The sequence below is a fragment of the Elephas maximus genome, chromosome 11 (genome assembly GCF_024166365.1).
Source record: "Elephas maximus indicus isolate mEleMax1 chromosome 11, mEleMax1 primary haplotype, whole genome shotgun sequence".
NCBI classification, from domain to species: Eukaryota; Metazoa; Chordata; class Mammalia; order Proboscidea; family Elephantidae; genus Elephas; species Elephas maximus.
In genome coordinates this window covers 1,028,420-1,100,508 of record NC_064829.1, presented here as the reverse complement: position 1 = coordinate 1,100,508, position 72,089 = coordinate 1,028,420, and positions in this window count along the sequence as shown.

Genomic DNA, 72,089 nt, shown 5'->3' with positions numbered 1-72,089 from the left:
TGTTGTTCGGGTGTTAGTGTTGTTTGTTGTTAGGGGCTTAGTGTTGTTTGTTTTTAGGGGTTTAGTGTTGTTTGCTTTTAGGGTTTTAGGGTTGTTTGTTGTTTGGGGGTTAGTGTTTGTTGTTAGGGGGTTAGGGTTGTTTGTTGTTAGGGTGTTAGTGTTCTTTGATGTTAGTTGTTTAGGGTTGTTTGTTGTTATGGGGTTAGTGTTGTTTGTTGTTAGGGGGTTAGGGTTGTTTGTTGTTAGGGTGTTAGTGTTGTTTGTTGTTAGGGGGTTAGGGTTGTTTGTTGTTCGGGTGTTAGTGTTGTTTGTTGTTAGTGGGTTAGGTTTGTTTGTTGTTTGGTTAGGGTTGTTTGTTGTTAGGGGGTTAGTGTTGTTTGTTGTTAGGGTTTTAGGGTTGTTTCTTGTTGGGGTTTATTGGTTTTTGTTGTTAGGGTGCTAGTGTTGTTTGTTGTTAGGGGGTTAGGGTTGTTTGTTGTTCGTGTGATAGTGTTGTTTGTTGTTAGTGGTTTAGGTTTGTTTGTTGTTTGGTTAGGGTTGTTTGTTGTTAGGGGGTTAGTGTTGTTTGTTGTTATGGGTTTAGGGTTGTTTCTTGTTGGGGTTTAGTGGTTTTTGTTGTTCGGGTGTTAGTGTTTATTGTGGTTAGGGGGTTAGTGTTGTTCGTTGTTCGGGGGTTAGGATTGTTTGTTGTTGGGGGTTAGGGTTGTTTGTTGTTTGGGGGTTAGGGTTGTTTCTTGTTACCAGGTTAGTGTTGTTTGTTGTTACGGGGTTAGGGTAGTTTCTTGTTAGGGGTTTAGTGTTGTTTGTTGTTAGGGGGTTAGTGTTTGTTGTTAGGGGTTTAGGGTTGTTTCTTGTTGGGGTTTAATGGTTTTTGTTGTTAGGGTTTTAGTGTTGTTTGTTGTTAGGGTGTTAGTGTTTTGTGTTGTTAGGGGGTTAGTGTTGTTTGATGTTAGGGGTTTAGGGTTGTTTGTTGTTAGGGGGTTAGTGTTGTTTGTTGTTAGGGTGTTAGGGTTGTTTGTTATTAGTTTGTTAGGGTTGTTTGTTGTTAGTGGGTGAGTGTTTTTGGTTTTTAGGGGTTAGGGTTGTTTGTTGTTTGGGGGTTAGTGTTTGTTGTTAGGGGGTTAGGGTTGTTTGTTGTTAGGGTGTTAGTGTTCTTTGATGTTAGGGGTTCAGAGTTGTTTGTTGTTAGGGGGTTAGTGTTGTTTGTTGTTAGGGGGTTAGGATTGTTTCTGGTTAGGGTGTTTCTGTTGTTTGTTGTTAGGGGGTTAGGGTTGTTTGTTGTTAGGGTGTTAGTGTTGTTTGTTGTTAGTGGGTTAGGGTTTTTTGTTGTTTGGTTAGGGTTGTTTGTTGTTAGGGGGTTAGTGTTGTTTGTTGTTAGGGGTTTAGTGTTGTTTCTTGTTGGGGTTTAGTGGTTTTTGTTGTTAGGGTGTTAGTCTTTATTGTGGTTGGGGGTTAGTGTTGTTGGTTGTTCGGGGGTTAGGATTGTTTGTTGTTAGGGGGTTAGGGTTGTTTGTTGTTTGGGGGTTAGGGTTGTTTGTTGTTACGGGGTTAGTGTTTGTTGTTACGGGGTTAGTGTTTGTTGTTACGGGGTTAGGTTAGTTTCTTGTTAGGGTGTTAGTGTTGTTTGTTGTTAGGGGGTTAGTGTTGTTTGTTGTTAGGGGTTTAGGGTTGTTTCTTGTTAGGGGGTTAATGTTGTTTGTTGTTAGGGGCTTAGGGTTGTTTCTTGTTGGGGTTTAGTGGTGTTTGTTGTTCGGGTGTTAGTGTTGTTTGTTGTTAGGGGCTTAGTGTTGTTTGTTTTTAGGGGTTTAGTGTTGTTTGCTTTTAGGGTTTTAGGGTTGTTTGTTGTTTGGGGGTTAGTGTTTGTTGTTAGGGGGTTAGGGTTGTTTGTTGTTAGGGTGTTAGTGTTCTTTGATGTTAGTTGTTTAGGGTTGTTTGTTGTTATGGGGTTAGTGTTGTTTGTTGTTAGGGGGTTAGGGTTGTTTGTTGTTAGGGTGTTAGTGTTGTTTGTTGTTAGGGGGTTAGGGTTGTTTGTTGTTCGGGTGTTAGTGTTGTTTGTTGTTAGTGGGTTAGGTTTGTTTGTTGTTTGGTTAGGGTTGTTTGTTGTTAGGGGGTTAGTGTTGTTTGTTGTTAGGGTTTTAGGGTTGTTTCTTGTTGGGGTTTATTGGTTTTTGTTGTTAGGGTGCTAGTGTTGTTTGTTGTTAGGGGGTTAGGGTTGTTTGTTGTTCGTGTGATAGTGTTGTTTGTTGTTAGTGGTTTAGGTTTGTTTGTTGTTTGGTTAGGGTTGTTTGTTGTTAGGGGGTTAGTGTTGTTTGTTGTTATGGGTTTAGGGTTGCTTCTTGTTGGGGTTTAGTGGTTTTTGTTGTTCGGGTGTTAGTGTTTATTGTGGTTAGGGGGTTAGTGTTGTTCGTTGTTCGGGGGTTAGGATTGTTTGTTGTTGGGGGTTAGGGTTGTTTGTTGTTTGGGGGTTAGGGTTGTTTCTTGTTACCAGGTTAGTGTTGTTTGTTGTTACGGGGTTAGGGTAGTTTCTTGTTAGGGGTTTAGTGTTGTTTGTTGTTAGGGGGTTAGTGTTTGTTGTTAGGGGTTTAGGGTTGTTTCTTGTTGGGGTTTAATGGTTTTTGTTGTTAGGGTTTTAGTGTTGTTTGTTGTTAGGGTGTTAGTGTTTTGTGTTGTTAGGGGGTTAGTGTTGTTTGATGTTAGGGGTTTAGGGTTGTTTGTTGTTAGGGGGTTAGTGTTGTTTGTTGTTAGGGTGTTAGGGTTGTTTGTTATTAGTTTGTTAGGGTTGTTTGTTGTTAGTGGGTGAGTGTTTTTGGTTTTTAGGGGTTAGGGTTGTTTGTTGTTTGGGGGTTAGTGTTTGTTGTTAGGGGGTTAGGGTTGTTTGTTGTTAGGGTGTTAGTGTTCTTTGATGTTAGGGGTTCAGAGTTGTTTGTTGTTAGGGGGTTAGTGTTGTTTGTTGTTAGGGGGTTAGGATTGTTTCTGGTTAGGGTGTTTCTGTTGTTTGTTGTTAGGGGGTTAGGGTTGTTTGTTGTTAGGGTGTTAGTGTTGTTTGTTGTTAGTGGGTTAGGGTTTTTTGTTGTTTGGTTAGGGTTGTTTGTTGTTGGGGGTTAGTGTTGTTTGTTGTTAGGGGTTTAGGGTTGTTTCTTGTAGGGGTTTAGTGGTTTTTGTTGTTAGGGTGTTAGTGTATACTGTGGTTAGGGGGTTAGTGTTTTTGGTTGTTCGGGGGTTAGGATTGTTTGTTGTTAGGGTGTTAGGGTTGTTTGTTGTTTGGGGGTTAGGGTTGTTTGTTGTTACGGGGTTAGTGTTGTTTGTTGTTACGGGGTTAGGGTAGTTTCTTGTTAGGGGTTTATGTTGTTTATTGTTAGGGGGTTAGTGTTTGTTGTTAGGGGTTTAGGGTTGTTTCTTGTTGGGGTTTAGTGGTTTTTGTTGTTAGGGTGTTAGTGTTGTTTGTTGTTAGGGTGTTAGTGTTTTGTGTTGTTAGGAGGTTAGTGTTGTTTGATGTTAGGGGTTTAGGGTTGTTTGTTGTTACTGGGTTAGGGTTGTTTGTTGTTAGTGGGTTAGTGTTTTTGGTTTTTAGGGGTTAGGGTTGTTTGTTGTTTGGGGGTTAGTGTTTGTTGTTAGGGGGCTAGGGTTGTTTGTTGTTAGGGTGTTAGTGTTCTTTGATGTTAGGGGTTTAGGGTTGTTTGTTGTTAGGGGGTTAGTGTTGTTTGTTGTTAGGGTGTTAGGGTTGTTTCTTGTTGGGGTTTAGTGGTTTTTGTTGTTAGGGTGTTAGTGTTGTTTGTTGTTAGGGTGTTAGTGTTTTGTGTTGTTAGGAGGTTAGTGTTGTTTGATGTTAGGGGTTTAGGGTTGTTTGTTGTTAGGGGGTTAGGGTTGTTTGTTGTTAGTGGGTTAGGGTTGTTTGTTGTTAGTGGGTTAGTGTTTTTGGTTTTTAGGGGTTAGGGTTGTTTGTTGTTTGGGGGTTAGTGTTTGTTGTTAGGGGGCTAGGGTTGTTTGTTGTTAGGGTGTTAGTGTTGTTTGTTGTTAGGGGTTAGGGTTGTTTGTTGTTAGGGTGTTAGTGTTGTTTGTTGTTAGTGGGTTAGGTTTGTTTGTTGTTTGGTTAGGGTTGTTTGCTGTTAGGGGGTTAGTGTTGTTTGTTGTTAGGGGTTTAGGGTTGTTTCTTGTTGGGGTTTAGTAGTTTTTGTTGTTAGGGTGTTAGTCTTTATTGTGGTTGGGGGTTAGTGTTGTTGGTTGTTCGGGGGTTAGGATTGTTTGTTGTTAGGGGGTTAGGGTTGTTTGTTGTTTGGGGGTTAGGTTTGTTTGTTGTTACGGGGTTAGTGTTTGTTGTTACGGGGTTAGTGTTTGTTGTTACGGGGTTAGGTTAGTTTCTTGTTAGGGTGTTAGTGTTGTTTGTTGTTAGGGGGTTAGTGTTGTTTGTTGTTAGGGGTTTAGGGTTGTTTCTTGTTAGGCGGTTAATGTTGTTTGTTGTTAGGGGCTTAGGGTTGTTTCTTGTTGGGGTTTAGTGGTGTTTGTTGTTCGGGTGTTAGTGTTGTTTGTTGTTAGGGGCTTAGTGTTGTTTGTTTTTAGGGGTTTAGTGTTGTTTGCTTTTAGGGTTTTAGGGTTGTTTGTTGTTTGGGGGTTAGTGTTTGTTGTTAGGGGGTTAGGGTTGTTTGTTGTTAGGGTGTTAGGGTTGTTTGTTATTAGTTTGTTAGGGTTGTTTGTTGTTAGTGGGTGAGTATTTTTGGTTTTTAGGGGTTAGGGTTGTTTGTTGTTTGGGGGTTAGTGTTTGTTGTTAGGGGGTTAGGGTTGTTTGTTGTTAGGGTGTTAGTGTTCTTTGATGTTAGGGGTTCAGAGTTGTTTGTTGTTAGGGGGTTAGTGTTGTTTGTTGTTAGGGGGTTAGGATTGTTTCTGGTTAGGGTGTTTCTGTTGTTTGTTGTTAGGGGGTTAGGGTTGTTGTCAGGGGGTTAGTGTTGTTTGTATTTAGGGGTTTCGGGTTGTTTCTTGTTGGGGTTTAGTGCTTTCTGTTGTTACGCTGTTAGTGTTGTTTGTTGTTAGGGGGTTAGTGTTGTTTGTATTTAGGGGTTTAGGGTTGTTTCTTGTTGGGGTTTAGTGGTTTTTGTTGTTAGGGTGTTAGTGTTGTTTGTTGTTAGGGGGTTAGTGTTGTTTCTTCTTGCGGTGTTAGTGTTGTTTGTGGTTAGGGTGTTAGTGTTGTTTGTGGTTAGTGGGTTAGTTTTGTTCGTTGTTAGGGGGTTAGGATTGTTTGTTGTCAGGGGTTTAGGGTTGTTTGTTGTTAGGGGGTTAAGGTTGTTTGTTGTTAGGAGGTTAGTGTTGTTTGTTGTAACGGGGTTAGGTTAGTTTCTTGTTAGGGGTTTAGTGTTGTTCGTTGTTAGGGGGTAGTGTTGTTTGTTGTTACGGGGTTAGGGTAGTTTCTTATTAGGGGTTTAGTGTTGCTTGTTGTTAGGGTGTTAGTTTTGTTTGTGGTTAGGGGGTTAGTGTGTTGGTTGTTAGGGGGTTAGTTTTGTTCGTTGTTAGGGGGTTAGGGTTGTTTGTTGTTAGGGGGTAAGAGTTGTTTGTTGTTAGGGTGTTAATGTTGTTTGTTGTTAGGGGGTTAGTGTTGCTTGTTGTTATGTGTTTAAGGTTGTTTCTTGTTGCGGTTTAGTGGTGTTGTTCGGGTGTTAGTGCTGTTGTTAGGGGGTTAGTGCTGGCTGTTGTTAGTGGGTTGTCTTTTTGGTTGTTAGTCGCTTAGTACTATTTGTTGTTAGGGGCTTACTGTTGTTTGTTTTTAGGGTTTTAGGGTAATTTGTTTTTTGGGGGTGAGTGTTGTTTGTTGTTAGGTGGTTAGGATTGTTTGTTGTCAGCGGGTTAGCGTTGTTTGTTGTTAGGGGGTTAATGTTGGTTGTTGTTAGGGGGTTAGTGTTGTTTGTTGTTAGGGGTTTAAAACACACTGCCTAGAGAAATCCTAGCAAACCGCTGTGTTTCCCCACAGGAATGTATGTCCATTTCACTTCTTTGCCAGCAACGCACCTCTGAGGCAACGTCAGATTGTGTGTATCTCAGTGAGAGAAAGAACAATGTGACTTCCCCAATTCCTTTGACGAAAGCAGTTAGAGGGAGAAAAGCGTCCTTTGCTTTCGCTTTCCCACAATGAGCTCGACAGATCTACCCTTCTCGAAGGGCCGTTTTCCCCCGGAGAACTGCCTCGCGGTAGCCCTGTTCTGGAAGTGGAACGAGTATGCAGTGTTAGCGTTCAGCGAATGTGAAGGCTCGCTTTGGCCCAGGGCAAACGAAGCGCCGGGGGAAATCTTAGGAGAGCCCGGCGCCTTTCCACGGTTCAAAGCGTGGAACTGCAGACTCTTTTGCAAAGAAGGGAGCGCACAGGCAACAGCAGCCTGCACGTTTCTCAGTGAAAGGGAGAACTCCCTGACTTCATCCAGTCGTCTGACCAAAGCAGGCAGAAGAAGAGAAACTTTCTTTCCGTCCTCTTTTCTGCAACGAATTCCTCATTTGCTCTTGCAAACGCAAGGCTTCTTCTGAAAAACTACGTCACGGTTCAGGGATCCTTCCAGAGGAGCAACGACATAGTTTTAGCTGGAAGGGCTTGGCAGAGCAGCCGGGGAGAAAAGGCCTCTTGCTGTTCTCTTTTCTTTCTGCCTAACTGCGGTCAATTGGCACTAGCCAAAGCAAGGTTTCTCAGCACAAACTACAAAGCAGCAGCTCTCTCCTGGCAGAGGAAATCCCATGCAGTGTTGCCCTGCCGAGATAGTGTTGCTACAGTGAGGCCCAGGGAAAACACACTGCCTAGAGAAATCCTAGCAAAGCCCTGTGTTTCCCCACAGGAATGTATGTCCGTTTCAGTTCTTCGCCAGCAACGGAACAAAGAGGCAACGTCAGATTGTGTGTATCTCAGTGAGAGAAAGAACACTGTGACTTCCCCCGTTCCTCTGACGAAAGCAGTTAGAGGGAGAAAAGCGTCCTTTGCTTTCCCTTTCCCGCAATGAGCTTGACAGATCTGCCCTTCGCGAAGGGCCGTTTTCCCCCGGAGAACTGCCTCGCGGTAGCCCTGTTCTGGAAGTGGAACGAGTATGCAGTGTTAACGTTCAGCGAATGTGAAGGCTCACTTTGGCCCAGGGCAAACGAAGCGCCGGGGGAAATCTTAGGAGAGCCCGGCGCCTTTCTACGGTTCAAAGCGTGGAACTGCAGACTCTTTTGCAAAGAAGAGAGCGCACAGGCAACAGCAGCCTGCACGTTTCTCAGTGAAAGGGAGAACTCCCTGACTTCATCCAGTCCTCTGAGCAAAGCAGGCAGAAGGAGAGAAACTTTCTTTCCTTCCTCTTTCCTGCAACGAATTCCTCATTTGCTCTTGCAAACGCAAGGCTTCTTCTGAAAAACTACGTCACGGTGCAGGGATCCTTCCAGAGGAGCAACGACATAGTTTTAGCTGGAAGGGCTTGGCTGAGCAGCTGGGGAGAAAAGGTCTCTTGCTGTTCTCTTTTCTTTCTGCCTCACTGCGGTCAATTGGCACTTGCCAAAGCAAGGTTTCCTAGCACAAACTACAAAGCAGCAGCTCTCTCCTGGCAGAGGAAATCCCATGCAGTGTTGCCCTGGCGAGATAGTGTTGCTACAGTGAGGCCCAGGGAAAACACACTGCCTAGAGAAATCCTAGCAAAGCCCTGTGTTTCCCCACATGAATGTATGTCCGTTTCAGTTCTATGCCAGCAACGGAGCTCAGAGGCAACGTCAGATTGTGTGTATCTCAGTGAGAGAAAGAACACTGTGACTTCCCCCGTTCCTCTGACAAAAGCGGTTGGAGGGAGAAAAGCGTCCTTTGCTTTCGCTTTCCCGCAATGAGCTCGACAGATCTGCCCTTCGCGAAGGGCCGTTTTCCCCCGGAGAACTGCCTCGCGGTAGCCCTGTTCTGGAAGTGGAACGAGTATGCAGTGTTAGCGTTCAGCGAATGTGAAGGCTCGCTTTGGCCCAGGGCAAACGAAGTGCCGGGGGAAATCTTAGCAGAGCCCGGCGCCTTTCCACGGTTCAAAGCGTGGAACTGCAGACTCTTTTGCAAAGAAGAGAGCGCACAGGCAACAGCAGCCTGCAATTTCTCAGTGAAAGGGAGAACTCCCTGACTTCATCCAGTCGTCTGACCAAAGCAGGCAGAAGAAGAGAAACTTTCTTTCCGTCCTCTTTTCTGCAACGAATTCCTCATTTGCTCTTGGAAACGCAAGGCTTCTTCTAAAAAACTACGTCACGGTGCAGGGATCCTTCCAGAGGAGCAACGACATAGTTTTAGCTGGAAGGGCTTGGCAGAGCAGCCGGGGAGAAAAGGCCTCTTGCTGTTCTCTTTTCTTTCTGCCCGAATGCGGTCAATTGGCACTTGCCAAAGCAAGGTTTCCCAGCACAAACTACAAAGCAGCAGCTCTCTCCTGGCAGAGGAAATCCCATGCAGTGTTGCCCTGCCGAGATAGTGTTGCTACAGTGAGGCCCAGGGAAAACACACTGCCTAGAGAAATCCTAGCAAAGCCCTGTGTTTCCCCACAGGAATGTATGTCCGTTTCAGTTCTTCGCCAGCAACGGAGCAAAGAGGCAACGTCAGATTGTGTGTATCTCAGTGAGAGAAAGAACACTGTGACTTCACCCGTTCCTCTGACGAAAGCAGTTAGAGGGAGAAAAGCGTCCTTTGCTTTCCCTTTCCCGCAATGAGCTTGACAGATCTGCCCTTCGGGAAGGGCCGTTTTCCCCCGGAGAACTGCCTCGCGGTAGCCCTGTTCTGGAAGTGGAACGAGTATGCAGTGTTAACGTTCAGCGAATGTGAAGGCTCACTTTGGCCCAGGGCAAACGAAGCGCCGGGGGAAATCTTAGCAGAGCCCGGCGCCTTTCCACGGTTCAAAGCGTGGAACTGCAGACTCTTTTGCAAAGAAGAGAGCGCACAGGCAACAGCAGCCTGCAGGTTTCTCAGTGAGAGGGAGAACTCCCTGACTTCATCCAGTCCTCTGAGCAAAGCAGGCAGAGGGAGAGAAACTTTCTTTCCTTCCTCTTTCCTGCAACGAGTTCCTCATTTGCTCTTGCAAACGCAAGTCTTCTTCTAAAAAACTACGTCACGGTTCAGGGATCCTTCCAGAGGAGCAACGACATAGTTTTAGCTGGAAGGGCTTGGCAGAGCAGCCGGGGAGAAAAGGTCTCTTGCTATTCTCTTTTCTTTCTGCCTAACTGCGGTCAATTGGCACTTGCCAAAGCAAGGTTTCCCAGCACAAACTACAAAGCAGCAGCTCTCTTCTGGCAGAGGAAATCCCATGCAGTGTTGCCCTGGCGAGATAGTGTTGCTACAGTGAGGCCCAGGGAAAACACACTGCCTAGAGAAATCCTAGCAAAGCCCTGTGTTTCCCCACAGGAATGTATGTCCGTTTCAGTTCTTCGCCAGCAACGGAGCAAAGAGGCAACGTCAGATTGTGTGTATCTCAGTGAGAGAAAGAACACTGTGACTTCCCCCGTTCCTCTGACGAAAGCAGTTAGAGGGAGAAAAGCGTCCTTTGCTTTCCCTTTCCCGCAATGAGCTTGACAGATCTGCCCTTCGCGAAGGGCCGTTTTCCCCCGGAGAACTGCCTCGCGGTAGCCCTGTTCTGGAAGTGGAACGAGTATGCAGTGTTAACGTTCAGCGAATGTGAAGGCTCACTTTGGCCCAGGGCAAACGAAGCGCCGGGGGAAATCTTAGGAGAGCCCGGCGCCTTTCCACGGTTCAAAGCGTGGAACTGCAGACTCTTTTGCAAAGAAGAGAGCGCACAGGCAACAGCAGCCTGCACGTTTCTCAGTGAAAGGGAGAACTCCCTGACTTCATCCAGTCCTCTGAGCAAAGCAGGCAGAGGGAGAGAAACTTTCTTTCCTTCCTCTTTCCTGCAACGAATTCCTCATTTGCTCTTGCAAACGCAAGGCTTCTTCTGAAAACCTACGTCACGGTGCAGGGATCCTTCCAGAGGAGCAACGACATAGTTTTAGCTGGAAGGGCTTGGCTGAGCAGCTGGGGAGAAAAGGTCTCTTGCTGTTCTCTTTTCTTTCTGCCTCACTGCGGTCAATTGGCACTTGCCAAAGCAAGGTTTCCTAGCACAAACTACAAAGCAGCAGCTCTCTCCTGGCAGAGGAAATCCCATGCAGTGTTGCCCTGGCGAGATAGTGTTGCTACAGTGAGGCCCAGGGAAAACACACTGCCTAGAGAAATCCTAGCAAAGCCCTGTGTTTCCCCACAGGAATGTATGTCACTTTCAGTTCTTTGCCAGCAACGGAGCTCAGAGGCAACGTCAGATTGTGTGTATCTCAGTGAGAGAAAGAACACTGTGACTTCCCCCGTTCCTCTGACAAAAGCGGTTGGAGGGAGAAAAGCGTCCTTTGCTTTTGCTTTCCCGCAATGAGCTCGACAGATCTGCCCTTCGCGAAGGGCCGTTTTCCCCCGGAGAACTGCCTCGCGGTAGCCCTGTTCTGGAAGTGGAACGAGTATGCAGTGTTAGCGTTCAGCTATTGTGAAGGCTCGCTTTGGCCCAGGGCAAAGGAAGCGCCGGGGGAAATCTTAGCAGAGCCCGGCGCCTTTCCACGGTTCAAAGCGTGGAACTGCAGACTCTTTTGCAAAGAAGAGAGCGCCCAGGCAACAGCACCCTGCACGTTTCTCAGTGAAAGGGAGAACTCCCTGACTTCATCCAGTCGTCTGACCAAAGCAGGCAGAAGAAGAGAAACTTTCTTTCCGTCCTCTTTTCTGCAACGAATTCCTCATTTGCTCTTGGAAACGCAAGACTTCTTTTAAAAAACTACGTCACGGTGCAGGGATCCTTCCAGAGGAGCAACGACATAGTTTTAGCTGGAAGGGCTTGGCAGAGCAGCCGGGGAGAAAAGGCCTCTTGCTGTTCTCTTTTCTTTCTGCCCGAATGCGGTCAATTGGCACTTGCCAAAGCAAGGTTTCCCAGCACAAACTACAAAGCAGCAGCTCTCTCCTGGCAGAGGAAATCCCATGCAGTGTTGCCCTGCCGAGATAGTGTTGCTACAGTGAGGCCCAGGGAAAACACACTGCCTAGAGAAATCCTAGCAAAGCCCTGTGTTTCCCCACAGGAATGTATGTCCGTTTCAGTTCTTCGCCAGCAACGGAGCAAAGAGGCAACGTCAGATTGTGTGTATCTCAGTGAGAGAAAGAACACTGTGACTTCCCCCGTTCCTCTGACGAAAGCAGTTACAGGGAGAAAAGCGTCCTTTGCTTTCCCTTTCCCGCAATGAGCTTGACAGATCTGCCCTTCGCGAAGGGCCGTTTTTCCCCGGAGAACTGCCTCGCGGTAGCCCTGTTCTGGAAGTGGAACGAGTATGCAGTGTTAACGTTCAGCGAATGTGAAGGCTCACTTTGGCCCAGGGCAAACGAAGCGCCGGGGGAAATCTTAGGAGAGCCCGGCGCCTTTCCACGGTTCAAAGCGTGGAACTGCAGACTCTTTTGCAAAGAAGAGAGCGCACAGGCAACAGCAGCCTGCACGTTTCTCAGTGAAAGGGAGAACTCCCTGACTTCATCCAGTCCTCTGAGCAAAGCAGGCAGAAGGAGAGATACTTTCTCTCCTTCCTCTTTCCTGCAACGAATTCCTCATTTGCTCTTGCAAACGCAAGGCTTCTTCTGAAAAACTACGTCACGGTGCAGGGATCCTTCCAGAGGAGCAACGACATAGTTTTAGCTGGAAGGGCTTGGCAGAGCAGCCGGGGAGAAAAGGCCTCTTGCTGTTCTCTTTTCTTTCTGCCTAACTGCGGTCAATTGGCACTTGCCAAAGCAAGGTTTCCCAGCACAAACTACAAAGCAGCAGCTCTCTTCTGGCAGAGGAAATCCCATGCAGTGTTGCCCCGCCGAGATAGTGTTGCTACAGTGAGGCCCAGGGAAAACACACTGCCTAGAGAAATCCTAGCAAAGCCCTGTGTTTCCCCACAGGAATGTATGTCCGTTTCAGTTCTTCGCCAGCAACGGAGCAAAGAGGCAACGTCAGATTGTGTGTATCTCAGTGAGAGAAAGAACACTGTGACTTCCCCCGTTCCTCTGACGAAAGCAGTTACAGGGAGAAAAGCGTCCTTTGCTTTCCCTTTCCCGCAATGAGCTTGACAGATCTGCCCTTCGCGAAGGGCCGTTTTCCCCCGGAGAACTGCCTCGCGGTAGCCCTGTTCTGGAAGTGGAACGAGTATGCAGTGTTAACGTTCAGCGAATGTGAAGGCTCACTTTGGCCCAGGGCAAACGAAGCGCCGGGGGAAATCTTAGGAGAGCCCGGCGCCTTTCCACGGTTCAAAGCGTGGAACTGCAGACTCTTTTGCAAAGAAGAGAGCGCACAGGCAACAGCAGCCTGCACGTTTCTCAGTGAAAGGGAGAACTCCCTGACTTCATCCAGTCCTCTGAGCAAAGCAGGCAGAGGGAGAGAAACTTTCTTTCCTTCCTCTTTCCTGCAACGAATTCCTCATTTGCTCTTGCAAACGCAAGGCTTCTTCTGAAAAACTACGTCACAGTGCAGGGATCCTTCCAGAGGAGCAACGACATAGTTTTAGCTGGAAGGGCTTGGCTGAGCAGCTGGGGAGAAAAGGTCTCTTGCTGTTCTCTTTTCTTTCTGCCTCACTGCGTTCAATTGGCACTTGCCAAAGCAAGGTTTCCTAGCACAAACTACAAAGCAGCAGCTCTCTCCTGGCAGAGGAAATCCCATGCAGTGTTGCCCTGGCGAGATAGTGTTGCTACAGTGAGGCCCAGGGAAAACACACTGCCTAGAGAAATCCTAGCAAAGCCCTGTGTTTCCCCACAGGAATGTATGTCACTTTCAGTTCTTTGCCAGCAACGGAGCTCAGAGGCAACGTCAGATTGTGTGTATCTCAGTGAGAGAAAGAACACTGTGACTTCCCCCGTTCCTCTGACAAAAGCGGTTGGAGGGAGAAAAGCGTCCTTTGCTTTTGCTTTCCCGCAATGAGCTCGACAGATCTGCCCTTCGCGAAGGGCCGTTTTCCCCCGGAGAACTGCCTCGCGGTAGCCCTGTTCTGGAAGTGGAACGAGTATGCAGTGTTAGCGTTCAGCTATTGTGAAGGCTCGCTTTGGCCCAGGGCAAAGGAAGCGCCGGGGGAAATCTTAGCAGAGCCAGGCGCCTTTCCACGGTTCAAAGCGTGGAACTGCAGACTCTTTTGCAAAGAAGAGAGCGCCCAGGCAACAGCACCCTGCACGTTTCTCAGTGAAAGGGAGAACTCCCTGACTTCATCCAGTCGTCTGACCAAAGCAGGCAGAAGAAGAGAAACTTTCTTTCCGTCCTCTTTTCTGCAACGAATTCCTCATTTGCTCTTGGAAACGCAAGACTTCTTTTAAAAAACTACGTCACGGTGCAGGGATCCTTCCAGAGGAGCAACGACATAGTTTTAGCTGGAAGGGCTTGGCAGAGCAGCCGGGGAGAAAAGGCCTCTTGCTGTTCTCTTTTCTTTCTGCCCGAATGCGGTCAATTGGCACTTGCCAAAGCAAGGTTTCCCAGCACAAACTACAAAGCAGCAGCTCTCTCCTGGCAGAGGAAATCCCATGCAGTGTTGCCCTGCCGAGATAGTGTTGCTACAGTGAGGCCCAGGGAAAACACACTGCCTAGAGAAATCCTAGCAAAGCTCTGTGTTTCCCCACAGGAATGTATGTCCGTTTCAGTTCTTCGCCAGCAACGGAGCAAAGAGGCAACGTCAGATTGTGTGTATCTCAGTGAGAGAAAGAACACTGTGACTTCCCCCGTTCCTCTGACGAAAGCAGTTACAGGGAGAAAAGCGTCCTTTGCTTTCCCTTTCCCGCAATGAGCTTGACAGATCTGCCCTTCGCGAAGGGCCGTTTTTCCCCGGAGAACTGCCTCGCGGTAGCCCTGTTCTGGAAGTGGAACGAGTATGCAGTGTTAGCGTTCAGCTAATGTGAAGGCTCGCTTTGGCCCAGGGCAAACGAAGTGCCGGGGGAAATCTTAGCAGAGCCCGGCGCCTTTCCACGGTTCAAAGCGTGGAACTGCAGACTCTTTTGCAAAGAAGAGAGCGCACAGGCAACAGCAGCCTGCAATTTCTCAGTGAAAGGGAGAACTCCCTGACTTCATCCAGTCGTCTGACCAAAGCAGGCAGAAGAAGAGAAACTTTCTTTCCGTCCTCTTTTCTGCAACGAATTCCTCATTTGCTCTTGGAAACGCAAGGCTTCTTCTAAAAAACTACGTCACGGTGCAGGGATCCTTCCAGAGGAGCAACGACATAGTTTTAGCTGGAAGGGCTTGGCAGAGCAGCCGGGGAGAAAAGGCCTCTTGCTGTTCTCTTTTCTTTCTGCCCGAATGCGGTCAATTGGCACTTGCCAAAGCAAGGTTTCCCAGCACAAACTACAAAGCAGCAGCTCTCTCCTGGCAGAGGAAATCCCATGCAGTGTTGCCCTGCCGAGATAGTGTTGCTACAGTGAGGCCCAGGGAAAACACACTGCCTAGAGAAATCCTAGCAAAGCCCTGTTTCCCCACAGGAATGTATGTCCGTTTCAGTTCTTCGCCAGCAACGGAGCAAAGAGGCAACGTCAGATTGTGTGTATCTCAGTGAGAGAAAGAACACTGTGACTTCCCCCGTTCCTCTGACGAAAGCAGTTAGAGGGAGAAAAGCGTCCTTTGCTTTCCCTTTCCCGCAATGAGCTTGACAGATCTGCCCTTCGCGAAGGGCCGTTTTCCCCCGGAGAACTGCCTCGCGGTAGCCCTGTTCTGGAAGTGGAACGAGTATGCAGTGTTAACGTTCAGCGAATGTGAAGGCTCACTTTGGCCCAGGGCAAACGAAGCGCCGGGGGAAATCTTAGGAGAGCCCGGCGCCTTTCCACGGTTCAAAGCGTGGAACTGCAGACTCTTTTGCAAAGAAGAGAGCGCACAGGCAACAGCAGCCTGCACGTTTCTCAGTGAAAGGGAGAACTCCCTGACTTCATCCAGTCCTCTGAGCAAAGCAGGCAGAAGGAGAGAAACTTTCTTTCCTTCCTCTTTCCTGCAACGAATTCCTCATTTGCTCTTGCAAACGCAAGGCTTCTTCTGAAAAACTACGTCACAGTGCAGGGATCCTTCCAGAGGAGCAACGACATAGTTTTAGCTGGAAGGGCTTGGCTGAGCAGCTGGGGAGAAAAGGTCTCTTGCTGTTCTCTTTTCTTTCTGCCTCACTGCGTTCAATTGGCACTTGCCAAAGCAAGGTTTCCTAGCACAAACTACAAAGCAGCAGCTCTCTCCTGGCAGAGGAAATCCCATGCAGTGTTGCCCTGCCGAGATAGTGTTGCTACAGTGAGGCCCAGGGAAAACACACTGCCTAGAGAAATCCTAGCAAAGCCCTGTGTTTCCCCACAGGAATGTATGTCCGTTTCAGTTCTATGCCAGCAACGGAGCTCAGAGGCAACGTCAGATTGTGTGTATCTCAGTGAGAGAAAGAACACTGTGACTTCCCCCGTTCCTCTGACAAAAGGGGTTGGAGGGAGAAAAGCGTCCTTTGCTTTCGCTTTCCCGCAATGAGCTCGACAGATCTGCCCTTCGCGAAGGGCCGTTTTCCCCCGGAGAACTGCCTCGCGGTAGCCCTGTTCTGGAAGTGGAACGAGTATGCAGTGTTAGCGTTCAGCTAATGTGAAGGCTCGCTTTGGCCCAGGGCAAACGAAGTGCCGGGGGAAATCTTAGCAGAGCCCGGCGCCTTTCCACGGTTCAAAGCGTGGAACTGCAGACTCTTTTGCAAAGAAGAGAGCGCACAGGCAACAGCAGCCTGCAATTTCTCAGTGAAAGGGAGAACTCCCTGACTTCATCCAGTCGTCTGACCAAAGCAGGCAGAAGAAGAGAAAATTTCTTTCCGTCCTCTTTTCTGCAACGAATTCCTCATTTGCTCTTGGAAACGCAAGGCTTCTTCTAAAAAACTACGTCACGGTGCAGGGATCCTTCCAGAGGAGCAACGACATAGTTTTAGCTGGAAGGGCTTGGCAGAGCAGCCGGGGAGAAAAGGCCTCTTGCTGTTCTCTTTTCTTTCTGCCCGAATGCGGTCAATTGGCACTTGCCAAAGCAAGGTTTCCCAGCACAAACTACAAAGCAGCAGCTCTCTCCTGGCAGAGGAAATCCCATGCAGTGTTGCCCCGCCGAGATAGTGTTGCTACAGTGAGGCCCAGGGAAAACACACTGCCTAGAGAAATCCTAGCAAAGCCCTGTGTTTCCCCACAGGAATGTATGTCCGTTTCAGTTCTTCGCCAGCAACGGAGCAAAGAGGCAACGTCAGATTGTGTGTATCTCAGTGAGAGAAAGAACACTGTGACTTCCCCCGTTCCTCTGACGAAAGCAGTTAGAGGGAGAAAAGCGTCCTTTGCTTTCCCTTTCCCGCAATGAGCTTGACAGATCTGCCCTTCGCGAAGGGCCGTTTTCCCCCGGAGAACTGCCTCGCGGTAGCCCTGTTCTGGAAGTGGAACGAGTATGCAGTGTTAACGTTCAGCGAATGTGAAGGCTCACTTTGGCCCAGGGCAAACGAAGCGCCGGGGGAAATCTTAGGAGAGCCCGGCGCCTTTCCACGGTTCAAAGCGTGGAACTGCAGACTCTTTTGCAAAGAAGAGAGCGCACAGGCAACAGCAGCCTGCACGTTTCTCAGTGAAAGGGAGAACTCCCTGACTTCATCCAGTCCTCTGAGCAAAGCAGGCAGAAGGAGAGAAACTTTCTTTCCTTCCTCTTTCCTGCAACGAATTCCTCATTTGCTCTTGCAAACGCAAGGCTTCTTCTGAAAACCTACGTCACGGTGCAGGGATCCTTCCAGAGGAGCAACGACATAGTTTTAGCTGGAAGGGCTTGGCAGAGCAGCCGGGGAGAAAAGGCCTCTTGCTGTTCTCTTTTCTTTCTGCCTAACTGCGGTCAATTGGCACTTGCCAAAGCAAGGTTTCCCAGCACAAACTACAAAGCAGCAGCTCTCTTCTGGCAGAGGAAATCCCATGCAGTGTTGCCCCGCCGAGATAGTGTTGCTACAGTGAGGCCCAGGGAAAACACACTGCCTAGAGAAATCCTAGCAAAGCCCTGTGTTTCCCCACAGGAATGTATGTCCGTTTCAGTTCTTCGCCAGCAACGGAGCAAAGAGGCAACGTCAGATTGTGTGTATCTCAGTGAGAGAAAGAACACTGTGACTTCCCCCGTTCCTCTGACGAAAGCAGTTAGAGGGAGAAAAGCGTCCTTTGCTTTCCCTTTCCCGCAATGAGCTTGACAGATCTGCCCTTCGCGAAGGGCCGTTTTCCCCCGGAGAACTGCCTCGCGGTAGCCCTGTTCTGGAAGTGGAACGAGTATGCAGTGTTAACGTTCAGCGAATGTGAAGGCTCACTTTGGCCCAGGGCAAACGAAGCGCCGGGGGAAATCTTAGGAGAGCCCGGCGCCTTTCCACGGTTCAAAGCGTGGAACTGCAGACTCTTTTGCAAAGAAGAGAGCGCACAGGCAACAGCAGCCTGCACGTTTCTCAGTGAAAGGGAGAACTCCCTGACTTCATCCAGTCCTCTGAGCAAAGCAGGCAGAAGGAGAGAAACTTTCTTTCCTTCCTCTTTCCTGCAACGAATTCCTCATTTGCTCTTGCAAACGCAAGGCTTCTTCTGAAAACCTACGTCACGGTGCAGGGATCCTTCCAGAGGAGCAACGACATAGTTTTAGCTGGAAGGGCTTGGCAGAGCAGCCGGGGAGAAAAGGCCTCTTGCTGTTCTCTTTTCTTTCTGCCCGAATGCGGTCAATTGGCACTTGCCAAAGCAAGGTTTCCTAGCACAAACTACAAAGCAGCAGCTCTCTCCTGGCAGAGGAAATCCCATGCAGTGTTGCCCTGGCGAGATAGTGTTGCTACAGTGAGGCCCAGGGAAAACACACTGCCTAGAGAAATCCTAGCAAAGCCCTGTGTTTCCCCACATGAATGTATGTCCGTTTCAGTTCTATGCCAGCAACGGAGCTCAGAGGCAACGTCAGATTGTGTGTATCTCAGTGAGAGAAAGAACACTGTGACTTCCCCCGTTCCTCTGACAAAAGGGGTTGGAGGGAGAAAAGCGTCCTTTGCTTTCGCTTTCCCGCAATGAGCTCGACAGATCTGCCCTTCGCGAAGGGCCGTTTTCCCCCGGAGAACTGCCTCGCGGTAGCCCTGTTCTGGAAGTGGAACGAGTATGCAGTGTTAGCGTTCAGCTAATGTGAAGGCTCGCTTTGGCCCAGGGCAAACGAAGTGCCGGGGGAAATCTTAGCAGAGCCCGGCGCCTTTCCACGGTTCAAAGCGTGGAACTGCAGACTCTTTTGCAAAGAAGAGAGCGCACAGGCAACAGCAGCCTGCAATTTCTCAGTGAAAGGGAGAACTCCCTGACTTCATCCAGTCGTCTGACCAAAGCAGGCAGAAGAAGAGAAACTTTCTTTCCGTCCTCTTTTCTGCAACGAATTCCTCATTTGCTCTTGGAAACGCAAGGCTTCTTCTAAAAAACTACGTCACGGTGCAGGGATCCTTCCAGAGGAGCAACGACATAGTTTTAGCTGGAAGGGCTTGGCAGAGCAGCCGGGGAGAAAAGGCCTCTTGCTGTTCTCTTTTCTTTCTGCCCGAATGCGGTCAATTGGCACTTGCCAAAGCAAGGTTTCCCAGCACAAACTACAAAGCAGCAGCTCTCTCCTGGCAGAGGAAATCCCATGCAGTGTTGCCCTGCCGAGATAGTGTTGCTACAGTGAGGCCCAGGGAAAACACACTGCCTAGAGAAATCCTAGCAAAGCCCTGTGTTTCCCCACAGGAATGTATGTCCGTTTCAGTTCTTCGCCAGCAACGGAGCAAAGAGGCAACGTCAGATTGTGTGTATCTCAGTGAGAGAAAGAACACTGTGACTTCCCCCGTTCCTCTGACGAAAGCAGTTAGAGGGAGAAAAGCGTCCTTTGCTTTCCCTTTCCCGCAATGAGCTTGACAGATCTGCCCTTCGCGAAGGGCCGTTTTCCCCCGGAGAACTGCCTCGCGGTAGCCCTGTTCTGGAAGTGGAACGAGTATGCAGTGTTAACGTTCAGCGAATGTGAAGGCTCACTTTGGCCCAGGGCAAACGAAGCGCCGGGGGAAATCTTAGGAGAGCCCGGCGCCTTTCCACGGTTCAAAGCGTGGAACTGCAGACTCTTTTGCAAAGAAGAGAGCGCACAGGCAACAGCAGCCTGCACGTTTCTCAGTGAAAGGGAGAACTCCCTGACTTCATCCAGTCCTCTGAGCAAAGCAGGCAGAAGGAGAGAAACTTTCTTTCCTTCCTCTTTCCTGCAACGAATTCCTCATTTGCTCTTGCAAACGCAAGGCTTCTTCTGAAAAACTACGTCACAGTGCAGGGATCCTTCCAGAGGAGCAACGACATAGTTTTAGCTGGAAGGGCTTGGCTGAGCAGCTGGGGAGAAAAGGTCTCTTGCTGTTCTCTTTTCTTTCTGCCTCACTGCGTTCAATTGGCACTTGCCAAAGCAAGGTTTCCTAGCACAAACTACAAAGCAGCAGCTCTCTCCTGGCAGAGGAAATCCCATGCAGTGTTGCCCTGCCGAGATAGTGTTGCTACAGTGAGGCCCAGGGAAAACACACTGCCTAGAGAAATCCTAGCAAAGCCCTGTGTTTCCCCACAGGAATGTATGTCCGTTTCAGTTCTATGCCAGCAACGGAGCTCAGAGGCAACGTCAGATTGTGTGTATCTCAGTGAGAGAAAGAACACTGTGACTTCCCCCGTTCCTCTGACAAAAGGGGTTGGAGGGAGAAAAGCGTCCTTTGCTTTCGCTTTCCCGCAATGAGCTCGACAGATCTGCCCTTCGCGAAGGGCCGTTTTCCCCCGGAGAACTGCCTCGCGGTAGCCCTGTTCTGGAAGTGGAACGAGTATGCAGTGTTAGCGTTCAGCTAATGTGAAGGCTCGCTTTGGCCCAGGGCAAACGAAGTGCCGGGGGAAATCTTAGGAGAGCCCGGCGCCTTTCCACGGTTCAAAGCGTGGAACTGCAGACTCTTTTGCAAAGAAGAGAGCGCACAGGCAACAGCAGCCTGCAATTTCTCAGTGAAAGGGAGAACTCCCTGACTTCATCCAGTCGTCTGACCAAAGCAGGCAGAAGAAGAGAAAATTTCTTTCCGTCCTCTTTTCTGCAACGAATTCCTCATTTGCTCTTGGAAACGCAAGGCTTCTTCTAAAAAACTACGTCACGGTGCAGGGATCCTTCCAGAGGAGCAACGACATAGTTTTAGCTGGAAGGGCTTGGCAGAGCAGCCGGGGAGAAAAGGCCTCTTGCTGTTCTCTTTTCTTTCTGCCCGAATGCGGTCAATTGGCACTTGCCAAAGCAAGGTTTCCCAGCACAAACTACAAAGCAGCAGCTCTCTCCTGGCAGAGGAAATCCCATGCAGTGTTGCCCCGCCGAGATAGTGTTGCTACAGTGAGGCCCAGGGAAAACACACTGCCTAGAGAAATCCTAGCAAAGCCCTGTGTTTCCCCACAGGAATGTATGTCCGTTTCAGTTCTTCGCCAGCAACGGAGCAAAGAGGCAACGTCAGATTGTGTGTATCTCAGTGAGAGAAAGAACACTGTGACTTCCCCCGTTCCTCTGACGAAAGCAGTTAGAGGGAGAAAAGCGTCCTTTGCTTTCCCTTTCCCGCAATGAGCTTGACAGATCTGCCCTTCGCGAAGGGCCGTTTTCCCCCGGAGAACTGCCTCGCGGTAGCCCTGTTCTGGAAGTGGAACGAGTATGCAGTGTTAACGTTCAGCGAATGTGAAGGCTCACTTTGGCCCAGGGCAAACGAAGCGCCGGGGGAAATCTTAGGAGAGCCCGGCGCCTTTCCACGGTTCAAAGCGTGGAACTGCAGACTCTTTTGCAAAGAAGAGAGCGCACAGGCAACAGCAGCCTGCACGTTTCTCAGTGAAAGGGAGAACTCCCTGACTTCATCCAGTCCTCTGAGCAAAGCAGGCAGAAGGAGAGAAACTTTCTTTCCTTCCTCTTTCCTGCAACGAATTCCTCATTTGCTCTTGCAAACGCAAGGCTTCTTCTGAAAACCTACGTCACGGTGCAGGGATCCTTCCAGAGGAGCAACGACATAGTTTTAGCTGGAAGGGCTTGGCAGAGCAGCCGGGGAGAAAAGGCCTCTTGCTGTTCTCTTTTCTTTCTGCCCGAATGCGGTCAATTGGCACTTGCCAAAGCAAGGTTTCCCAGCACAAACTACAAAGCAGCAGCTCTCTCCTGGCAGAGGAAATCCCATGCAGTGTTGCCCTGCCGAGATAGTGTTGCTACAGTGAGGCCCAGGGAAAACACACTGCCTAGAGAAATCCTAGCAAAGCCCTGTGTTTCCCCACAGGAATGTATGTCCGTTTCAGTTCTTCGCCAGCAACGGAGCAAAGAGGCAACGTCAGATTGTGTGTATCTCAGTGAGAGAAAGAACACTGTGACTTCTCCCGTTCCTCTGACGAAAGCAGTTAGAGGGAGAAAAGCGTCCTTTGCTTTCCCTTTCCCGCAATGAGCTTGACAGATCTGCCCTTCGCGAAGGGCCGTTTTCCCCCGGAGAACTGCCTCGCGGTAGCCCTGTTCTGGAAGTGGAACGAGTATGCAGTGTTAACGTTCAGCGAATGTGAAGGCTCACTTTGGCCCAGGGCAAACGAAGCGCCGGGGGAAATCTTAGGAGAGCCCGGCGCCTTTCCACGGTTCAAAGCGTGGAACTGCAGACTCTTTTGCAAAGAAGAGAGCGCACAGGCAACAGCAGCCTGCACGTTTCTCAGTGAAAGGGAGAACTCCCTGACTTCATCCAGTCCTCTGAGCAAAGCAGGCAGAAGGAGAGAAACTTTCTTTCCTTCCTTTTTCCTGCAACGAATTCCTCATTTGCTCTTGCAAACGCAAGGCTTCTTCTGAAAACCTACGTCACGGTGCAGGGATCCTTCCAGAGGAGCAACGACATAGTTTTAGCTGGAAGGGCTTGGCAGAGCAGCCGGGGAGAAAAGGCCTCTTGCTGTTCTCTTTTCTTTCTGCCTAACTGCGGTCAATTGGCACTTGCCAAAGCAAGGTTTCCCAGCACAAACTACAAAGCAGCAGCTCTCTTCTGGCAGAGGAAATCCCATGCAGTGTTGCCCCGCCGAGATAGTGTTGCTACAGTGAGGCCCAGGGAAAACACACTGCCTAGAGAAATCCTAGCAAAGCCCTGTGTTTCCCCACAGGAATGTATGTCCGTTTCAGTTCTTCGCCAGCAACGGAGCAAAGAGGCAACGTCAGATTGTGTGTATCTCAGTGAGAGAAAGAACACTGTGACTTCCCCCGTTCCTCTGACGAAAGCAGTTAGAGGGAGAAAAGCGTCCTTTGCTTTCCCTTTCCCGCAATGAGCTTGACAGATCTGCCCTTCGCGAAGGGCCGTTTTCCCCCGGAGAACTGCCTCGCGGTAGCCCTGTTCTGGAAGTGGAACGAGTATGCAGTGTTAACGTTCAGCGAATGTGAAGGCTCACTTTGGCCCAGGGCAAACGAAGCGCCGGGGGAAATCTTAGGAGAGCCCGGCGCCTTTCCACGGTTCAAAGCGTGGAACTGCAGACTCTTTTGCAAAGAAGAGAGCGCACAGGCAACAGCAGCCTGCACGTTTCTCAGTGAAAGGGAGAACTCCCTGACTTCATCCAGTCCTCTGAGCAAAGCAGGCAGAAGGAGAGAAACTTTCTTTCCTTCCTCTTTCCTGCAACGAATTCCTCATTTGCTCTTGCAAACGCAAGGCTTCTTCTGAAAACCTACGTCACGGTGCAGGGATCCTTCCAGAGGAGCAACGACATAGTTTTAGCTGGAAGGGCTTGGCAGAGCAGCCGGGGAGAAAAGGCCTCTTGCTGTTCTCTTTTCTTTCTGCCCGAATGCGGTCAATTGGCACTTGCCAAAGCAAGGTTTCCCAGCACAAACTACAAAGCAGCAGCTCTCTCCTGGCAGAGGAAATCCCATGCAGTGTTGCCCTGCCGAGATAGTGTTGCTACAGTGAGGCCCAGGGAAAACACACTGCCTAGAGAAATCCTAGCAAAGCCCTGTGTTTCCCCACAGGAATGTATGTCCGTTTCAGTTCTTCGCCAGCAACGGAGCAAAGAGGCAACGTCAGATTGTGTGTATCTCAGTGAGAGAAAGAACACTGTGACTTCTCCCGTTCCTCTGACGAAAGCAGTTAGAGGGAGAAAAGCGTCCTTTGCTTTCCCTTTCCCGCAATGAGCTTGACAGATCTGCCCTTCGCGAAGGGCCGTTTTCCCCCGGAGAACTGCCTCGCGGTAGCCCTGTTCTGGAAGTGGAACGAGTATGCAGTGTTAACGTTCAGCGAATGTGAAGGCTCACTTTGGCCCAGGGCAAACGAAGCGCCGGGGGAAATCTTAGGAGAGCCCGGCGCCTTTCCACGGTTCAAAGCGTGGAACTGCAGACTCTTTTGCAAAGAAGAGAGCGCACAGGCAACAGCAGCCTGCACGTTTCTCAGTGAAAGGGAGAACTCCCTGACTTCATCCAGTCCTCTGAGCAAAGCAGGCAGAAGGAGAGAAACTTTCTTTCCTTCCTCTTTCCTGCAACGAATTCCTCATTTGCTCTTGCAAACGCAAGGCTTCTTCTGAAAACCTACGTCACGGTGCAGGGATCCTTCCAGAGGAGCAACGACATAGTTTTAGCTGGAAGGGCTTGGCAGAGCAGCCGGGGAGAAAAGGCCTCTTGCTGTTCTCTTTTCTTTCTGCCTAACTGCGGTCAATTGGCACTTGCCAAAGCAAGGTTTCCCAGCACAAACTACAAAGCAGCAGCTCTCTTCTGGCAGAGGAAATCCCATGCAGTGTTGCCCCGCCGAGATAGTGTTGCTACAGTGAGGCCCAGGGAAAACACACTGCCTAGAGAAATCCTAGCAAAGCCCTGTGTTTCCCCACAGGAATGTATGTCCGTTTCAGTTCTTCGCCAGCAACGGAGCAAAGAGGCAACGTCAGATTGTGTGTATCTCAGTGAGAGAAAGAACACTGTGACTTCCCCCGTTCCTCTGACGAAAGCAGTTAGAGGGAGAAAAGCGTCCTTTGCTTTCCCTTTCCCGCAATGAGCTTGACAGATCTGCCCTTCGCGAAGGGCCGTTTTCCCCCGGAGAACTGCCTCGCGGTAGCCCTGTTCTGGAAGTGGAACGAGTATGCAGTGTTAACGTTCAGCGAATGTGAAGGCTCACTTTGGCCCAGGGCAAACGAAGCGCCGGGGGAAATCTTAGGAGAGCCCGGCGCCTTTCCACGGTTCAAAGCGTGGAACTGCAGACTCTTTTGCAAAGAAGAGAGCGCACAGGCAACAGCAGCCTGCACGTTTCTCAGTGAAAGGGAGAACTCCCTGACTTCATCCAGTCCTCTGAGCAAAGCAGGCAGAAGGAGAGAAACTTTCTTTCCTTCCTCTTTCCTGCAACGAATTCCTCATTTGCTCTTGCAAACGCAAGGCTTCTTCTGAAAAACTACGTCACAGTGCAGGGATCCTTCCAGAGGAGCAACGACATAGTTTTAGCTGGAAGGGCTTGGCTGAGCAGCTGGGGAGGAAAGGTCTCTTGCTGTTCTCTTTTCTTTCTGCCTCACTGCGTTCAATTGGCACTTGCCAAAGCAAGGTTTCCTAGCACAAACTACAAAGCAGCAGCTCTCTCCTGGCAGAGGAAATCCCATGCAGTGTTGCCCTGGCGAGATAGTGTTGCTACAGTGAGGCCCAGGGAAAACACACTGCCTAGAGAAATCCTAGCAAAGCCCTGTGTTTCCCCACATGAATGTATGTCCGTTTCAGTTCTATGCCAGCAACGGAGCTCAGAGGCAACGTCAGATTGTGTGTATCTCAGTGAGAGAAAGAACACTGTGACTTCCCCCGTTCCTCTGACAAAAGGGGTTGGAGGGAGAAAAGCGTCCTTTGCTTTCGCTTTCCCGCAATGAGCTCGACAGATCTGCCCTTCGCGAAGGGCCGTTTTCCCCCGGAGAACTGCCTCGCGGTAGCCCTGTTCTGGAAGTGGAACGAGTATGCAGTGTTAGCGTTCAGCTAATGTGAAGGCTCGCTTTGGCCCAGGGCAAACGAAGTGCCGGGGGAAATCTTAGCAGAGCCCGGCGCCTTTCCACGGTTCAAAGCGTGGAACTGCAGACTCTTTCCAAAGAAGAGAGCGCACAGGCAACAGCAGCCTGCAATTTCTCAGTGAAAGGGAGAACTCCCTGACTTCATCCAGTCGTCTGACCAAAGCAGGCAGAAGAAGAGAAAATTTCTTTCCGTCCTCTTTTCTGCAACGAATTCCTCATTTGCTCTTGGAAACGCAAGGCTTCTTCTAAAAAACTACGTCACGGTGCAGGGATCCTTCCAGAGGAGCAACGACATAGTTTTAGCTGGAAGGGCTTGGCAGAGCAGCCGGGGAGAAAAGGCCTCTTGCTGTTCTCTTTTCTTTCTGCCCGAATGCGGTCAATTGGCACTTGCCAAAGCAAGGTTTCCCAGCACAAACTACAAAGCAGCAGCTCTCTCCTGGCAGAGGAAATCCCATGCAGTGTTGCCCTGCCGAGATAGTGTTGCTACAGTGAGGCCCAGGGAAAACACACTGCCTAGAGAAATCCTAGCAAAGCCGTGTTTCCCCACAGGAATGTATGTCCGTTTCAGTTCTTCGCCAGCAACGGAGCAAAGAGGCAACGTCAGATTGTGTGTATCTCAGTGAGAGAAAGAACACTGTGACTTCCCCCGTTCCTCTGACGAAAGCAGTTAGAGGGAGAAAAGCGTCCTTTGCTTTCCCTTTCCCGCAATGAGCTTGACAGATCTGCCCTTCGCGAAGGGCCGTTTTCCCCCGGAGAACTGCCTCGCGGTAGCCCTGTTCTGGAAGTGGAACGAGTATGCAGTGTTAACGTTCAGCGAATGTGAAGGCTCACTTTGGCCCAGGGCAAACGAAGCGCCGGGGGAAATCTTAGGAGAGCCCGGCGCCTTTCCACGGTTCAAAGCGTGGAACTGCAGACTCTTTTGCAAAGAAGAGAGCGCACAGGCAACAGCAGCCTGCACGTTTCTCAGTGAAAGGGAGAACTCCCTGACTTCATCCAGTCCTCTGAGCAAAGCAGGCAGAAGGAGAGAAACTTTCTTTCCTTCCTCTTTCCTGCAACGAATTCCTCATTTGCTCTTGCAAACGCAAGGCTTCTTCTGAAAACCTACGTCACGGTGCAGGGATCCTTCCAGAGGAGCAACGACATAGTTTTAGCTGGAAGGGCTTGGCAGAGCAGCCGGGGAGAAAAGGCCTCTTGCTGTTCTCTTTTCTTTCTGCCTAACTGCGGTCAATTGGCACTTGCCAAAGCAAGGTTTCCCAGCACAAACTACAAAGCAGCAGCTCTTTTCTGGCAGAGGAAATCCCATGCAGTGTTGCCCCGCCGAGATAGTGTTGCTACAGTGAGGCCCAGGGAAAACACACTGCCTAGAGAAATCCTAGCAAAGCCCTGTGTTTCCCCACAGGAATGTATGTCCGTTTCAGTTCTTCGCCAGCAACGGAGCAAAGAGGCAACGTCAGATTGTGTGTATCTCAGTGAGAGAAAGAACACTGTGACTTCCCCCGTTCCTCTGACGAAAGCAGTTAGAGGGAGAAAAGCGTCCTTTGCTTTCCCTTTCCCGCAATGAGCTTGACAGATCTGCCCTTCGCGAAGGGCCGTTTTCCCCCGGAGAACTGCCTCGCGGTAGCCCTGTTCTGGAAGTGGAACGAGTATGCAGTGTTAACGTTCAGCGAATGTGAAGGCTCACTTTGGCCCAGGGCAAACGAAGCGCCGGGGGAAATCTTAGGAGAGCCCGGCGCCTTTCCACGGTTCAAAGCGTGGAACTGCAGACTCTTTTGCAAAGAAGAGAGCGCACAGGCAACAGCAGCCTGCACGTTTCTCAGTGAAAGGGAGAACTCCCTGACTTCATCCAGTCCTCTGAGCAAAGCAGGCAGAAGGAGAGAAACTTTCTTTCCTTCCTCTTTCCTGCAACGAATTCCTCATTTGCTCTTGCAAACGCAAGGCTTCTTCTGAAAACCTACGTCACGGTGCAGGGATCCTTCCAGAGGAGCAACGACATAGTTTTAGCTGGAAGGGCTTGGCAGAGCAGCCGGGGAGAAAAGGCCTCTTGCTGTTCTCTTTTCTTTCTGCCCGAATGCGGTCAATTGGCACTTGCCAAAGCAAGGTTTCCCAGCACAAACTACAAAGCAGCAGCTCTCTCCTGGCAGAGGAAATCCCATGCAGTGTTGCCCTGCCGAGATAGTGTTGCTACAGTGAGGCCCAGGGAAAACACACTGCCTAGAGAAATCCTAGCAAAGCCCTGTGTTTCCCCACAGGAATGTATGTCCGTTTCAGTTCTTCGCCAGCAACGGAGCAAAGAGGCAACGTCAGATTGTGTGTATCTCAGTGAGAGAAAGAACACTGTGACTTCCCCCGTTCCTCTGACGAAAGCAGTTAGAGGGAGAAAAGCGTCCTTTGCTTTCCCTTTCCCGCAATGAGCTTGACAGATCTGCCCTTCGCGAAGGGCCGTTTTCCCCCGGAGAACTGCCTCGCGGTAGCCCTGTTCTGGAAGTGGAACGAGTATGCAGTGTTAACGTTCAGCGAATGTGAAGGCTCACTTTGGCCCAGGGCAAACGAAGCGCCGGGGGAAATCTTAGGAGAGCCCGGCGCCTTTCCACGGTTCAAAGCGTGGAACTGCAGACTCTTTTGCAAAGAAGAGAGCGCACAGGCAACAGCAGCCTGCACGTTTCTCAGTGAAAGGGAGAACTCCCTGACTTCATCCAGTCCTCTGAGCAAAGCAGGCAGAAGGAGAGAAACTTTCTTTCCTTCCTCTTTCCTGCAACGAATTCCTCATTTGCTCTTGCAAACGCAAGGCTTCTTCTGAAAACCTACGTCACGGTGCAGGGATCCTTCCAGAGGAGCAACGACATAGTTTTAGCTGGAAGGGCTTGGCAGAGCAGCCGGGGAGAAAAGGCCTCTTGCTGTTCTCTTTTCTTTCTGCCCGAATGCGGTCAATTGGCACTTGCCAAAGCAAGGTTTCCCAGCACAAACTACAAAGCAGCAGCTCTCTCCTGGCAGAGGAAATCCCATGCAGTGTTGCCCTGCCGAGATAGTGTTGCTACAGTGAGGCCCAGGGAAAACACACTGCCTAGAGAAATCCTAGCAAAGCCCTGTGTTTCCCCACAGGAATGTATGTCCGTTTCAGTTCTTCGCCAGCAACGGAGCAAAGAGGCAACGTCAGATTGTGTGTATCTCAGTGAGAGAAAGAACACTGTGACTTCTCCCGTTCCTCTGACGAAAGCAGTTAGAGGGAGAAAAGCGTCCTTTGCTTTCCCTTTCCCGCAATGAGCTTGACAGATCTGCCCTTCGCGAAGGGCCGTTTTCCCCCGGAGAACTGCCTCGCGGTAGCCCTGTTCTGGAAGTGGAACGAGTATGCAGTGTTAACGTTCAGCGAATGTGAAGGCTCACTTTGGCCCAGGGCAAACGAAGCGCCGGGGGAAATCTTAGGAGAGCCCGGCGCCTTTCCACGGTTCAAAGCGTGGAACTGCAGACTCTTTTGCAAAGAAGAGAGCGCACAGGCAACAGCAGCCTGCACGTTTCTCAGTGAAAGGGAGAACTCCCTGACTTCATCCAGTCCTCTGAGCAAAGCAGGCAGAAGGAGAGAAACTTTCTTTCCTTCCTCTTTCCTGCAACGAATTCCTCATTTGCTCTTGCAAACGCAAGGCTTCTTCTGAAAACCTACGTCACGGTGCAGGGATCCTTCCAGAGGAGCAACGACATAGTTTTAGCTGGAAGGGCTTGGCAGAGCAGCCGGGGAGAAAAGGCCTCTTGCTGTTCTCTTTTCTTTCTGCCTAACTGCGGTCAATTGGCACTTGCCAAAGCAAGGTTTCCCAGCACAAACTACAAAGCAGCAGCTCTCTTCTGGCAGAGGAAATCCCATGCAGTGTTGCCCCGCCGAGATAGTGTTGCTACAGTGAGGCCCAGGGAAAACACACTGCCTAGAGAAATCCTAGCAAAGCCCTGTGTTTCCCCACAGGAATGTATGTCCGTTTCAGTTCTTCGCCAGCAACGGAGCAAAGAGGCAACGTCAGATTGTGTGTATCTCAGTGAGAGAAAGAACACTGTGACTTCCCCCGTTCCTCTGACGAAAGCAGTTAGAGGGAGAAAAGCGTCCTTTGCTTTCCCTTTCCCGCAATGAGCTTGACAGATCTGCCCTTCGCGAAGGGCCGTTTTCCCCCGGAGAACTGCCTCGCGGTAGCCCTGTTCTGGAAGTGGAACGAGTATGCAGTGTTAACGTTCAGCGAATGTGAAGGCTCACTTTGGCCCAGGGCAAACGAAGCGCCGGGGGAAATCTTAGGAGAGCCCGGCGCCTTTCCACGGTTCAAAGCGTGGAACTGCAGACTCTTTTGCAAAGAAGAGAGCGCACAGGCAACAGCAGCCTGCACGTTTCTCAGTGAAAGGGAGAACTCCCTGACTTCATCCAGTCCTCTGAGCAAAGCAGGCAGAAGGAGAGAAACTTTCTTTCCTTCCTCTTTCCTGCAACGAATTCCTCATTTGCTCTTGCAAACGCAAGGCTTCTTCTGAAAAACTACGTCACAGTGCAGGGATCCTTCCAGAGGAGCAACGACATAGTTTTAGCTGGAAGGGCTTGGCTGAGCAGCTGGGGAGAAAAGGTCTCTTGCTGTTCTCTTTTCTTTCTGCCTCACTGCGGTCAATTGGCACTTGCCAAAGCAAGGTTTCCTAGCACAAACTACAAAGCAGCAGCTCTCTCCTGGCAGAGGAAATCCCATGCAGTGTTGCCCTGGCGAGATAGTGTTGCTACAGTGAGGCCCAGGGAAAACACACTGCCTAGAGAAATCCTAGCAAAGCCCTGTGTTTCCCCACATGAATGTATGTCCGTTTCAGTTCTATGCCAGCAACGGAGCTCAGAGGCAACGTCAGATTGTGTGTATCTCAGTGAGAGAAAGAACACTGTGACTTCCCCCGTTCCTCTGACAAAAGGGGTTGGAGGGAGAAAAGCGTCCTTTGCTTTCGCTTTCCCGCAATGAGCTGGACAGATCTGCCCTTCGCGAAGGGCCGTTTTCCCCCAGAGAACTGCCTCGCGGTAGCCCTGTTCTGGAAGTGGAACGAGTATGCAGTGTTAGCGTTCAGCTAATGTGAAGGCTCGCTTTGGCCCAGGGCAAACGAAGTGCCGGGGGAAATCTTAGCAGAGCCCGGCGCCTTTCCACGGTTCAAAGCGTGGAACTGCAGACTCTTTTGCAAAGAAGAGAGCGCACAGGCAACAGCAGCCTGCAATTTCTCAGTGAAAGGGAGAACTCCCTGACTTCATCCAGTCGTCTGACCAAAGCAGGCAGAAGAAGAGAAACTTTCTTTCCGTCCTCTTTTCTGCAACGAATTCCTCATTTGCTCTTGGAAACGCAAGGCTTCTTCTAAAAAACTACGTCACGGTGCAGGGATCCTTCCAGAGGAGCAACGACATAGTTTTAGCTGGAAGGGCTTGGCAGAGCAGCCGGGGAGAAAAGGCCTCTTGCTGTTCTCTTTTCTTTCTGCCCGAATGCGGTCAATTGGCACTTGCCAAAGCAAGGTTTCCCAGCACAAACTACAAAGCAGCAGCTCTCTCCTGGCAGAGGAAATCCCATGCAGTGTTGCCCCGCCGAGATAGTGTTGCTACACTGAGGCCCAGGGAAAACACACTGCCTAGAGAAATCCTAGCAAAGCCCTGTGTTTCCCCACAGGAATGTATGTCCGTTTCAGTTCTTCGCCAGCAACGGAGCAAAGAGGTAACGTCAGATTGTGTGTATCTCAGTGAGAGAAAGAACACTGTGACTTCCCCCGTTCCTCTGACGAAAGCAGTTAGAGGGAGAAAAGCGTCCTTTGCTTTCCCTTTCCCGCAATGAGCTTGACAGATCTGCCCTTCGCGAAGGGCCGTTTTCCCCCGGAGAACTGCCTCGCGGTAGCCCTGTTCTGGAAGTGGAACGAGTATGCAGTGTTAACGTTCAGCGAATGTGAAGGCTCACTTTGGCCCAGGGCAAACGAAGCGCCGGGGGAAATCTTAGGAGAGCCCGGCGCCTTTCCACGGTTCAAAGCGTGGAACTGCAGACTCTTTTGCAAAGAAGAGAGCGCACAGGCAACAGCAGCCTGCACGTTTCTCAGTGAAAGGGAGAACTCCCTGACTTCATCCAGTCCTCTGAGCAAAGCAGGCAGAAGGAGAGAAACTTTCTTTCCTTCCTCTTTCCTGCAACGAATTCCTCATTTGCTCTTGCAAACGCAAGGCTTCTTCTGAAAACCTACGTCACGGTGCAGGGATCCTTCCAGAGGAGCAACGACATAGTTTTAGCTGGAAGGGCTTGGCAGAGCAGCCGGGGAGAAAAGGCCTCTTGCTGTTCTCTTTTCTTTCTGCCCGAATGCGGTCAATTGGCACTTGCCAAAGCAAGGTTTCCCAGCACAAACTACAAAGCAGCAGCTCTCTCCTGGCAGAGGAAATCCCATGCAGTGTTGCCCTGCCGAGATAGTGTTGCTACAGTGAGGCCCAGGGAAAACACACTGCCTAGAGAAATCCTAGCAAAGCCCTGTGTTTCCCCACAGGAATGTATGTCCGTTTCAGTTCTTCGCCAGCAACGGAGCAAAGAGGCAACGTCAGATTGTGTGTATCTCAGTGAGAGAAAGAACACTGTGACTTCTCCCGTTCCTCTGACGAAAGCAGTTAGAGGGAGAAAAGCGTCCTTTGCTTTCCCTTTCCCGCAATGAGCTTGACAGATCTGCCCTTCGCGAAGGGCCGTTTTCCCCCGGAGAACTGCCTCGCGGTAGCCCTGTTCTGGAAGTGGAACGAGTATGCAGTGTTAACGTTCAGCGAATGTGAAGGCTCACTTTGGCCCAGGGCAAACGAAGCGCCGGGGGAAATCTTAGGAGAGCCCGGCGCCTTTCCACGGTTCAAAGCGTGGAACTGCAGACTCTTTTGCAAAGAAGAGAGCGCACAGGCAACAGCAGCCTGCACGTTTCTCAGTGAAAGGGAGAACTCCCTGACTTCATCCAGTCCTCTGAGCAAAGCAGGCAGAAGGAGAGAAACTTTCTTTCCTTCCTCTTTCCTGCAACGAATTCCTCATTTGCTCTTGCAAACGCAAGGCTTCTTCTGAAAACCTACGTCACGGTGCAGGGATCCTTCCAGAGGAGCAACGACATAGTTTTAGCTGGAAGGGCTTGGCAGAGCAGCCGGGGAGAAAAGGCCTCTTGCTGTTCTCTTTTCTTTCTGCCTAACTGCGGTCAATTGGCACTTGCCAAAGCAAGGTTTCCCAGCACAAACTACAAAGCAGCAGCTCTCTTCTGGCAGAGGAAATCCCATGCAGTGTTGCCCCGCCGAGATAGTGTTGCTACAGTGAGGCCCAGGGAAAACACACTGCCTAGAGAAATCCTAGCAAAGCCCTGTGTTTCCCCACAGGAATGTATGTCCGTTTCAGTTCTTCGCCAGCAACGGAGCAAAGAGGCAACGTCAGATTGTGTGTATCTCAGTGAGAGAAAGAACACTGTGACTTCCCCCGTTCCTCTGACGAAAGCAGTTAGAGGGAGAAAAGCGTCCTTTGCTTTCCCTTTCCCGCAATGAGCTTGACAGATCTGCCCTTCGCGAAGGGCCGTTTTCCCCCGGAGAACTGCCTCGCGGTAGCCCTGTTCTGGAAGTGGAACGAGTATGCAGTGTTAACGTTCAGCGAATGTGAAGGCTCACTTTGGCCCAGGGCAAACGAAGCGCCGGGGGAAATCTTAGGAGAGCCCGGCGCCTTTCCACGGTTCAAAGCGTGGAACTGCAGACTCTTTTGCAAAGAAGAGAGCGCACAGGCAACAGCAGCCTGCACGTTTCTCAGTGAAAGGGAGAACTCCCTGACTTCATCCAGTCCTCTGAGCAAAGCAGGCAGAAGGAGAGAAACTTTCTTTCCTTCCTCTTTCCTGCAACGAATTCCTCATTTGCTCTTGCAAACGCAAGGCTTCTTCTGAAAAACTACGTCACAGTGCAGGGATCCTTCCAGAGGAGCAACGACATAGTTTTAGCTGGAAGGGCTTGGCTGAGCAGCTGGGGAGAAAAGGTCTCTTGCTGTTCTCTTTTCTTTCTGCCTCACTGCGGTCAATTGGCACTTGCCAAAGCAAGGTTTCCTAGCACAAACTACAAAGCAGCAGCTCTCTCCTGGCAGAGGAAATCCCATGCAGTGTTGCCCTGGCGAGATAGTGTTGCTACAGTGAGGCCCAGGGAAAACACACTGCCTAGAGAAATCCTAGCAAAGCCCTGTGTTTCCCCACATGAATGTATGTCCGTTTCAGTTCTATGCCAGCAACGGAGCTCAGAGGCAACGTCAGATTGTGTGTATCTCAGTGAGAGAAAGAACACTGTGACTTCCCCCGTTCCTCTGACAAAAGGGGTTGGAGGGAGAAAAGCGTCCTTTGCTTTCGCTTTCCCGCAATGAGCTGGACAGATCTGCCCTTCGCGAAGGGCCGTTTTCCCCCAGAGAACTGCCTCGCGGTAGCCCTGTTCTGGAAGTGGAACGAGTATGCAGTGTTAGCGTTCAGCTAATGTGAAGGCTCGCTTTGGCCCAGGGCAAACGAAGTGCCGGGGGAAATCTTAGCAGAGCCCGGCGCCTTTCCACGGTTCAAAGCGTGGAACTGCAGACTCTTTTGCAAAGAAGAGAGCGCACAGGCAACAGCAGCCTGCAATTTCTCAGTGAAAGGGAGAACTCCCTGACTTCATCCAGTCGTCTGACCAAAGCAGGCAGAAGAAGAGAAACTTTCTTTCCGTCCTCTTTTCTGCAACGAATTCCTCATTTGCTCTTGGAAACGCAAGGCTTCTTCTAAAAAACTACGTCACGGTGCAGGGATCCTTCCAGAGGAGCAACGACATAGTTTTAGCTGGAAGGGCTTGGCAGAGCAGCCGGGGAGAAAAGGCCTCTTGCTGTTCTCTTTTCTTTCTGCCCGAATGCGGTCAATTGGCACTTGCCAAAGCAAGGTTTCCCAGCACAAACTACAAAGCAGCAGCTCTCTCCTGGCAGAGGAAATCCCATGCAGTGTTGCCCCGCCGAGATAGTGTTGCTACACTGAGGCCCAGGGAAAACACACTGCCTAGAGAAATCCTAGCAAAGCCCTGTGTTTCCCCACAGGAATGTATGTCCGTTTCAGTTCTTCGCCAGCAACGGAGCAAAGAGGTAACGTCAGATTGTGTGTATCTCAGTGAGAGAAAGAACACTGTGACTTCCCCCGTTCCTCTGACGAAAGCAGTTAGAGGGAGAAAAGCGTCCTTTGCTTTCCCTTTCCCGCAATGAGCTTGACAGATCTGCCCTTCGCGAAGGGCCGTTTTCCCCCGGAGAACTGCCTCGCGGTAGCCCTGTTCTGGAAGTGGAACGAGTATGCAGTGTTAACGTTCAGCGAATGTGAAGGCTCACTTTGGCCCAGGGCAAACGAAGCGCCGGGGGAAATCTTAGGAGAGCCCGGCGCCTTTCCACGGTTCAAAGCGTGGAACTGCAGACTCTTTTGCAAAGAAGAGAGCGCACAGGCAACAGCAGCCTGCACGTTTCTCAGTGAAAGGGAGAACTCCCTGACTTCATCCAGTCCTCTGAGCAAAGCAGGCAGAAGGAGAGAAACTTTCTTTCCTTCCTCTTTCCTGCAACGAATTCCTCATTTGCTCTTGCAAACGCAAGGCTTCTTCTGAAAACCTACGTCACGGTGCAGGGATCCTTCCAGAGGAGCAACGACATAGTTTTAGCTGGAAGGGCTTGGCAGAGCAGCCGGGGAGAAAAGGCCTCTTGCTGTTCTCTTTTCTTTCTGCCTAACTGCGGTCAATTGGCACTTGCCAAAGCAAGGTTTCCCAGCACAAACTACAAAGCAGCAGCTCTCTTCTGGCAGAGGAAATCCCATGCAGTGTTGCCCCGCCGAGATAGTGTTGCTACACTGAGGCCCAGGGAAAACACACTGCCTAGAGAAATCCTAGCAAAGCCCTGTGTTTCCCCACAGGAATGTATGTCCGTTTCAGTTCTTCGCCAGCAACGGAGCAAAGAGGCAACGTCAGATTGTGTGTATCTCAGTGAGAGAAAGAACACTGTGACTTCCCCCGTTCCTCTGACGAAAGCAGTTAGAGGGAGAAAAGCGTCCTTTGCTTTCCCTTTCCCGCAATGAGCTTGACAGATCTGCCCTTCGCGAAGGGCCGTTTTCCCCCGGAGAACTGCCTCGCGGTAGCCCTGTTCTGGAAGTGGAACGAGTATGCAGTGTTAACGTTCAGCGAATGTGAAGGCTCACTTTGGCCCAGGGCAAACGAAGCGCCGGGGGAAATCTTAGGAGAGCCCGGCGCCTTTCCACGGTTCAAAGCGTGGAACTGCAGACTCTTTTGCAAAGAAGAGAGCGCACAGGCAACAGCAGCCTGCACGTTTCTCAGTGAAAGGGAGAACTCCCTGACTTCATCCAGTCCTCTGAGCAAAGCAGGCAGAAGGAGAGAAACTTTCTTTCCTTCCTCTTTCCTGCAACGAATTCCTCATTTGCTCTTGCAAACGCAAGGCTTCTTCTGAAAACCTACGTCACGGTGCAGGGATCCTTCCAGAGGAGCAACGACATAGTTTTAGCTGGAAGGGCTTGGCAGAGCAGCCGGGGAGAAAAGGCCTCTTGCTGTTCTCTTTTCTTTCTGCCTAACTGCGGTCAATTGGCACTTGCCAAAGCAAGGTTTCCCAGCACAAACTACAAAGCAGCAGCTCTCTTCTGGCAGAGGAAATCCCATGCAGTGTTGCCCCGCCGAGATAGTGTTGCTACAGTGAGGCCCAGGGAAAACACACTGCCTAGAGAAATCCTAGCAAAGCCCTGTGTTTCCCCACAGGAATGTATGTCCGTTTCAGTTCTTCGCCAGCAACGGAGCAAAGAGGCAACGTCAGATTGTGTGTATCTCAGTGAGAGAAAGAACACTGTGACTTCCCCCGTTCCTCTGACGAAAGCAGTTAGAGGGAGAAAAGCGTCCTTTGCTTTCCCTTTCCCGCAATGAGCTTGACAGATCTGCCCTTCGCGAAGGGCCGTTTTCCCCCGGAGAACTGCCTCGCGGTAGCCCTGTTCTGGAAGTGGAACGAGTATGCAGTGTTAACGTTCAGCGAATGTGAAGGCTCACTTTGGCCCAGGGCAAACGAAGCGCCGGGGGAAATCTTAGGAGAGCCCGGCGCCTTTCCACGGTTCAAAGCGTGGAACTGCAGACTCTTTTGCAAAGAAGAGAGCGCACAGGCAACAGCAGCCTGCACGTTTCTCAGTGAAAGGGAGAACTCCCTGACTTCATCCAGTCCTCTGAGCAAAGCAGGCAGAAGGAGAGAAACTTTCTTTCCTTCCTCTTTCCTGCAACGAATTCCTCATTTGCTCTTGCAAACGCAAGGCTTCTTCTGAAAAACTACGTCACAGGGCAGGGATCCTTCCAGAGGAGCAACGACATAGTTTTAGCTGGAAGGGCTTGGCTGAGCAGCTGGGGAGAAAAGGTCTCTTGCTGTTCTCTTTTCTTTTTGCCTCACTGCGGTCAATTGGCACTTGCCAAAGCAAGGTTTCCTAGCACAAACTACAAAGCAGCAGCTCTCTCCTGGCAGAGGAAATCCCATGCAGTGTTGCCCTGGCGAGATAGTGTTGCTACAGTGAGGCCCAGGGAAAACACACTGCCTAGAGAAATCCTAGCAAAGCCCTGTGTTTCCCCACATGAATGTATGTCCGTTTCAGTTCTATGCCAGCAACGGAGCTCAGAGGCAACGTCAGATTGTGTGTATCTCAGTGAGAGAAAGAACACTGTGACTTCCCCCGTTCCTCTGACAAAAGGGGTTGGAGGGAGAAAAGCGTCCTTTGCTTTCGCTTTCCCGCAATGAGCTCGACAGATCTGCCCTTCGCGAAGGGCCGTTTTCCCCCGGAGAACTGCCTCGCGGTAGCCCTGTTCTGGAAGTGGAACGAGTATGCAGTGTTAGCGTTCAGCTAATGTGAAGGCTCGCTTTGGCCCAGGGCAAACGAAGTGCCGGGGGAAATCTTAGCAGAGCCCGGCGCCTTTCCACGGTTCAAAGCGTGGAACTGCAGACTCTTTTGCAAAGAAGAGAGCGCACAGGCAACAGCAGCCTGCAATTTCTCAGTGAAAGGGAGAACTCCCTGACTTCATCCAGTCGTCTGACCAAAGCAGGCAGAAGAAGAGAAACTTTCTTTCCGTCCTCTTTTCTGCAACGAATTCCTCATTTGCTCTTGGAAACGCAAGGCTTCTTCTAAAAAACTACGTCACGGTGCAGGGATCCTTCCAGAGGAGCAACGACATAGTTTTAGCTGGAAGGGCTTGGCAGAGCAGCCGGGGAGAAAAGGCCTCTTGCTGTTCTCTTTTCTTTCTGCCTAACTGCGGTCAATTGGCACTTGCCAAAGCAAGGTTTCCCAGCACAAACTACAAAGCAGCAGCTCTCTTCTGGCAGAGGAAATCCCATGCAGTGTTGCCCCGCCGAGATAGTGTTGCTACACTGAGGCCCAGGGAAAACACACTGCCTAGAGAAATCCTAGCAAAGCCCTGTGTTTCCCCACAGGAATGTATGTCCGTTTCAGTTCTTCGCCAGCAACGGAGCAAAGAGGCAACGTCAGATTGTGTGTATCTCAGTGAGAGAAAGAACACTGTGACTTCCCCCGTTCCTCTGACGAAAGCAGTTAGAGGGAGAAAAGCGTCCTTTGCTTTCCCTTTCCCGCAATGAGCTTGACAGATCTGCCCTTCGCGAAGGGCCGTTTTCCCCCGGAGAACTGCCTCGCGGTAGCCCTGTTCTGGAAGTGGAACGAGTATGCAGTGTTAACGTTCAGCGAATGTGAAGGCTCACTTTGGCCCAGGGCAAACGAAGCGCCAGGGGAAATCTTAGGAGAGCCCGGCGCCTTTCCACGGTTCAAAGCGTGGAACTGCAGACTCTTTTGCAAAGAAGAGAGCGCACAGGCAACAGCAGCCTGCACGTTTCTCAGTGAAAGGGAGAACTCCCTGACTTCATCCAGTCCTCTGAGCAAAGCAGGCAGAAGGAGAGAAACTTTCTTTCCTTCCTCTTTCCTGCAACGAATTCCTCATTTGCTCTTGCAAACGCAAGGCTTCTTCTGAAAACCTACGTCACGGTGCAGGGATCCTTCCAGAGGAGCAACGACATAGTTTTAGCTGGAAGGGCTTGGCAGAGCAGCCGGGGAGAAAAGGCCTCTTGCTGTTCTCTTTTCTTTCTGCCTAACTGCGGTCAATTGGCACTTGCCAAAGCAAGGTTTCCCAGCACAAACTACAAAGCAGCAGCTCTCTTCTGGCAGAGGAAATCCCATGCAGTGTTGCCCCGCCGAGATAGTGTTGCTACACTGAGGCCCAGGGAAAACACACTGCCTAGAGAAATCCTAGCAAAGCCCTGTGTTTCCCCACAGGAATGTATGTCCGTTTCAGTTCTTCGCCAGCAACGGAGCAAAGAGGCAACGTCAGATTGTGTGTATCTCAGTGAGAGAAAGAACACTGTGACTTCCCCCGTTCCTCTGACGAAAGCAGTTAGAGGGAGAAAAGCGTCCTTTGCTTTCCCTTTCCCGCAATGAGCTTGACAGATCTGCCCTTCGCGAAGGGCCGTTTTCCCCCGGAGAACTGCCTCGCGGTAGCCCTGTTCTGGAAGTGGAACGAGTATGCAGTGTTAACGTTCAGCGAATGTGAAGGCTCACTTTGGCCCAGGGCAAACGAAGCGCCGGGGGAAATCTTAGGAGAGCCTGGCGCTTTTCCATGGTTCAAAGCGTGGAACTGCAGACTCTTTTGCAAAGAAGAGAGCGCACAGGTAACAGCAGCCTGCACGTTTCTCAGTGAAAGGGAGAACTCCCTGACTTCATCCAGTCCTCTGAGCAAAGCAGGCAGAAGGAGAGAAACTTTCTTTGCTTCCTCTTTCCTGCAACGAATTCCTCATTTGCTCTTGCAAATGCAAGGCTTCTTCTGAAAAACTATGTCACGGTGCAGGGATCCTTCCAGAGGATCAAGGACATAGTTTTAGCTGGAATGCCTTGGCAGAGCAGCCAGGGAGAAAAGGCCTCTTGTTATTCTCTTTTCTTTCTAACGCAAACCCTAACGCAAACCCTAAAATATAACACCAAAACCTAACCTAAACCTTAACACTATCCCTCACCCTAACTCTAACACTAATCTGAAACCTAATCATAAACCTAACCCTAACACTGAACCAAACTTAACCATGACCAGAACCACAATGCCTAACCGAAACCCTCACCCAAACCCTAACCCTAAACTACACCTCTAACCACTAACACCTTACCATAAACCTAATCCTAACCTTTATCCTAACCCTCACCCTTAACCTAAACTTCACACTAACCCTAAACCAAACCGTAACCCAAACCCTAAACATTACCCTTAACCCAAAACCGAACCCTAAACCTAACCTTAACACTAAGCTGAACACAAAACGAAACTTTAGCCCAAACCATAAAAATAACCCTCACCCTATCCTAAACTTCATTCAAACCCTAACCCTAAACCTAAACCTAACCCAAACCCTATCCTTGAACATAACTCTAACCATAATGCTAGTCCAAATGTAACCCTAAACCTAACCCTTACAATAGCCCTGAACCTAACCCTAAACCTAATCCTAACCCTAGACCTAAACCTAACCCTAACCCTAAATCTAACCTTGACCCTAAATTGAACACTGACTCTAACACTAAACCGGCACCTAAACCTAAATATTGCCCTACACCTAACCATAACCCAAACCCTAACCCCTAACACCAAAGCCTAACCCAAACCTTAACTCTAACTCGAACACTAACCTGAAACCTAATCATAAACCTAACCGTAACCCTAAACCAAACCTAACCATGGTCAGAACCACAATGCTTTACCAGAACCCTCACCCACCCCTAACCCTAAACTACACTTCTAACCCCTAACACCTTACCATAACCATAATCCTAAGCATACACAACCCTAACCCTAAACCTAAACCTCACCCCAACCACAATGCCTAACACAAACCGTAACCTTAGCTGTTTACACTAAACTTAACCCTAACCTAAAATCTAACCCTAACCCTAAAACTAAACACAACCCATAAACTTAACCCTAACCCTAAACATAACCTTAACACTAACCTGAAAACTAACCCAAACCTTAGCCATAACCCTAACCCTCACCCTATCTTAAACTTCATCCTATCCCTAACCTAAAGCTAACCCTAACTTTAACCCTAAACCTAACCCTAACCTTAACCATGGCCCACTTGTAACCCTAAACCTAACCCTTACAATATCTCTGACCCTAACCCTCACCCTAAACCTAATCCTAACCCTGACCCTAACCCTAACCTAACCTTAACCTAACATTAAGGCTACCATAAACTTACACCTAACCCTAACCTCTAACCCTAACTCTAACTGTAACCCTAGCCCTAACCCTAACAGTAACACCCAAAACACTCAACTGTAAATGGAACTCTAACTCTTACCCTAACACTATACTTAACCCTAAACAGAACCCTACCCTAAACCTTACCGAAACAATAACCCCTAACCCTAACTCTAAACCTAATCATTAGCCTAAACCTAAACTTAACCTTAAACCTAAACCTAAACACTCACCCGAACTCTAACCCTAACCCTAAACCTAAAACAAACCCTCACCCTTAACCAAAATTTCACCCTAATCATAACGCTAAACCTACCTTAAATTCATTCAAACCCTAACCAAAACTAAAACTAACCCTAACGCTAACACTAACCCCAAACCTAAAACTAAACATAACCTAACCCTAACCCCTAACCCTAAACCTCATAATTAAAATAAACTTCACACTAAGCCTAACCCTAAAACTAAAAAACAACCTAAACATGACACTAAATCTCCACCTAACCCTGACCCTAACCCTAATCCTAAGCATAAACCTAATCCTAACCGTAACTCTAACTCTAACCCTATCTGTAACAAACTAAAACATCAGCTTAACTGTAAACCTGACACTAACCCTCACACGAATCCCTAACCCATCCCCCAATCCTAACCCTATCCCTAATCCTAGCCCTAACCCTGAACTAAACCTAACCCTTACCTTAACCCTAAAATTAACCCTAACATTAACTCTACCCTAACCCTAAACTTAAGCCTAACAATAACTCTAAACGTAACCCTAACCCTAACCCAGCACTACCCTTTCCCGTAAACCCAGCCTTCACAGTAACCTTACCCCTACCGTAACCCTAACCCTAAACCTAACCCTGACACTAACCTTAACCCTAACTCTAACCTTAACCCTAACCCTCACTATTAACTGAAACTTCACCCTAACCCTAACCCTAACTCTAACTCTAACCCTAACCATAACAATTAACCTAAACCCTCTCCTTAACGGTAAAACTAACACTAACACACACCCTAACCCTTAACCGTGTCCCCAACCCTAAACCTAATGCTATCCCTAAACTTATCCCTAACCCTAACTCTAACACGAAGAGTAACCCTAATCTAATCCTAACCCTAACATTAACCTTAAACTTAAGACTAGCCTAACCATGAACCTAAACCTAACACCCTAAACCTAATGTCTAACATTACAATTCTAACCCTAATCCTAACCCTTATCCTAACCCTCCCACTTAACCTGAACTTCACACTAATACTAACCCTGTTCGTAAATCTAACCCTAAACATAACCCCTAACCCTAATCCAAACCCTAAACCTGACCTTAAAAGTAACGTGAGCACAAACCCAAACTCCAGCCCTAACCATAAAAATAACCCTCACCCTAGCCTAAACATCATCCAAACCCTAACCCTAACCTTAGCCCTAACCTAAACCTAAGCAAAACCCTTACCTTAAACCTAACTCTAACCATAACACTAGTCCATCTGAAACCCTAAACCTAACCCTTACGATAGGCCTGAACCTAACCCTAACCCTAAACATAATCCTAATCCTAAACCTAACCCTAACTCTAAACTTGACCCTAAATAGAACACTAGCTCTGACCCTAAATACAGCACTAACTCTAACCCTAAACTTGGACGTAAACCTAAATATTACCCTACACCTAACCCTAACCCTAAACCTAACCCTAACTCGAACTCTAACCCTAATCATAACACTTACCCTAAACCCTCACCTTAACTGTAAAACTAACCGTAGCCTTCACTCTAACCCCTAACCGTAGCCCACAACCCTAACCCTAATGCTAACCCTAGCCCTAACCACAACACTAACCTGAAACCCCTAAGCCATAAAGAGAACACTAACCCTAACGCAAACCCTAACCTATAACACCAAAACCTAAGCTAAACCTTAACACTATCCCTCACCCTAACTCTAACACTAACCCGAAACCTAATCATAAACCTAACCCTAACACTGAACCAAACTTAACCATGACCAGAACCACAATGCCTAACCGAAACCCTCACCCAAACCCTAACCCTAAACTACACCTCTAAACCCTAACACCTTACCATAACCATAATCCTAACTCTACCCAACCCTAACCATAAACCTAACACTCACCCCAACCACAATGCCTAACACAAATCGTAACCCTAACTGTTACACTTAACTTAACCCTAACCTAAAATCTAACCCTAACCCTAAAACTAAACACAACCCATAAACTTAACCCTAACCCTAAACATAAACTTAACACTAACCTGAAAACGAACCCAAACCTTAGCCATAACCCTAACCCTCACCCTACTTTACTTCACCCTATCCCTAACCTAAAGCTAACCCTAACTTTAACCCTAATCCTACCCCTAAACCTAACCCTAACCTTAACCTTGGCCCATCTGTAACCCTCAACCTAACCCTTATAATAACTCTGACACTAACCCTCGCCCGAAACCTAATTCTAATCCTAACCCTGACGTAACCCTAACCTAACCTTAACCCTAACTTTAAGCCTACCATAAACTTAACCTAAACCTAACCCCTAACCCAACTCTAACCCTAAACCTAGCCCTACCCTAACCGTAACAGTTACGCAAAACCCTCACCTTAACTGTAAACGTAAATCTAACTCTTACCGTAACCCTAAACTTAACCCTAATTATAACCCTATCCTAAACCTAACTGAAACACTAACCACTAACCCTAACTCTAACCCTAATGCTTAGCCTAAACCTAACCTTAACCCTAAACCTAACCTTAACCACTAATCCTAACTCTAACCCTAACCCGAAACCAAACCCTCACACTTAACCAAAATTTCAACCTAACCATAACCCTAAACCTACCCTAACTTCATTCAAACCCTAACCCTAAGCTAAACTAACACTAAACCTAACCCTAACCCTAAACCTAAATCTAACCCTAACCCTGAATCTAACCTGAACTCTAAACCCAAACCCTAAACCTGACCCTAACATGAATCCAAACACCTACCCCAACCCTAACCCTCATCCTTAACCTAAATTTCACCCTAAACCTAAGCCTAAAGCACTATCACCATACTCTAGCCCTAACTCTAAACTAACCTAACTCTAACCCTGAACCTTACTGTAGCACCCAAAAACATCAGCTTAATGTAAACATAACACTAATCCTCACATGAAACCCTAACCCTTTCCCTAACCCTATCCCTCATCCTAACCCTAAACCTGACGTAAACCTAACTCTTACCCTAACCTTAAACTTAACCTTAACCTTAACTCTACCCTAACCTTAACCGTAAACCTAACAATAACTCTAAACCTGACCTTAACCCTAACCCTAAGCCCTAGCACTAACTCTAAACCTAACCCTAACCTAGCCTTACACTTTACCGTAAACCTAGTCTTAACCCTAACCTGACCGCTACCTTAACCCTAATCTAAACCTAACCCTAACACTAACCTTAACCCTAAATCTAACATTAACCCTGAACCCCACTATTACCTGAAACTTCACCATGACCCTAACTCTAACCCTAACCATAACAATTACCCTAAACCCTCACCTTAACTGTAAACCTAAACCTAACCCTCACCATATCCCCAACCCTCACCCTAACGCCTAACTATATTCCTAACACTAAACCTAATGCTATCCCTAACCCTAACTGTAACCCTAACACGAACAGTAACCCTAATCGAACACTAACCCTAACATTCACCCTAAACTTAAACCTACCCTAACCATAAACCTAAAACTAGCACCCTAAACCTAACGTCTAACACTAACCCTAATCCTAACCCTAACCCTAGCTCTCACCCTTAACCTAAACTTCACACTAACCCTAAACCTAAAACTAACCCTAACACTAAACCTAACCCCTAACCCTAAACTGGACCCTAAATCTAACCATAACACTAACCTGAACACAAACCCAAACTCTAGCCCTAACCCTAAAAGTAACCCTCAGCTTATGCTAAGCTTCAACCAAATCCTAACCCTAACCATAACCGTAAACGTAAACCTAGCCCAAACCCTAACCTTAAACCTAACTCTAACCGTAAAGCTAGTCCATCTGTAACCCTAAACCTAAGCCTTACAATAGCTCTGAACCTAACCCTAATCCTAAGCCCAACAATAGACCTAATCCTAAACCTAAGCCGAACTCTAAACTTGACCCTAAATAGAACACTAACTCTAACCCTAAACCAGGACTTGAATCTAAAACTTACCCTGCACCTAACCCTGCACCTAACCCTAACTCTAACTCTAACCCTAATCCTAACACTTGCCCTAAAACCTAACCTTAACTGCAATACTAACTGTAACCCTCACCTAACCCCTAACCGTACCCCCAAAAGCTAACCCTAATGCTATCCCTAACCCTAACCCTAACACTCACCTGAAAACCTAAGCCCTAACGATAACCCTAACCCAAAACCTAACCCCTAGCACCAAAGCCTAACCCTAACTCTAACACTAACCCTAAACCTAATCATAATACTAACCCTAACCCTAAACCAAACCTAACCATGACCAGAACCACAATGCCTAACCGGAACCCTCACCCAAGCCCTAACCCAGAACTACTCCTCTAATCCCTAACACCTTCCCATAACCATAATCCTAACCCTACCCAACCCTAATCCTAAACCTAATCCTCACACCAACCACAATGCCTAACACAAACCGTAAACCTAACCCTAACCGTAACACTGATCTTAACCCTAACCTAAAATCTACCCCTAACCCTAAAAGTAAACAGAACCCATAAACTTATTCCTAACCCTAAACATAACCTTAACACTAACCTGAAAACTCAAGCAAACCTTAGCCATAACCCTAACCCTCACCCTATCTTAAACTTCACCCTATCCCTAATCTAAAGCACACCCTAATTTTAACCCTGACCGTAACCTTAACCTTGACCCACCTGTAACCCCAAACCTAAACCTTACAATAACTCTGACCCTAACCCTCACCCTAAACCTAATTCTAATCCTAACCCTGACCCTAACCCTAACCAAACCTTAACCCTAACTTTACCCTACCATAAACTGAAACCTAACCCTAACCGGTAACCCGAAATCTAAACCTAACCCTAGCCCTAGCCCTACACCTAACCCTAACCCTAAATGTAACACTTACTCAAAACCCTCACCTTAACTGTAAACATAAATCTAACTCTTAACCTAACCTTAAATATAAACCTACCCTAAACCTAACCGAAACACTAACACCTAACTCGAAATCAAATCCTGATGTTTAGCCTAAACCTAACCTTAACCCTAAGCCTAACCCTAACCACTAACCCTAATTCTAACCCTAACCCTAAGCCTGATCCTATACCGAACCCTAACCCTTACCCTAAACCTGACCCTAACATTAACCGAAACACCGAACCCTAACCCAAACCCTAAACCTAACCCTAACCTTAACCCAAACACCTAACCCTAACGCTAACCCTAACCCTCATCCTTAACATAAATTTCAAGATAAACCTAAGCCTAACCTTAACCCTAAAACTAAACCTAACCCTAAACTATCCCCTAAATATAGCCCTAAACCTAAACCTCATCCTAACCCTGACTACAACCCTGACCTAACCGTAACACTGTAAAACATCAGCTTAAGTGTAAACCTAACACTAACCCTCCCACGAACACCTAACCCTTTCCCTAACCCTAACCCTAATCCTAACCTTAACCCTGACCTAAACCTAACACTTACCCTAACGCTAAGCTTAACCTTAACTCCACCCTAAAACTAACAAAAACTCTAAACCTGACCCTACCTCTTACCCTAAACCCTAGTACTAGCTCTAACTCTAAACCTAACCCTAACCTAGCCCTACCCTTTACCGTAAACCTAGCCTTAACCCTAACCTTACCCCTACCGTAACCCTAACGCTAACACTAAACTTAACCCTAACTGTAATCTTAGCCCTAACCCTTACCCTGACCCTGACTATTAACTGAAACTTCACCCTAAACCTAACCCAAACCCTAACTCGAACCCTAACTAGAACACTTACCCTAAACCCTCACCTTAACTGTAAACCTAACCCTAACCCACACCCTAACCACAACCCTCACCCTAACCCCTAACCGTATCCCCAAACCTAAACCTAATGCTATCCGTAACCCTATCCCTAACCCAAACACGAGCATTAAACCTAATCTAACCCTAACTCTAACATGAACCCAACCCTAACCATAAACCTAACGTTAGCATCCTAAATCTAACCTCTAACACTAACTATAATCCTAACCCTAATTCTAACTCTTATCCTAACCCTCACCCTTAACCTAAACTTCACACTAACCCTAAACCAAAACATAACCCTAACCCTAAACATAACCCCTAACCCTAACCTGAACCCTAGCCTTAAAGCTAACCTGAACACAAACCCAAACTCTAGCCCTAACCATAAAAATAACCCTCACCCTATCCTAAACTTCATCCAAACTCTAACACTACCTTAAACCTAAACCTAACCCAAACCCTAACCTTAAACCTACCTCTAACCATAGCGCTAGTCCATCTGTAACCCTAAACCTAACCCTTACAATAGCCCTGAAATTAACCCTAAACCTAATCCTAGCCCTAGGCCTAATCCTAACCTAACCCTAACTGCATCCTTGACCCTAGAGAGAACACTAACTCTAACCCTAAACCTGGACCTAAACCTAAATCTTCCCCTACACCTAACCCTAAACCTAAAAATAACTCCAACTCTAACCCTAATCATAACACTTATCCTAAACCCACACTTTAACTGTAAAACTAACCGTAACCCTCACCCTAACCCCTAACCGTATCCCCCAAACCTAACCCTAATGCAATCCCTAACCTTAACCCTAAAACTAACCTGAAACCCCTGAGCCCTAACGATAACCCTAACTCTAACACAAACCCTAACCCCTAACACCAAAGCCTAATCCAAACCTTAACCCTAACTCTCACCCTAACTCTAACACTAACCCGAAACCGAATCATAAACCTAAACCAAACCCAATCATGACCAGAACCACAATTCCTAACCGGAACCCTCACCCAAACCCTAACCCTAAACTACACCTCTAACCACTAACACCTTACCATAAACCTAATCCTAACCTTTATCCTAACCCTCACCCTTAACCTAAACTTCACACTAACCCTAAACCAAAGCGTAACCCAAACCCTAAACATAACCCCTAACCCAAAACCGAACCCTAAACCTAACCTTAACACTAAGCTGAACACAAAACCAAACTTTAGCCCAAACCATAAAAATAACCCTCACCCTATCCTAAACTTCATCCAAACCCTAACCCTAAACCTAAACCTAACCCAAACCCTATCCTTGAACATAACTCTAACCATAATGCTAGTCCAAATGTAACCCTAAACCTAACCCTTACAATAGCCCTGAACCTAACCCTAAACCTAATCCTAACCCTAGACCTAAACCTAACCCTAACCCTAAATCTAACCTTGACCCTAAATTGAACACTGACTCTAACACTAAACCGGCACCTAAACCTAAATATTGCCCTACACCTAACCATAACCCAAACCCTAACCCCTAACACCAAAGCCTAACCCAAACCTTAACTCTAACTCGAACACTAACCTGAAACCTACTCATAAACTTAACCGTAACCGTAAACCAAACCTAACCGTGGTCAGAACCACAATGCTTTACCAGAACCCTCACCCACCCCTAACCCTAAACTACACTTCTAACCCCTAACACCTTACCATAACCATAATCCTAAGCATACACAACCCTAACCCTAAACCTAAACCTCACCCCAACCACAATGCCTAACACAAACCGTAACCTTAGCTGTTTACACTAAACTTAACCCTAACCTAAAATCTAACCCTAACCCTAAAACTAAACACAACCCATAAACTTAACCCTAACCCTAAACATAACCTTAACACTAACCTGAAAACTAACCCAAACCTTAGCCATAACCCTAACCCTCACCCTATCTTAAACTTCATCCTATCCCTAACCTAAAGCTAACCCTAACTTTAACCCTAAACCTAACCCTAACCTTAACCATGGCCCACTTGTAACCCTAAACCTAACCCTTACAATATCTCTGACCCTAACCCTCACCCTAAACCTAATCCTAACCCTGACCCTAAACCTAACCTAACCTTAACCTAACATTAAGGCTACCATAAACTTACACCTAACCCTAACCTCTAACCCTAACTCTAACTGTAACCCTAGCCCTAACCCTAACAGTAACACCCAAAACACTCAACTGTAAATGGAACTCTAACTCTTACCCTAACACTATTCTTAACCCTAAACAGAACCCTACCCTAAACCTTACCGAAACAATAACCCCTAACCCTAACTCTAAACCTAATCATTAGCCTAAACCTAAACTTAACCTTAAACCTAAAACATAAACACTCACCCGAACTCTAACCCTAACCCTAAACCTAAAACAAACCCTCACCCTTAACCAAAATTTCACCCTAACCATAACGCTAAACCTACCTTAAATTCATTCAAACCCTAACCAAAACTAAAACTAACCCTAACGCTAACACTAACCCCAAACCTAAAACTAAACATAACCTAAGCCTAACCCCTAACCCTAAACCTCATAATTAAAATAAACTTCACACTAAGCCTAACCCTAAAACTAAAAAAACAACCTAAACATGACACTAAATCTCCACCTAACCCTGACCCTAACCCTAACCCTAATCCTAAGCATAAACCTAGTCCTAACCCGAACTCTAACCCTAACCCTAACTGTAACACCCTAAAACATCAGCTTAACTGTAAACCTGACACCAACCCTCACAAGAATCCCTAACCCATCCCCCAATCCTAACCCTATCCCTAATCCTAGCCCTAACCCTGAACTAAACCTAACCCTTACCCTAACCCTAAAATTAACCCTAACATTAACTCTACCCTAACCCTAAACTTAAGCCTAACAATAACTCTAAACGTAACCCTAACCCTAACCCAGCACTACCCTTTACTGTAAACCTAGCCTTCACAGTAACCTTACCCCTACCGTAACCCTAACCCTAAACCTAACCCTGACACTAACCTTAACCCTAACTCTAACCTTAACCCTAACCCTCACTATTAACTGAAACTTCACCCTAACCCTAACCCTAACTCTAACTCTAACCCTAACCATAACAATTAACCTAAACCCTCTCCTTAACGGTAAAACTAACACTAACACACACCCTAACCCTTAACCGTGTCCCCAACCCTAAACCTAATGCTATCCCGAAACTTATCCCTAACCCTAACTCTAACACGAAGAGTAACCCTAATCTAATCCTAACCCTAACATTAACCTTAAACTTAAGACTAGCCTAACCATGAACCTAAACCTAACACCCTAAACCTAATGTGTAACATTATAATTCTAACCCTAATCCTAACCCTTATCCTAACCCTCCCACTTAACCTGAACTTCACACTAATACTAACCCTGTTCGTAAATCTAACCCTAAACATAACCCCTAACCCTAATCCAAACCCTAAACCTGACCTTAAAAGTGACGTGAGCACAAACCCAAACTCCAGCCCTAACCATAAAAATAACCCTCACCCTAGCCTAAACATCATCCAAACCCTAACCCTAACCTTAGCCCTAACCTAAACCTAAGCAAAACCCTTACCTTAAACCTAACTCTAACCATAACACTAGTCCATCTGAAACCCTAAACCTAACCCTTACGATAGGCCTGAACCTAACCCTAACCCTAAACATAATCCTAATCCTAAACCTAACCCTAACTCTAAACTTGACCCTAAATAGAACACTAGCTCTGACCCTAAATACAGCACTAACTCTAACCCTAAACTTGGACGTAAACCTAAATATTACCCTACACCTAACCCTAACCCTAAACCTAACCCTAACTCGAACTCTAACCCTAATCATAACACTTACCCTAAACCCTCACCTTAACTGTAAAACTAACCGTAGCCTTCACTCTAACCCCTAACCGTAGCCCACAACCCTAACCCTAATGCTAACCCTAGCCCTAACCACAACACTAACCTGAAACCCCTAAGCCATAAAGAGAACACTAACCCTAACGCAAACCCTAACCTATAACACCAAAACCTTACCTAAACCTTAACACTATCCCTCACCCTAACTCTAACACTAACCCGAAACCTAATCATAAACCTAACCCTAACACTGAACCAAACTTAACCATGACCAGAACCACAATGCCTAACCGAAACCCTCACCCAAACCCTAACCCTAAACTACACCTCTAAACCCTAACACCTTACCATAACCATAATCCTAACTCTACCCAACCCTAACCATAAACCTAACACTCACCCCAACCACAATGCCTAACACAAATCGTAACCCTAACTGTTACACTTAACTTAACCCTAACCTAAAATCTAACCCTAACCCTAAAACTAAACACAACCCATAAACTTAACCCTAACCCTAAACATAAACTTTACACTAACCTGAAAACGAACCCAAACCTTAGCCATAACCCTAACCCTCACCCTACTTTACTTCACCCTATCCCTAACCTAAAGCTAACCCTAACTTTAACCCTAATCCTACCCCTAAACCTAACCCTAACCTTAACCTTGGCCCATCTGTAACCCTCAACCTAACCCTTATAATAACTCTGACACTAACCCTCGCCCGAAACCTAATTCTAATCCTAACCCTGACGTAACCCTAACCTAACCTTAACCCTAACTTTAAGCCTACCATAAACTTAACCTAAACCTAACCCCTAACCCAACTCTAACCCTAAACCTAGCCCTACCCTAACCGTAACAGTTACGCAAAACCCTCACCTTAACTGTAAACGTAAATCTAACTCTTACCGTAACCCTAAACTTAACCCTAATTATAACCCTATCCTAAACCTAACTGAAACACTAACCACTAACCCTAACTCTAACCCTAATGCTTAGCCTAAACCTAACCTTAACCCTAAACCTAACCTTAACCACTAATCCTAACTCTAACCCTAACCCGAAACCAAACCCTCACACTTAACCAAAATTTCAACCTAACCATAACCCTAAACCTACCCTAACTTCATTCAAACCCTAACCCTAAGCTAAACTAACACTAAACCTAACCCTAACCCTAAACCTAAATCTAACCCTAACCCTGAATCTAACCTGAACTCTAAACCCAAACCCTAAACCTGACCCTAACATTAATCCAAACACCTACCCCAACCCTAACCCTCATCCTTAACCTAAATTTCACCCTAAACCTAAGCCTAAAGCACTATCACCATACTCTAGCCCTAACTCTAAACTAACCTAACTCTAACCCTGAACCTTACTGTAGCACCCAAAAACATCAGCTTAATGTAAACATAACACTAATCCTCACATGAAACCCTAACCCTTTCCCTAACCCTATCCCTCATCCTAACCCTAAACCTGACGTAAACCTAACTCTTACCCTAACCTTAAACTTAACCTTAACCTTAACTCTACCCTAACCTTAACCGTAAACCTAACAATAACTCTAAACCTGACCTTAACCCTAACCCTAAGCCCTAGCACTAACTCTAAACCTAACCCTAACCTAGCCTTACACTTTACCGTAAACCTAGTCTTAACCCTAACCTGACCGCTACCTTAACCCTAATCTAAACCTAACCCTAACACTAACCTTAACCCTAAATCTAACATTAACCCTGAACCCCACTATTACCTGAAACTTCACCATGACCCTAACTCTAACCCTAACCATAACAATTACCCTAAACCCTCACCTTAACTGTAAACCTAAACCTAACCCTCACCATATCCCCAACCCTCACCCTAACGCCTAACTATATTCCTAACACTAAACCTAATGCTATCCCTAACCCTAACTGTAACCCTAACACGAACAGTAACCCTAATCGAACACTAACCCTAACATTCACCCTAAACTTAAACCTACCCTAACCATAAACCTAAAACTAGCACCCTAAACCTAACGTCTAACACTAACCCTAATCCTAACCCTAACCCTAGCTCTCACCCTTAACCTAAACTTCACACTAACCCTAAACCTAAAACTAACCCTAACACTAAACCTAACCCCTAACCCTAAACTGGACCCTAAATCTAACCATAACACTAACCTGAACACAAACCCAAACTCTAGCCCTAACCCTAAAAGTAACCCTCAGCTTATGCTAAGCTTCAACCAAATCCTAACCCTAACCATAACCGTAAACGTAAACCTAGCCCAAACCCTAACCTTAAACCTAACTCTAACCGTAAAGCTAGTCCATCTGTAACCCTAAACCTAAGCCTTACAATAGCTCTGAACCTAACCCTAATCCTAAGCCCAACAATAGACCTAATCCTAAACCTAAGCCGAACTCTAAACTTGACCCTAAATAGAACACTAACTCTAACCCTAAACCAGGACTTGAATCTAAAACTTACCCTGCACCTAACCCTGCACCTAACCCTAACTCTAACTCTAACCCTAATCCTAACACTTGCCCTAAAACCTAACCTTAACTGCAATACTAACTGTAACCCTCACCTAACCCCTAACCGTACCCCCAAAAGCTAACCCTAATGCTATCCCTAACCCTAACCCTAACACTCACCTGAAAACCTAAGCCCTAACGATAACCCTAACCCAAAACCTAACCCCTAGCACCAAAGCCTAACCCTAACTCTAACACTAACCCTAAACCTAATCATAATACTAACCCTAACCCTAAACCAAACCTAACCATGACCAGAACCACAATGCCTAACCGGAACCCTCACCCAAGCCCTAACCCAGAACTACTCCTCTAATCCCTAACACCTTCCCATAACCATAATCCTAACCCTACCCAACCCTAATCCTAAACCTAATCCTCACACCAACCACAATGCCTAACACAAACCGTAAACCTAACCCTAACCGTAACACTGATCTTAACCCTAACCTAAAATCTACCCCTAACCCTAAAAGTAAACAGAACCCATAAACTTATTCCTAACCCTAAACATAACCTTAACACTAACCTGAAAACTCAAGCAAACCTTAGCCATAACCCTAACCCTCACCCTATCTTAAACTTCACCCTATCCCTAATCTAAAGCACACCCTAATTTTAACCCTGACCGTAACCTTAACCTTGACCCACCTGTAACCCCAAACCTAACCCTTACAATAACTCTGACCCTAACCCTCACCCTAAACCTAATTCTAATCCTAACCCTGACCCTAACCCTAACCAAACCTTAACCCTAACTTTACCCTACCATAAACTGAAACCTAACCCTAACCGGTAACCCGAAATCTAAACCTAACCCTAGCCCTAGCCCTACACCTAACCCTAACCCTAAATGTAACACTTACTCAAAACCCTCACCTTAACTGTAAACATAAATCTAACTCTTAACCTAACCTTAAATATAAACCTACCCTAAACCTAACCGAAACACTAACACCTAACTCGAAATCAAATCCTGATGTTTAGCCTAAACCTAACCTTAACCCTAAGCCTAACCCTAACCACTAACCCTAATTCTAACCCTAACCCTAAGCCTGATCCTATACCGAACCCTAACCCTTACCCTAAACCTGACCCTAACATTAACCGAAACACCGAACCCTAACCCAAACCCTAAACCTAACCCTAACCTTAACCCAAACACCTAACCCTAACGCTAACCCTAACCCTCATCCTTAACATAAATTTCAAGATAAACCTAAGCCTAACCTTAACCCTAAAACTAAACCTAACCCTAAACTATCCCCTAAATATAGCCCTAAACCTAAACCTCATCCTAACCCTGACTACAACCCTGACCTAACCGTAACACTGTAAAACATCAGCTTAAGTGTAAACCTAACACTAACCCTCCCACGAACACCTAACCCTTTCCCTAACCCTAACCCTAATCCTAACCTTAACCCTGACCTAAACCTAACACTTACCCTAACGCTAAGCTTAACCTTAACTCCACCCTAAAACTAACAAAAACTCTAAACCTGACCCTACCTCTTACCCTAAACCCTAGTACTAGCTCTAACTCTAAACCTAACCCTAACCTAGCCCTACCCTTTACCGTAAACCTAGCCTTAACCCTAACCTTACCCCTACCGTAACCCTAACGCTAACACTAAACTTAACCCTAACTGTAATCTTAGCCCTAACCCTTACCCTGACCCTGACTATTAACTGAAACTTCACCCTAAACCTAACCCAAACCCTAACTCGAACCCTAACTAGAACACTTACCCTAAACCCTCACCTTAACTGTAAACCTAACCCTAACCCACACCCTAACCACAACCCTCACCCTAACCCCTAACCGTATCCCCAAACCTAAACCTAATGCTATCCGTAACCCTATCCCTAACCCAAACACGAGCATTAAACCTAATCTAACCCTAACTCTAACATGAACCCAACCCTAACCATAAACCTAAAGTTAGCATCCTAAATCTAACCTCTAACACTAACTATAATCCTAACCCTAATTCTAACTCTTATCCTAACCCTCACCCTTAACCTAAACTTCACACTAACCCTAAACCAAAACATAACCCTAACCCTAAACATAACCCCTAACCCTAACCTGAACCCTAGCCTTAAAGCTAACCTGAACACAAACCCAAACTCTAGCCCTAACCATAAAAATAACCCTCACCCTATCCTAAACTTCATCCAAACTCTAACACTACCTTAAACCTAAACCTAACCCAAACCCTAACCTTAAACCTACCTCTAACCATAGCGCTAGTCCATCTGTAACCCTAAACCTAACCCTTACAATAGCCCTGAAATTAACCCTAAACCTAATCCTAGCCCTAGGCCTAATCCTAACCTAACCCTAACTGCACCCTTGACCCTAGAGAGAACACTAACTCTAACCCTAAACCTGGACCTAAACCTAAATCTTCCCCTACACCTAACCCTAAACCTAAAAATAACTCCAACTCTAACCCTAATCATAACACTTATCCTAAACCCACACTTTAACTGTAAAACTAACCGTAACCCTCACCCTAACCCCTAACCGTATCCCCCAAACCTAACCCTAATGCAATCCCTAACCTTAACCCTAAAACTAACCTGAAACCCCTGAGCCCTAACGATAACCCTAACTCTAACACAAACCCTAACCCCTAACACCAAAGCCTAATCCAAACCTTAACCCTAACTCTCACCCTAACTCTAACACTAACCCGAAACCGAATCATAAACCTAAACCAAACCCAATCATGACCAGAACCACAATTCCTAACCGGAACCCTCACCCAAACCCTAACCCTAAACTACACCTCTAACCACTAACACCTTACCATAAACCTAATCCTAACCTTTATCCTAACCCTCACCCTTAACCTAAACTTCACACTAACCCTAAACCAAAGCGTAACCCAAACCCTAAACATAACCCCTAACCCAAAACCGAACCCTAAACCTAACCTTAACACTAAGCTGAACACAAAACCAAACTTTAGCCCAAACCATAAAAATAACCCTCACCCTATCCTAAACTTCATCCAAACCCTAACCCTAAACCTAAACCTAACCCAAACCCTATCCTTGAACATAACTCTAACCATAATGCTAGTCCAAATGTAACCCTAAACCTAACCCTTACAATAGCCCTGAACCTAACCCTAAACCTAATCCTAACCCTAGACCTAAACCTAACCCTAACCCTAAATCTAACCTTGACCCTAAATTGAACACTGACTCTAACACTAAACCGGCACCTAAACCTAAATATTGCCCTACACCTAACCATAACCCAAACCCTAACCCCTAACACCAAAGCCTAACCCAAACCTTAACTCTAACTCGAACACTAACCTGAAACCTACTCATAAACTTAACCGTAACCGTAAACCAAACCTAACCGTGGTCAGAACCACAATGCTTTACCAGAACCCTCACCCACCCCTAACCCTAAACTACACTTCTAACCCCTAACACCTTACCATAACCATAATCCTAAGCATACACAACCCTAACCCTAAACCTAAACCTCACCCCAACCACAATGCCTAACACAAACCGTAACCTTAGCTGTTTACACTAAACTTAACCCTAACCTAAAATCTAACCCTAACCCTAAAACTAAACACAACCCATAAACTTAACCCTAACCCTAAACATAACCTTAACACTAACCTGAAAACTAACCCAAACCTTAGCCATAACCCTAACCCTCACCCTATCTTAAACTTCATCCTATCCCTAACCTAAAGCTAACCCTAACTTTAACCCTAAACCTAACCCTAACCTTAACCATGGCCCACTTGTAACCCTAAACCTAACCCTTACAATATCTCTGACCCTAACCCTCACCCTAAACCTAATCCTAACCCTGACCCTAAACCTAACCTAACCTTAACCTAACATTAAGGCTACCATAAACTTACACCTAACCCTAACCTCTAACCCTAACTCTAACTGTAACCCTAGCCCTAACCCTAACAGTAACACCCAAAACACTCAACTGTAAATGGAACTCTAACTCTTACCCTAACACTATTCTTAACCCTAAACAGAACCCTACCCTAAACCTTACCGAAACAATAACCCCTAACCCTAACTCTAAACCTAATCATTAGCCTAAACCTAAACTTAACCTTAAACCTAAAACATAAACACTCACCCGAACTCTAACCCTAACCCTAAACCTAAAACAAACCCTCACCCTTAACCAAAATTTCACCCTAACCATAACGCTAAACCTACCTTAAATTCATTCAAACCCTAACCAAAACTAAAACTAACCCTAACGCTAACACTAACCCCAAACCTAAAACTAAACATAACCTAAGCCTAACCCCTAACCCTAAACCTCATAATTAAAATAAACTTCACACTAAGCCTAACCCTAAAACTAAAAAAACAACCTAAACATGACACTAAATCTCCACCTAACCCTGACCCTAACCCTAACCCTAATCCTAAGCATAAACCTAGTCCTAACCCGAACTCTAACCCTAACCCTAACTGTAACACCCTAAAACATCAGCTTAACTGTAAACCTGACACCAACCCTCACAAGAATCCCTAACCCATCCCCCAATCCTAACCCTATCCCTAATCCTAGCCCTAACCCTGAACTAAACCTAACCCTTACCCTAACCCTAAAATTAACCCTAACATTAACTCTACCCTAACCCTAAACTTAAGCCTAACAATAACTCTAAACGTAACCCTAACCCTAACCCAGCACTACCCTTTACTGTAAACCTAGCCTTCACAGTAACCTTACCCCTACCGTAACCCTAACCCTAAACCTAACCCTGACACTAACCTTAACCCTAACTCTAACCTTAACCCTAACCCTCACTATTAACTGAAACTTCACCCTAACCCTAACCCTAACTCTAACTCTAACCCTAACCATAACAATTAACCTAAACCCTCTCCTTAACGGTAAAACTAACACTAACACACACCCTAACCCTTAACCGTGTCCCCAACCCTAAACCTAATGCTATCCCTAAACTTATCCCTAACCCTAACTCTAACACGAAGAGTAACCCTAATCTAATCCTAACCCTAACATTAACCTTAAACTTAAGACTAGCCTAACCATGAACCTAAACCTAACACCCTAAACCTAATGTGTAACATTATAATTCTAACCCTAATCCTAACCCTTATCCTAACCCTCCCACTTAACCTGAACTTCACACTAATACTAACCCTGTTCGTAAATCTAACCCTAAACATAACCCCTAACCCTAATCCAAACCCTAAACCTGACCTTAAAAGTGACGTGAGCACAAACCCAAACTCCAGCCCTAACCATAAAAATAACCCTCACCCTAGCCTAAACATCATCCAAACCCTAACCCTAACCTTAGCCCTAACCTAAACCTAAGCAAAACCCTTACCTTAAACCTAACTCTAACCATAACACTAGTCCATCTGAAACCCTAAACCTAACCCTTACGATAGGCCTGAACCTAACCCTAACCCTAAACATAATCCTAATCCTAAACCTAACCCTAACTCTAAACTTGACCCTAAATAGAACACTAGCTCTGACCCTAAATACAGCACTAACTCTAACCCTAAACTTGGACGTAAACCTAAATATTACCCTACACCTAACCCTAACCCTAAACCTAACCCTAACTCGAACTCTAACCCTAATCATAACACTTACCCTAAACCCTCACCTTAACTGTAAAACTAACCGTAGCCTTCACTCTAACCCCTAACCGTAGCCCACAACCCTAACCCTAATGCTAACCCTAGCCCTAACCACAACACTAACCTGAAACCCCTAAGCCATAAAGAGAACACTAACCCTAACGCAAACCCTAACCTATAACACCAAAACCTTACCTAAACCTTAACACTATCCCTCACCCTAACTCTAACACTAACCCGAAACCTAATCATAAACCTAACCCTAACACTGAACCAAACTTAACCATGACCAGAACCACAATGCCTAACCGAAACCCTCACCCAAACCCTAACCCTAAACTACACCTCTAAACCCTAACACCTTACCATAACCATAATCCTAACTCTACCCAACCCTAACCATAAACCTAACACTCACCCCAACCACAATGCCTAACACAAATCGTAACCCTAACTGTTACACTTAACTTAACCCTAACCTAAAATCTAACCCTAACCCTAAAACTAAACACAACCCATAAACTTAACCCTAACCCTAAACATAAACTTAACACTAACCTGAAAACGAACCCAAACCTTAGCCATAACCCTAACCCTCACCCTACTTTACTTCACCCTATCCCTAACCTAAAGCTAACCCTAACTTTAACCCTAATCCTACCCCTCAACCTAACCCTAACCTTAACCTTGGCCCATCTGTAACCCTCAACCTAACCCTTATAATAACTCTGACACTAACCCTCGCCCGAAACCTAATTCTAATCCTAACCCTGACGTAACCCTAACCTAACCTTAACCCTAACTTTAAGCCTACCATAAACTTAACCTAAACCTAACCCCTAACCCAACTCTAACCCTAAACCTAGCCCTACCCTAACCGTAACAGTTACGCAAAACCCTCACCTTAACTGTAAACGTAAATCTAACTCTTACCGTAACCCTAAACTTAACCCTAATTATAACCCTATCCTAAACCTAACTGAAACACTAACCACTAACCCTAACTCTAACCCTAATGCTTAGCCTAAACCTAACCTTAACCCTAAACCTAACCTTAACCACTAATCCTAACTCTAACCCTAACCCGAAACCAAACCCTCACACTTAACCAAAATTTCAACCTAACCATAACCCTAAACCTACCCTAACTTCATTCAAACCCTAACCCTAAGCTAAACTAACACTAAACCTAACCCTAACCCTAAACCTAAATCTAACCCTAACCCTGAATCTAACCTGAACTCTAAACCCAAACCCTAAACCTGACCCTAACATTAATCCAAACACCTACCCCAACCCTAACCCTCATCCTTAACCTAAATTTCACCCTAAACCTAAGCCTAAAGCACTATCACCATACTCTAGCCCTAACTCTAAACTAACCTAACTCTAACCCTGAACCTTACTGTAGCACCCAAAAACATCAGCTTAATGTAAACATAACACTAATCCTCACATGAAACCCTAACCCTTTCCCTAACCCTATCCCTCATCCTAACCCTAAACCTGACGTAAACCTAACTCTTACCCTAACCTTAAACTTAACCTTAACCTTAACTCTACCCTAACCTTAACCGTAAACCTAACAATAACTCTAAACCTGACCTTAACCCTAACCCTAAGCCCTAGCACTAACTCTAAACCTAACCCTAACCTAGCCTTACACTTTACCGTAAACCTAGTCTTAACCCTAACCTGACCGCTACCTTAACCCTAATCTAAACCTAACCATAACACTAACCTTAACCCTAAATCTAACATTAACCCTGAACCCCACTATTACCTGAAACTTCACCATGACCCTAACTCTAACCCTAACCATAACAATTACCCTAAACCCTCACCTTAACTGTAAACCTAAACCTAACCCTCACCATATCCCCAACCCTCACCCTAACGCCTAACTATATTCCTAACACTAAACCTAATGCTATCCCTAACCCTAACTGTAACCCTAACACGAACAGTAACCCTAATCGAACACTAACCCTAACATTCACCCTAAACTTAAACCTACCCTAACCATAAACCTAAAACTAGCACCCTAAACCTAACGTCTAACACTAACCCTAATCCTAACCCTAACCCTAGCTCTCACCCTTAACCTAAACTTCACACTAACCCTAAACCTAAAACTAACCCTAACGCTAAACCTAACCCCTAACCCTAAACTGGACCCTAAATCTAACCATAACACTAACCTGAACACAAACCCAAACTCTAGCCCTAACCCTAAAAGTAACCCTCAGCCTATGCTAAGCTTCAACCAAATCCTAACCCTAACCATAACCGTAAACGTAAACCTAGCCCAAACCCTAACCTTAAACCTAACTCTAACCGTAAAGCTAGTCCATCTGTAACCCTAAACCTAAGCCTTACAATAGCTCTGAACCTAACCCTAATCCTAAGCCCAACAATAGACCTAATCCTAAACCTAAGCCGAACTCTAAACTTGACCCTAAATAGAACACTAACTCTAACCCTAAACCAGGACTTGAATCTAAAACTTACCCTGCACCTAACCCTGCACCTAACCCTAACTCTAACTCTAACCCTAATCCTAACACTTGCCCTAAAACCTAACCTTAACTGCAATACTAACTGTAACCCTCACCTAACCCCTAACCGTACCCCCAAAAGCTAACCCTAATGCTATCCCTAACCCTAACCCTAACACTCACCTGAAAACCTAAGCCCTAACGATAACCCTAACCCAAAACCTAACCCCTAGCACCAAAGCCTAACCCTAACTCTAACACTAACCCTAAACCTAATCATAAAACTAACCCTAACCCTAAACCAAACCTAACCATGACCAGAACCACAATGCCTAACCGGAACCCTCACCCAAGCCCTAACCCAGAACTACTCCTCTAATCCCTAACACCTTCCCATAACCATAATCCTAACCCTACCCAACCCTAATCCTAAACCTAATCCTCACACCAACCACAATGCCTAACACAAACCGTAAACCTAACCCTAACCGTAACACTGAACTTAACCCTAACCTAAAATCTACCCCTAACCCTAAAAGTAAACAGAACCCATAAACTTATTCCTAACCCTAAACATAACCTTAACACTAACCTGAAAACTCAAGCAAACCTTAGCCATAACCCTAACCCTCACCCTATCTTAAACTTCACCCTATCCCTAATCTAAAGCACACCCTAACTTTAACCCTGACCGTAACCTTAACCTTGACCCACCTGTAACCCCAAACCTAACCCTTACAATAACTCTGACCCTAACCCTCACCCTAAACCTAATCCTAATCCTAACCCTGACCCTAACCCTAACCAAACCTTAACCCTAACTTTACCCTACCATAAACTGAAACCTAACCCTAACCGGTAACCCGAAATCTAAACCTAACCCTAGCCCTAGCCCTACACCTAACCCTAACCCTAAATGTAACACTTACTCAAAACCCTCACCTTAACTGTAAACATAAATCTAACTCTTAACCTAACCTTAAATATAAACCTACCCTAAACCTAACCGAAACACTAACACCTAACTCGAAATCAAATCCTGATGTTTAGCCTAAACCTAACCTTAACCCTAAGCCTAACCCTAACCACTAACCCTAATTCTAACCCTAACCCTAAGCCTGATCCTATACCGAACCCTAACCCTTACCCTAAACCTGACCCTAACATTAACCGAAACACCGAACCCTAACCCAAACCCTAAACCTAACCCTAACCTTAACCCAAACACCTAACCCTAACGCTAACCCTAACCCTCATCCTTAACATAAATTTCAAGATAAACCTAAGCCTAACCTTAACCCTAAAACTAAACCTAACCCTAAACTATCCCCTAAATATAGCCCTAAACCTAAACCTCATCCTAACCCTAACTACAACCCTGACCTAACCGTAACACTGTAAAACATCAGCTTAAGTGTAAACCTAACACTAACCCTCCCACGAACACCTAACCCTTTCCCTAAACCTAACCCTATCCCTAATCCTAACCTTAACCCTGACCTAAACCTAACACTTACCCTAACGCTAAACTTAACCTTAACTCCACCCTAAAACTAACAAAAACTCTAAACCTGACCCTACCTCTTACCCTAAACCCTAGAACTAGCTCTAACTCTAAACCTAACCCTAACCTAGCCCTACCCTTTACCGTAAACCTAGCCTTAACCCTAACCTTACCCCTACCGTAACCCTAACCCTAACACTAAACTTAACCCTAACTGTAATCTTAACCCTAACCCTTACCCTGACCCTGACTATTAACTGAAACTTCACCCTAAACCTAACCCAAACCCTAACTCGAACCCTAACTATAACACTTACCCTAAACCCTCACCTTAACTGTAAACCTAACCCTAACCCACACCCTAACCACAACCCTCACCCTAACCCCTAACCGTATCCCCAAACCTAAACCTAATGCTATCCGTAACCCTATCCCTAACCCAAACACGAGCATTAAACCTAATCTAACCCTAACTCTAACATGAACCCAACCCTAACCATAAACCTAACGTTAGCATCCTAAATCTAACCTCTAACACTAACTATAATCCTAACCCTAATTCTAACTCTTATCCTAACCCTCACCCTTAACCTAAACTTCACACTAACCCTAAACCAAAACATAACCCTAACCCTAAACATAACCCCTAACCCTAACCTGAACCCTAGCCTTAAAGCTAACCTGAACACAAACCCAAACTCTAGCCCTAACCATAAAAATAACCCTCACCCTATCCTAAACTTCATCCAAACTCTAACACTACCTTAAACCTAAACCTAACCCAAACCCTAACCTTAAACCTACCTCTAACCATAGCGCTAGTCCATCTGTAACCCTAAACCTAACCCTTACAATAGCCCTGAAATTAACCCTAAACCTAATCCTAGCCCTAGGCCTAATCCTAACCTAACCCTAACTGCACCCTTGACCCTAGAGAGAACACTAACTCTAACCCTAAACCTGGACCTAAACCTAAATCTTCCCCTACACCTAACCCTAAACCTAAAAATAACTCCAACTCTAACCCTAATCATAACACTTATCCTAAACCCACACTTTAACTGTAAAACTAACCGTAACCCTCACCCTAACCCCTAACCGTATCCCCCAAACCTAACCCTAATGCAATCCCTAACCTTAACCCTAAAACTAACCTGAAACCCCTGAGCCCTAACGATAACCCTAACTCTAACACAAACCCTAACCCCTAACACCAAAGCCTAATCCAAACCTTAACCCTAACTCTCACCCTAACTCTAACACTAACCCGAAACCGAATCATAAACCTAAACCAAACCCAATCATGACCAGAACCACAATTCCTAACCGGAACCCTCACCCAAACCCTAACCCTAAACTACACCTCTAACCACTAACACCTTACCATAAACCTAATCCTAACCTTTATCCTAACCCTCACCCTTAACCTAAACTTCACACTAACCCTAAACCAAAGCGTAACCCAAACCCTAAACATAACCCCTAACCCAAAACCGAACCCTAAACCTAACCTTAACACTAAGCTGAACACAAAACCAAACTTTAGCCCAAACCATAAAAATAACCCTCACCCTATCCTAAACTTCATCCAAACCCTAACCCTAAACCTAAACCTAACCCAAACCCTATCCTTGAACATAACTCTAACCATAATGCTAGTCCAAATGTAACCCTAAACCTAACCCTTACAATAGCCCTGAACCTAACCCTAAACCTAATCCTAACCCTAGACCTAAACCTAACCCTAACCCTAAATCTAACCTTGACCCTAAATTGAACACTGACTCTAACACTAAACCGGCACCTAAACCTAAATATTGCCCTACACCTAACCATAACCCAAACCCTAACCCCTAACACCAAAGCCTAACCCAAACCTTAACTCTAACTCGAACACTAACCTGAAACCTAATCATAAACCTAACCGTAACCCTAAACCAAACCTAACCATGGTCAGAACCACAATGCTTTACCAGAACCCTCACCCACCCCTAACCCTAAACTACACTTCTAACCCCTAACACCTTACCATAACCATAATCCTAAGCATACACAACCCTAACCCTAAACCTAAACCTCACCCCAACCACAATGCCTAACACAAACCGTAACCTTAGCTGTTTACACTAAACTTAACCCTAACCTAAAATCTAACCCTAACCCTAAAACTAAACACAACCCATAAACTTAACCCTAACCCTAAACATAACCTTAACACTAACCTGAAAACTAACCCAAACCTTAGCCATAACCCTAACCCTCACCCTATCTTAAACTTCATCCTATCCCTAACCTAAAGCTAACCCTAACTTTAACCCTAAACCTAACCCTAACCTTAACCATGGCCCACTTGTAACCCTAAACCTAACCCTTACAATATCTCTGACCCTAACCCTCACCCTAAACCTAATCCTAACCCTGACCCTAAACCTAACCTAACCTTAACCTAACATTAAGGCTACCATAAACTTACACCTAACCCTAACCTCTAACCCTAACTCTAACTGTAACCCTAGCCCTAACCCTAACAGTAACACCCAAAACACTCAACTGTAAATGGAACTCTAACTCTTACCCTAACACTATTCTTAACCCTAAACAGAACCCTACCCTAAACCTTACCGAAACAATAACCCCTAACCCTAACTCTAAACCTAATCATTAGCCTAAACCTAAACTTAACCTTAAACCTAAAACATAAACACTCACCCGAACTCTAACCCTAACCCTAAACCTGAAACAAACCCTCACCCTTAACCAAAATTTCACCCTAACCATAACGCTAAACCTACCTTAAATTCATTCAAACCCTAACCAAAACTAAAACTAACCCTAACGCTAACACTAACCCCAAACCTAAAACTAAACATAACCTAACCCTAACCCCTAACCCTAAACCTCATAATTAAAATAAACTTCACACTAAGCCTAACCCTAAAACTAAAAAACAACCTAAACATGACACTAAATCTCCACCTAACCCTGACCCTAACCCTAATCCTAAGCATAAACCTAATCCTAACCCTAACTCTAACTCTAACCCTAACTGTAACAAACTAAAACATCAGCTTAACTGTAAACCTGACACTAAACCTCACACGAATCCCTAACCCATCCCCCAATCCTAACCCTATCCCTAATCCTAGCCCTAACCCTGAACTAAACCTAACCCTTACCCTAACCCTAAAATTAACCCTAACATTAACTCTACCCTAACCCTAAACTTAAGCCTAACAATAACTCTAAACGTAACCCTAACCCTAACCCAGCACTACCCTTTCCCGTAAACCTAGCCTTCACAGTAACCTTACCCCTACCGTAACCCTAACCCTAAACCTAACCCTGACACTAACCTTAACCCTAACTCTAACCTTAACCCTAACCCTCACTATTAACTGAAACTTCACCCTAACCCTAACCCTAAATCTAACTCTAACCCTAACCATAACAATTAACCTAAACCCTCTCCTTAACGGTAAAACTAACACTAACACACACCCTAACCCTTAACCGTGTCCCCAACCCTAAGCCTAATGCTATCCCGAAACTTATCCCTAACCCTAACTCTAACACGAAGAGTAACCCTAATCTAATCCTAACCCTAACATTAACCTTAAACTTAAGACTAGCCTAACCATGAACCTAAACCTAACACCCTAAACCTAATGTCTAACATTATAATTCTAACCCTTATCCTAACCCTCCCACTTAACCTGAACTTCACACTAATACTAACCCTGTTCGTAAATCTAACCCTAAACATAACCCCTAACCCTAATCCAAACCCTAAACCTGACCTTAAAAGTAACGTGAGCACAAACCCAAACTCCAGCCCTAACCATAAAAATAACCCTCACCCTAGCCTAAACATCATCCAAACCCTAACCCTAACCTTAGCCCTAACCTAAACCTAAGCAAAACCCTTACCTTAAACCTAACTCTAACCATAACACTAGTCCATCTGAAACCCTAAACCTAACCCTTACGATAGGCCTGAACCTAACCCTAACCCTAAACATAATCCTAATCCTAAACCTAACCCTAACTCTAAACTTGACCCTAAATAGAACACTAGCTCTGACCCTAAATACAGCACTAACTCTAACCCTAAACTTGGACGTAAACCTAAATATTACCCTACACCTAACCCTAACCCTAAACCTAACCCTAACTCGAACTCTAACCCTAATCATAACACTTACCCTAAACCCTCACCTTAACTGTAAAACTAACCGTAGCCTTCACTCTAACCCCTAACCGTAGCCCACAACCCTAACCCTAATGCTAACCCTAGCCCTAACCACAACACTAACCTGAAACCCCTAAGCCATAAAGAGAACACTAACCCTAACGCAAACCCTAACCTATAACACCAAAACCTAAGCTAAACCTTAACACTATCCCTCACCCTAACTCTAACACTAACCCGAAACCAAATCATAAACCTAAACCAAACCCAACCATGACCAGAACCACAATTCCTAACTGGAACCCTCACCGAAACCCTAACCCTAAACTACACCTCTAACCACTAACACCTTACCATAAACCTAATACTAACCTTTATCCTAACCCTCACCCTTAACCTAAACTTCACACTAACCCTAAACCAAAGCGTAACCCAAACCCTAAACATAACCCCTAACCCAAAAACCGAACCCTAAACCTAACCTTAACACTAAGCTGAACACAAAACCAAACTTTAGCCCAAACCATAAAAATAACCCTCACCCTATCCTAAACTTCATCCAAGCCCTAATCCTATTCTTAACTGTAGACCTAAACCTAACCCAAACCCTAACCTTAAACCTAACTCTAAGTATAATGCTAGTCCACCTGTAACCCTAAACCTGAGCATTTCAATAGCCCTGAACTTAACCCTAAAACTAATCCTAATCCTAACTTTAGACCGAATCCTAAACCTAACTCTAACCTTGACCCTAAAGAGAACACTACCTCTCACCCTGAACCTGAAAGTAAACCTAAATCTTACCCTACATCTAAACCTAACCCTAAACCTAACCGTAACTCTAACTCTAACCCTAATCATAAGACTTGCCCTAAACCCTCCCCTTAACTGTAAAACTAACCTTAACCCTCACCAGAACCCCTAAACCTATCCCCCAACACTAACCCTAATGCTAGCCCTAACACTAACCTGAAACCCTAAGCCCTAACGATAACCCTAACCCAAACCAAACCCCTAACACCAAAGCCTAACCCAAACCTTAAACCAAACACTCACCCTAAATCTAACACTAACCCGAAACCTAATCATAAACCTAACCCTAACCCTAAACCAAACCTAACCATGGCCAGAACCAAAATGCCTAACCAGAACCCTCACCGAAACCCTAACCATAAACTACACCTCTAACCCCTAACACCTTATCATAACCATAATCTTAAGCCTACCCAACCCTGACGCTAAAACTAACCCTCAACCCAACCACAACGCCTAAAACAAACCATAACCCTAACCCTAACCGTAACACTAAACTTAAGCCTAACCTAAAATCTAACCCTAACCCAGAACTAAACATAACCCATAAACTTAACCCTAACCCTAAACGTAACCTTAACAATAACCTGAAAACTTACCCAAACCTTTAGCCATAACCCTCACCCTAACCCACACCCTATCTTAAACTTCACCCTATCCCTAACCTAAAGCTAACCCTAACTTTAACCCTAACACTATCCCTAAACCTAACACTAACCTTAACCTTGGCCCACCAGTCACCCTACACCTAACCCTTGCGATAACTCTGACCCTAAACCTCACCCTAAACCTAATCCTAATCCTAACCCTACCCTAACTCTAACCTAACCTTAACCTTAACTTTAACCCTACCATAAAATTAAACCTAACCCTAAACCCTAATCCTAACTCTAACCCTAACCCTAACCGTAACACATACCCAAAACCTTCACCTTAACTGTAAACGTAACTCTAATTCTTACCCTAACCCTAAATAAAACCCTACCCTAAACCTAACCAAAACACCCCTAACCCTAACTCTAACCCTAATCCTTAGCCCAGACCTAACCATAACCCTAAACCTACCCTAACTTTATTCAAACCCTAACCTTAAACAAAACTAAAACAAACCCTAAACCTATCCCTCACCCTACCCCTGACACTAATCTGAACAATAACCCCTAGCCCTAACCCTAACCCGCATGCTTAACATCAACTTCACCCTAACCCTATCCTAAAACTAAACATAACACTAAATCTCCCCCAACCATGAACCTAACCCAATCCTAAGCATAAAACTAACCCTAAACTTAACCCTAACCCTGACCCTGACCCTAACTCTAACCTTAATCCTAACCATAAAAATTACCCTACACACTCAGCTTAAATGGAAACCTACCACTAACCCACACCCTAACATCTAAACCTAAACCCAACCATTAACCTAACCCTATCTCTAACCTTATCCTAGCCCTACACCTAAACATGACTTAATCCTAACACTTACCCTAAACCTGACCCTAAACCTAACCTTAACCTTAAACCTAATCCTAACCTGGACCCTAACCCCTACACCAAACCCTAAGCTCAACCCTCACCCTTAAATTAAACTTCACCCTATCCCGAACTCTAACTTTAAACCAAAACCTAATCCTAACTCTAAACCTAACCCTAAACCTGACTCTAACATTAACCCAAACACCTAACCCTAACAGTAAGCCTAACCCTAACCCTAACCCTAACCTGACCCTAACCTTAACCCAAACACCTAACCCTAACACTAAACCTAACCCTAACCCTCATCCTTAACCTAAACTGCACCCTAACCCTGACCCTGAAACTAAACATAACACTAAATCTCCCCCTAACCCTGACCGTAACCCAAATCCTAACCATAAACCTAACCCTAACTCGAACCTTAACCCTAACCCTGACCCTAACTCTAACCCTAATCCAACCCTAAAACTTACCCTACAAACTCAACTTAAATGGAAACCTAGCACTAACCCTCACCCTAACATCTAAACCTAACCCCAACCCTTAACCTGACCCTATCTCTAATCTTAACCATGCCCTAGCCTAACCATGATTTAACCCTAACACTTACCCTAAACCTAACCCTAAACCTAATCTTAAACCTAAACCTAAAACTAACCTTAACCCTAACCCTAACCCCTAACCCTAAGCTCAACCCTCACTCTTAACTTAAATTTCACCCAAACACTAACCCTAAAACGAACCCAACACTAACCCTAAACGCAAACATAAACCTGACCCTAACGTTAACCCAAACACCTAACCCGAACCCTAACGCTAACCCGAACTCTAAACCGAACCCTAAACTGACCCTAACCTTAACCCAAACACCTAACCCTAACACTAACCCTAAACATAACCCTCATCCTTAACCTAAACTTCACCCTAAACCTAAGCCTAAGCCTAACCCTAAAACTAAACCTAACCCTAAACTATCACCTAACTCTAGCCCGAACGCTAAACCTAACAATGACCCTAACACCCTAAAACATCAGCTTAACTGTAAACCTAACACTTACCCTCAGACGAACCCCTAACCCTTTCACAAACCCTAACCCGATCCCTAATCCTAAACCTAACGCTGACGTAAACCTAACCCTTCCCCTAAACCTAAATTAAACCAAACCTTAACTCTACCTATACCTAAACCAAACAATAACTCGAATCCTGACCCTAACCCTAACCCTAAACTCAGCACTAAGTATAATTCTAAACCTAACCCTAACCCTAACCCAGCCCAACCCTTTACCGTAAACCTAGTCTTAACCCTAACCTTACCTACCCTAAACCTAACACTAACGCTAACCTTAACCCTAACTCTAACATTAACCCTAACTTTTAGCGTAACCCTCACTATTAACTGAAACTTCACCCAAACACTAACCCTAACTCTAACCATAACCATAACACTTACCCTGAACACTCACCTTAACTGTAAAACTAACCATAACCCTCAACCTAACCCCAACTGTATCCCGAACCCTAACCCTAAAGCTATCCCTAAGCCTAACCCTAACACTCACCTGAAACTTTAAGCCCTAAGGATAACCCGAACCTGAAATCAAACCCTAACACATAACACCAAAGCATAACCCAAACCTTAATCCTAACTCTCACCCTAACTCTAACACTAACCCAAAACCTAATCATAAATCTAACCCTAACCCTAAACCAAACCTAACCATGACCAGAACCACAATGCCTAACCAAAACCCTCACCCAAACCCTAACCCTAAACTACACCTCTAACTCCTAACACATTACCATAACCATAATCCTAACCAAACCTAACCCTAAACCTAACCCTCATCCCAACCACAACACCTGACACAAACCATAACCCTAACCCTAACAGTAACACTGTAAATAACCCTAACCTAAAATCTAAACCTGACCCTAAAACTAAACAGAACCCGTAAACTTAACCCTAACCCTAAACATAACCTTAACAATAACCTGAAAACTAACGCAAACCTTAGCCATAACCCTAAACCTTACCCGCACCCTATCTTAAACTTCACCCTATCTCTATCCTAAAGCTAACCCTAACTTTAACCCTAAACCTAACCCTAACCTTAACCTTGGCCAACATGTAACCCTCATCCAAACCCTTACAATAACTCTGACCCTATCCTTCGCCCTAAACCTAATGCTAATCCTAACCCTAACCTAACCTTAACCCTACCATAATCTTAAACCAAACCCTAACTCCTAACCCTAACTCTAACCCTAACCCTAGCACTAAGCCTAACCCTAACACTAACACTTACCCAAAACCCTCATCTTAACTGTAAACGTAACTCTAACTCTTACCCTAACCCTAAACTTAACCCTAAATATAACTCTACCGTAAACCAAACTGAAACACTAACCCCTAACCCTAACCCTAACCCTAATCCTTAGCCTAAGCCTACCCTTAAACGTAAACCTAACCCTAACCCTAAACCGAACCCTCACTCTTAACCAAAATTCACCCTAACCATGACCCTAAGCCTCCCCTAACTTCATTCAAACCCTAACCTTAACCAAAAATAAAACTAAACTTAAACCTAACCCTAAATGTAAACCTAACCCTAACCCGGACCATAACCTGAACCCTAACCCCTAACCGTAACCCTCACGCTTAACATAAACTTCACCCTAACTCTAACCCTAAAACTAAATATAACACTAAATCTCCGCCTAACCCGGACCCTAACCCTAATCCTAACCATAAACCTAACCCAAACCTGAACCTAACTCTAACCCTAACCCTAATCCTAACCCTAAAACTTACCCTACACACTCAGCTTAAATGGAAACCTAGAACTAACCCTCACCCTAACATCTAAACCTAACCCCAACCCTTAACCTAACCCTATCTCTAACCTTAACCTAGCCCTAAACCTAACAATGACTTAACCCTAACATGTACTCTAAACCTAAGCATAAACCTAAACTTAACCCTAAACCTAATCCTAACCTTAACCCTAACCCTAACACCTAACGCTAACCTGAGCTCAACACTCGCCCTTAACTTTAAATGCACCCTAACACTAACCCTAAACTGAACCCTAACCCTAACCCTAAACCTAAGCCTAAACCTGACCCTAGCATTAACCCAAACACGTAAACCTGACCCTAATACTAACCCTAAATCTAACCCTAACCTTAACGCAAACACGTAACGCTAACACTAGTCCTAACCCTCATCCTTAACGTATGCTTCACCCTAAACGTAAGC